Source organism: Juglans regia, chromosome 6 (genome assembly GCF_001411555.2).
Source record: "Juglans regia cultivar Chandler chromosome 6, Walnut 2.0, whole genome shotgun sequence".
Lineage (NCBI taxonomy): Eukaryota > Viridiplantae > Streptophyta > Magnoliopsida > Fagales > Juglandaceae > Juglans > Juglans regia.
In genome coordinates, this window is record NC_049906.1 from 5,946,351 (window position 1) to 6,006,576 (window position 60,226).

Below are 60,226 nucleotides of genomic sequence, written 5' to 3' on the forward strand. Positions count from 1 at the left end.
AAAAAAAATTATTTAAAATACTAAATTAAATTAAGTAACTTATTAATGTGGATTATGTAACAAACTCAATAAAAAAATATTTTATATGGTCAATGATAATAAATTAGATGAAAATTATATTATTAATTCCTATAATTACTATATAATTAACTAATTGATATTATATATTTATTAATTCATAGAATATTAACAAGTGTTAATAGTATATTTAAAATTTTATATTGTTAATAGTGATAGGTTAAATGAAGATATATATAAAATATTGTTAATTTATAGAATATTAACAAGTATTAATAATATATTTAAAAATTTATATTGTTAATTGTACAATTATTATATATAAAATATATATAAAAAATATATATTTTTTAATTTTTCATTCGGTCCGGTCCGGTCCGAAAAAACTGTGGACTATGGACCGGACCGAATGATTTCGGTCCTCTAAAATATGGACCGGACCGGTCTAAGTCTCGGTCCGGTCCGGTCCGGACCGAAATGGTCGGTCCGTTCGGTCCGACCGGACCGTTAATCACCCCTAGTGACCACACTCTTTTCCTCTACAATGTGCTGTATACTCTCGAGATCCGACAAAACTTACTTTCTATAGTCACTCTATTAAGACTTGGTTTTCGAATTGCATTTGAAAACAATTATGTTTCTTTTTATTTGGATCATGTGTTTTATGGTATGTTTTTCTTCAAGATAGTTTTATGATATTGAATTTGGATTATTCAAATATAAATGTGTTTATTGCTTTTCTTTCTGCATCTAATAATTTGGATTCATATAAATGGCATGCTAGGCTTGACCATATAAGGCAATATAGAATGACTCAGTTAGCTAGAGAAGGCCTGATAGGCAATCTCGCTAAGGTTATCTTGCCCACATGTGAACATTGTCTAATGAGAAAAGCTAAGAGAAAAACCGTTTTGGAAAAGCCACTAGGACATATTTTCCACTGCAATTAGTTTACTCAGACATTTGTGGTCCAATGAGTGTGAGGGCAAGACACAGAGGTGTCTACTTCATCACATTTATAGATGATTTTTCACGTTACGGTCATGTCTACTTAATCTCCCATAGTCTGAAGCATTGGAATGCTTTAGGCGATATCTAAAAATGGTTGAGAATCAGTTAGAAAAAAGTTTAAAAACTCTAAGAACTGACCAAGGATGAGAATATCTCTCTGAGTAATTTAAAAGACTCTGTGATGAAAAATGAATTAAAAGACAATTGACGATGTCGAGTACGCCGCAACAAAATGGCGTGGCAGAAATGAAAAATCGAACACTGCTTGAGATTAGTTAGATCAATGATGGTGTAAGCAAACCTACCAATTTCTTTTTTGGGGGATGCACTTTTGACTACTGCCTACATTCTTAACCGAGTGCCCTCAAAATCAGTAACTTCCACCCCAGATGAACTATGGACCGACGAGAAACCTAATTTGAGTAACTTGCAGTCATGGGGTTCAATGGGTTTTGTTCACGATCTTTCTCATAAGTATGGGAAGTTAGGCCCTAGAAGGAATAAGTGTTTCTTTATAAGGTACTCAGAACACTCTAAAGGGTATGTGTTAATAGGTGAATAATTTGATGGAACTGTGACTGAGATTGAGTCACAAGATGTGGATTTCATTGAAGATAAGTTTCCAAATAGAGGTGAGGTTGATAGGAGTTTAGAACTTCATGAGATTGTGGAACAAGAAGAAAGTGTTCTAAAGAATTTAGTTGAGAATGATGAAGAAATTTTTCAAACTCCTACAAATTATAAAATAGATTTGAATCCGAGTGGGAGCACACCACTTGTCAATCAATCACAACAACCTTAGCCGCATAGATGTACACGTGAAAGTATTCCCCGTCATCGTTTTAAGATTGAAGGGGAAACTTTTATGGTAGCTTCGCATGATGATGACGAGCCTAGAACAATTCATGAGGCTCTCTCATCTTCTACAAAAGATTAGTGGATGAAAGCTCTTAATGATGAGATTGAGTCTATGAAGACTAACTAGGTCTGGGATTTGATTGATCCATTGACAGGGCGTAAGACTATTGGGAACAAATGGGTTCTTAAGGTCAAACGCAAGTCAGATGGATCAATAGATAAATACAAAACTTGCTTTGTGGCGAAAGGATATACCCAACAGAAGGGTATAGACTATGAGGAAACATTTTCACCAGTGTTGAGGTTTGCCTCAATCAGCCTGATTCTAGCTATAGTAGCAAACATGGATTTGGAACTCTGCCAGATGGACGTTAAGACAAAATTTCTCAATAGAGAACTAGATGACGAGATCTATATGGATCAACCAACGAGTTTTGTAGTCAAAGGTTAAGAGTGTAAAGTGTGCAAGCTCAAACGATCTATATATGGCCTAAATCAATGATCTAGACAATGGTACCTCAGATTCCAACGAGCCATTCTCTCGACTGGGTTTACGATGATCACAGAGGATCATTGTGTCTATGTCAAAAGTTCTAAGAAGATTTTCATTGTGTTATCATTATATGTTGACGACGTACTACTAGCTGTAAATGATAAAGGGTTGATAGTCACCATAAAAGAGTAGTTATCCTTCAATTTTGAGATGAAGGATATGGGTGGGGCAGAATACATTTTGAGAAATAAAATCTACAAAGATCGCTTAAAGAGACTTTTGTGTTTGTCCCAACAGACTTACACAAAGAAAGTCCTCGAGCGCTTCCTAATGAATGGATGTAAACCCATTGACACCTCTGTTGCAAGAAGCAAGAACTTGTCTAAAGAGCTGTGTCCTAAGACTCAAAGAGAAAAGGAAAAGATGGCCCGTGTCCCTTATGCTAATGCTGTGGGTAGTCTGATGTACGCAATGATGTGTACTCGGCCTGACATATGCTATGCAGTTGGCTTAGTGAGTAGATTCCAATCTAACCCCGGACTAGCTCACTGGAAAACGGTCAAAATGATTATGAGATATCTCAAGGGAACTGCAGACTATGTGATGTACTATCAGGGTTCAGATTTGTAGCTAAGAGATTACAGTGATGCCGATTGGGGCAACAACCTAGATGAGCGCTAATCAACCACTAGGTATATCTTTCTGCTCAACAACGGCGCCATTGCATGGAGCAATAAGAAACAACCCTGTATAGCTTATCCACCATGGAGGCAGAATACATAGCTTATTTTGTAGCAGTTCAAGAAGTTGTTTGGTTATGGAGGTTCCTCAAACATTTAGACATTGACACAGATACTTCAGATCCGGTGACGATATTCTGCGATAGCATGGCAGCTCTCGCATATGCTAAGGACTCAAAGTATCATGGAAGAACCAAACACATATATATCAGATATCACTACATCAGAGACATGGTAGCTCAAAAGGAAGTGGTTCTGAAATACCTTTCTCCCAGTCACATGGTTGATGATCCCTTAACGAAGCATATAGCAATAGATGTCTTAGCCTATAGCAATAGATGTCTTCGAGGCTTATGTTAGGAATCTAGGACTGCGTAGACTGTAAATGTAATTTGTGTTTCAAATGACATTGAGATGTAACCTTTCCTTTGGGATATTAATACAATATGATTCAGTACTTTATCGTATTGTTTTTCTAATGCACATAGACAAGATACGTCAACAGGCTAAGATCGGCTCACTCACACGAGCGATCGCCTCTAGCGCTTGAGTAGCTAGTAGAGATGACACATTGTGTCCCTATATATTTATCCAAAGGGATAAGTTGCTTGACACAAATATATGTCACCTTAGTAAGAGCTAAGATGAGGTCCATTGAGAGGACTATGCATGGGTTACCCACCATCCATGTAGCTTGTAGTTAGCCAGATGCGAGATCCTCTTTGAGGCCATAGAGGTGTGCAAATAGAGGATCTCGGGTTAGACGCTTAAGAAGTGGCTAGACTAAAATTTGTACGGTGTTGATATAGACATATGCTCTTTGAGAAATAGAAATGCACCGTAGCATGCATTTCATACTATATGTGCTTATACAACCATATGAGTAAGTAAGTAAAATGTTTCCCTCTTTCTCACTGTGTGAGTCTCATTTTTTAAAAATGTCTTTCACTTTTGACTTTGTCACGAGATGGAGGTTGTGATGTCTGCTACTTTGGCATGCTGTCTATGGCCATGATTGATACGGTCTAAAGAGACATTGTTAGAAAAAGGGTTCAACCAAAATTGAGTGATATGAGTGCAAATGGAAGATTCTTCGATATCGTATCTTCGATAGTATTTGCTGACGTCAAACAATGACGCTACAACTTGGTAGCGACTAAAAGTTGTGAACACATTGAAATGATTTGGATGTAGTCAAGTATTGTTCTGAGTTTTTTAACTCAAGAGGGTTCGAAAATGCTTGATCTTAATGCAATTGAATGAGTCTAGGACATGACCAGACACTTCAAGGATGTTACTATGCTGGTCTTCTTTGGGAGAGATTTGGTGTATGTACTCCCACCTTTCTACAGATGTGCTTTGTGGTCGCACAACCTATTTACTTGCATGAACAAGATTGAGAATATTAGAGAAATATAGACCTGGGGTCATGTCCACTGTGTGTGAGTGGGAGATGTTAGCAAGAGGGGCACCTACGTGGGCTGACCCCAACCCCTCCCTTCAAGCTTAGAGTAACATATGGGATTAAGCCATACATTACTTGACTTGTAACAGATGGCTTAATGCCATACGTTACATTGCAGCTTGCAACGCGGCCATGTGTTGGTGGACTATAAATAGTCTCTCTCAGTTTGGTTTTGACATTATTTGAAATACACAAAAGCTCTCTCCTTTTTTGTTCTCTCTTGATAAGATATTTAGGCTGTAGATTTGGTAAGTGTTACTTTAGTTTTATACTATGTAGTACACTTCACTGCTAAGAAGAAACATTGGAGATTTGTCAATCTGGAGAAACTTGTGGAGCAATTTTATAAGCTGAACTTGAGGTATTTTTCTACCGTATTTTCTAACAGAAATTCAAGAAAACACATTACTAAAGTATTGATTTATATGTTCTCATGATACTTATGTAATGCTTAACAGAAATTCGTAAACAATCCAACATGAAGACAAACATGTAGAAAGCATCACAAGTAAAGAGTTGCAAAATAATATAGGGAGCCGGTTATGTTTGGTGATGACTTCAAGAGTGTTCGATTCTAAATGGCTTTGATTACGATTTAGGATCTTCAATGATGTTATATATTACGGTTGCATGTATGAAATTTCTTTGTGGCAGATCATGCGAACCTTTTTGTTTCAAGGCGTGGTCCTTTTACAATTTACATATATCCACGACGTTCGGAGATGGGCCATAAACCGAATCCCAAATACTTGGGATAAGTGGAGACGTGAGGAATTACTGCATGCATGTAAACTTTTACACGTGAAAAGTAGGGAATGGATTGAGTCTTGGCAGGCGAGAGTTTTACGTGGGAGTGGGTCTATAGAAGTTATGAGTTTTACGAGTATTACGTCATTTTTATTTTCGATAGTTGTGTTCTGTTTTACTTTTACGTGCTCTGTTTTAGGTGAGTTCTAGTTAAGTTGTTAGCTATTCGGTTTTTTCTTTCATATTTTTTGTACGGGCTTTGCTTATTTAAAGCAGCAACGTTGTCAATGAAAGGTGAAAATCAATTGCATTCCAATTGTGGTACTATTCTCACCCGAAGAGAAGACAGTTTTCTTTAGCAATTTTTTATTCTATAAATTTGGGATCTACCATTGGCCTCAGAGCCAGGTAATTTTTTTCTAATGGGAACCAATAAAGAGCGTACCGAGCAGTTGGAGGTCGGGCTTGGGGGAGTGCAGGATGGGTTACACAGGATGGAGCTCGGCATGGCCGATAGGCTTCGTCAGGTGGAAGAAACTCTCAATCGCCTTTCCGATGTCTTGCTTGCCAACCAAGAAATTCCCAATCCCCATCGAGAAGGCAACGACGGGGGACGGATGGTGGTATCTTCCAAAACAGCAAAACTTGAATTTCCTCGATTTTCAAGAGATGATCCGACGGAGTGGTTCAATCGTGTGAACCAATTTTTTGAATTCCAAAATACTCCTGAAGCCCGAAGAGTTTCTTTGTCTTCTTACCACTTGGAAGGAGAGGCCAACCAATGGTGGCAATGGATTCGTAGAACATTCCAAGAAGAAGGACGCGGTCTCTCATGAGAAAATTTTGAAGATGAACTCTGGGCTCGCTTTGGGCTGTCGGAGTGTGAAGAATTTGATGAAGCCCTTTCGAGGATAAGGCAGGTTGGTTCTTTGCGTGATTACCAGCGAGAATTCGAGCGCTTGGGCAATCGAGTTCACGGATGGACGCAAAGAGCTCTTGTAGGTACCTTTATGGGTGGCTTAAAGACGGACATCTCGGATGGTATACGAATGTTTAAGCCCCAGACATTAAAAGAAGCAATCAGTCTAGCAAGAATGAAGGATGATCAATTGACTAGACAAAGAAGGTTTGTAAGACTTGCACCACCAAAGCAAGCTCCCATAGCTCTTCCCACTACTAATCGAGCAACAACACCAGCCCCTGCCTTTCCCGTAAGGCGACTTACTTGGGAAGAAATGCTGCGAAGGAGAGCCCAAAATTTATGCTTCAATTGTAATGACCGTTTTACTGTAGGACACAAATGTCAGGGCCCACGGATACTCCTGTTGGAGAGTTGCGAGGATAACGACAACTTAGTATGTGATGATGTCACCGAAGAACAAACAGTTAAAGAGAATCACGAAGAGCCTCCTGAACCATAAATTACACTGCATGCACTAACGGGATGGACATCTCCCAAAACCATGCGAATCGCTGCCAAAACCTGCACCCACGACGTCATCGTATTAATCAATAGCGGATCAACTCACAATTTCATTAGTGAGCATATGGCCAATCTGCTGCGTCTACCAGTACTACCTACATAAACCTTCACAGTTCGTGCTACCAATGGAGAAAAGCTTAAATGCCAAGGGAGGTTTGAGGAGGTACCAATCAATTTACACGGCACCAAGTTTTCATTAACCCTTTATTCCTTACCCCTCACAGGGTGAGACGTGGTTTTGGGAATTCAATGGCTTGAAACTCTTGGTTCCGTGGTGTGTGATTGGAGAAAATTAACCATGAAATTCACATGAGACAACCAGACTAAGAAATTGGTGGTCATCGACGGGCAAAATATCCAAGCGGCATCAATTGAAGAGATAACTAAGGGAATTCGTCCTAGCCATGCTCTGTTCGCGGTGTGCCTACAGGTTGCGCATACGAAACTACAACAGAACATTCATCCAAGCTTGCGTGAGTTGTTGCAGGAATTTTCAGATTTGTTCATTGAGCCTTCGAGCTTACCACCAACAAGAGAGGTGGATCACGACATTACCCTCAAGGAAGGAACCGAACCAATTAATGTTCGGCCTTACAGATATGCACATTATCAAAAGAACGAGATCGAGAAGCAGGTCCAAGACATGTTGCAAATCGGGCTTGTGCGACCTAGCACTAGCCCCTTCTCCTTGCCCATATTACTGGTAAAAAAGAAAGACGGGAACTGGCGATTTTGCACAGATTATCGCGCGCTCAATGCCGCAACCATTAAAGACCGATTCTCGATTCCAACAGTGGACGACATGTTGGATGACCTCTACGGCGCTTCTTATTTTACCAAGCTTGATCTGAGGGCAGGATGCCATCAGGTACAAGTTAAACCAGGTGATATCCATAAAACTGCTTTCCGAACGCAAAATGGACATTACGAATACTTGGTTATGCCCTTCGGCTTATGTAATGCGCATTCCACTTTTCAAGCTATCATGAACTCCATCTTTCGACATCAACTTCGAAAATTCATATGAGCTTTCTTTGATGATATTCTGATATATAGTCCGGACTGGGATCAACATTTAGTGCATGTAAGGCAGGCCTTCGAAATCCTGAGGCAACACAGATGCTTTGTTAAAGCCAACAAATGTGCATTTGGGCAGTAGGAATTGGAGTACTTGGGACATATCATCACTAGCCAGGGCGTGAAAGTAGACGAACATAAAATTTCAGCTATGGTAGATTGGCCTCGACCTACTAACATTTCTGAATTACGTGGGTTTTTAGGTTTGACAGGTTATTACCGGAAGTTCGTCAAAGACTATGGCATTATAGCACGGCCTCTCACCCATCTTCTCAAAAAGGGCCAGTTCGGATGGCATGAAGAAGCTGAAAACGCTTTCCATGCTCTCAAACGGGCCATGACAACCAAACCGATATTAGCCATGCCAAACTTCAACGATGTGTTCACCATTGAAACAGATGCATCAGGAGAAGGGATTGGAGCGGTCCTGTCTCAACAAGGCAAACCAGTTGCTTACATGAGTCGAGCCCTTGGAATGAAAAAAACGTCCTGGTTGACATACGCGAAAGAGATGTTGGCTATCGTTGAAGCCATACGCACCTGGCGGCCTTATCTTCTAGGCCACAAATTCTATATTCAGACCGATCGACGCAGCCTCAAATATCTCCTGGAACAACGAATAGCAACACCGAAGAAACAAAAATGGGTTGCTAAGCTCTTGTGCTACGATTACGAAATTAAATACAAACCAAGCCGTGAGAATTCTGCACCTCATGCTCTCTCCTGAAAACAGGGCAGTCCCATTCTTCATGGAATTTTCTTTCCGCAGGTTAACATATGGGAAGAAATTAAAAAAGCTGCAGAAGAAGACCAATACATTCTGTCAAAGGGCCGTGAGGCAACCGAGCAACCAAGAGTATCATATATGTGGCGTCAGGGTCTATTACTATACAAAGGGAGGGTCATTGTTCCAAACAATGCTACCTTAAGGGCAAAACTGTTACACGAAGTACATGACACCAAGATAGGAGGTCATTCGGGCATCCTACGAACATTCAAGAAGCTGAGACAAAAATTTTATTGGCCTCGAATGCATAAGTCAGTGCAAGACTACATCAAGGGGTGTGAGGTATGCCAGAAAACAAAATCCGAGACATTAGCTCCAGCTGGTCTTCTTCAACCGCTGCCAATTCCGTGCCAAGTATGGGACGATATCACGTTAGACTTTATTGAAGGCCTCCCAACATCGCAAGGAAAGGACACTATCATGGTGGTTGTCGACAGACTAAGTAAGTCCGCTCATTTCCTTACTTTGAGTCATCCTTTCACTGCAAAAATTGTAGCAGAAAAATTTGTGGAGGGCATCATCAAGCTTCACAGTATGCCCAAATCAATTGTTAGTGATCGGGACCCAATCTTCATCAGTAACTTCTGGAAAGAATTTTTTATGCTATCAAGCACCAAATTACAACGCAGTTCCGCATACCACCCATAGACGGATCGTCAGACGGAAGTCACCAATTGTTGCGTCGAAAAATACCTTCGATGTTTTGTTCATCAGTGGCCACGGAAGTGGAGTAGCTATTTACCTTGGGCAGAATACTGGTATAATACGACATATCATATTTCCACTGGGATGACCCCTTTTTAGGCGCTGTATGGTAGATTACCACCCCCCATTCCAACGTACAAAGATGGACTCTCACCGGTACAGGAAGTTGACCAGCAACTTATGACGCGGGATGAACTGCTACAGCAATTGAAAGCCAACTTAGAAAGATCAGTAAACAGAATGAAGCAAATGGCGAATAAAAAGAGAAGAGACATTTCGTTCAATGTCGGCGAAAGGGTTATGTTGAAGTTACACCCATACCGCCAGCAAACGGTCTTCAAACGGGTCCATCAGAAACTAGCAAGCCGTTTTTATGGACCTTACCAGATTCTAGAGAAGATCAGGCCTGTCGCATACAAATTACAACTGCCGAAATGGGCGCACATTCACCAGTGTTTCACGTGTCATTACTCAAACAGTACCGAGACAATAGGAGGAATGCTGAAAAGCCGCAAGCTGAGTTACCGCCCTTCACCAATGAAGGGGTGGTTTTATTAGAGCCACAAGCTATTCTAAACTACCGCTGGGTCAAGCAAGGAACGCAACTGATCAAAGAAAGCTTGGTGCACTGGAAACACCTTCTCGCCGAGGAAGCCACATGGGAGCCCATAAAGAAGTTACGGGAAATGTTTTCGAATTTGGACCTTGAGGACAAGGATCCTCTTAATGGGGGAGGTATTGATAGACCACGACATTCGGAGAGGGGCCATAGACTGATTCCCAAATACTTGGGATAAGTGGGGACGTGAGGAATTACTGCATCCATGTAAACTTTTACACGTGAAATGTAGGGAATGGACTGAGTCTTGGCAGGCTTGAGTTTTACGTGAGAGTGGGTCTGCAGAAGTTATGAGTTTTACGAGTTTTACGTCATTTTTATTTCCGTTAGTTGCGTTCTGTTTTACTTTTACATGCTCTGTTTTAGGTGAGTTTTAGTTAAGTTGTTAGCTATTCGGTCTTTTCTTTCATATTGTTTGTATGGGCTTTGCTTATTTAAAGCAGCAACGTTGTCAATGAAAGGAGAAAATCAATTGCATTCTAATTGTGGTACTATTCTCACCTGAAGAGAATACAATTTTCTTTAGCAATTTTTTATTCTATAAACTCTGAGGCCAATGGTAGGTCCCAAATTTATAGAATAAAAAATTGCTAAAGAAAACTGTCTTCTCTTCGAGTGAGAATAGTATCACAATTGGAATGCAATTGATTTTCCCATTTCATTGATAACGTTGCTGCTTTAAATAAGCAAAGCCCGTACAAACAACATGAAAGAAAAAACCAAATAGCTAACAACTTAACTAAAACTCACCTAAAACAAAGCACGTAAAAGTAAAATAGAACACAACAAACGGAAATAAAAATGACGTAATACTCGTAAAACTCATAACTTCTGTACAGCCACTCCCACGTAAAACTCTCGCCTGCCAAGACTCAGTCCATTCCCTACTTTTCACGTGTAAAAGTTTACATGCATGCAGTAATTCCTCATGTCCCCACTTATCCCAAGTATTTGGGATTCGGTTTATGGCCCCTCTCCGAACATCGTAGTCTATCAATACCTCCCCCATTAAGAGGATTCTTGTCCTCAAGGTCCAAATTCGGAAACATTTCCTGTAACTTCTTTATGGGCTCCCATGTGGCTTCCTTGGCTGGAAGGTGTTTCCAGTGCAGCAAGCTTTCTTCGATCAGTTGAGTTCCTTACTTGACCAAAACCACCCCTTCATCGGTGAAGGGTGGTAACTCAGCTTACGGCTTTTCAACGTTCCTCCCATTGTCTCGGTACTGTTTGAGTAATGACACGTGAAATACTGGGTGAATGTGCGCCCCTTCTGGCAGTTGTAAATTGTATGCGACAGGCCCAATCTTCTCTAGAATCTGGTAGGGTCCATAAAAACGGCTAGCTAGTTCCTTATGGACCCGTTTGAAGACCGTTTGTTGGTGGTATGGGTGAAACTTCAACATAACCCTTTCGTCGACATTGAACGAAATGTCTCTTCTCTTTTTATCCACCATTTGCTTCATTATGTTTACTGATCTTTCTAAGTTGGCTTTCAATTGTTGTAGCAGTTCATCCCGCGTCATAAGTTGCTGGTCAACTTCCTGTACCGGTGAGAGTCCATCTTTGTACGTTGGAATGGGGGGTGGTAATCTACCATACAGCGCCTGAAAAGGGGTCATCCCAGTGGAAATATGATATGTCGTATTATACCAGTATTCTGCCCAAGGTAAATAGCTACTCCACTTCCGTGGCCACTGATGAACAAAATATCGAAGGTATTTTTCGATGCAACGATTGGTGACTTCCGTCTGACCATCCGTCTGTGGGTGGTATGCGGAACTGAGTTGTAATTTGGTGCTTGATAGCTTAAAAAATTCTTTCCAGAGGTTACTGATGAAGATTAGGTCCCGATCACTAACAATTGATTTGGGCATACTGTGAAGCTTGATGATGCCCTCCACAAATTTTTCTGCTACAATTTTTGCAGTGAAAGGATGACTCAAAGTAAGGAAATGAGCGGACTTACTTTGTCTGTCGACAACCACCATGATAGTGTCCTTTCCTTGCGACGTTGGGAGGCCTTCAATAAAGTCTAACGTGATATCGTCCCATACTTGGCATGGAATTGGCAGCGGTTGAAGAAGACCAGCAGGAGCTAATGTCTCGGATTTTGTTTTCTGGCATACCTCGCACCCCTTGATGTAGTCTTGCACTGACTTATGCATCCGAGGCCAATAAAATTTTTGTCTCAGCTTCTTGAATGTTCATAGGACGCCCGAATGACCTCCTATCTTGGTGTCATGCATTTCGTGTAACAGTTTTGCCCTTAAGGTAGCATTGTTTGGAACAATGACCCTCCCTTTGTATGGTAATAGACCCTGACGCCACATATATGATCCCCCTGGTTGCTCAGTTGCCTCACGGCCCTTTGACTGAATGTATTGGTCTTCTTCTGCAGCTTTTTTAATTTCTTCCCATATGTTAACCTGCGGAAAGAAAATTCCATGAAGAATGGGACTGCCCTGTTTTCGGGAGAGAGCATCAGGTGCGGAATTCTCACGGCTTGGTTTGTATTTAATTTCGTAATCGTAGCCCAAGAGCTTAGCAACCAATTTTTGTTTCTCCGGTGTTGCTATTCGTTGTTCCAGGAGATATTTGAGGCTGCGTTGATCGGTCTGAATATAGAATTTGTGGCCTAGAAGATAAGGCCGCCAGGTGCGTATGGCTTCGATGATAGCCAACATCTCTTTCTCGTATGTCAACCAGGACGTTTTTTTCATTCCAAGGGCTCGACTCATGTAAGCAACTGGTTTGCCTTGTTGAGACAGGACCACTCCAATCCCTTCTCCTGATGCATCTGTTTCAATGGTGAACACATCGTTGAAGTTTGGCATGGCTAATATCGGTGTGGTCGTCATGGCCTGTTTGAGAGCAAGGAAAGCGTTTTCAGCTTCTTCATGCCATCCGAACTGGCCTTTTTTTAGAAGATGGGTGAGAGGCCGTGCTATAATGCCATAGTCTTTGATGAACTTCCGGTAATAACCTGTCAAACCTAAAAACCCACGTAATTCAGAAATGTTAGTTGGTCGAGGCCAATCTACCATAGCTAAAATTTTATGTTCGTCTACTTTCACGCCCTGGCTAGTGATGATATGTCCCAAGTACTCCAATTCCTGCTGCCCAAATGCACATTTGCTGGCTTTAACAAAGAATCTGTGTTGCCTCAGGATTTCAAAGGCCTGCCTTACATGCACTAAATGTTGATCCCAGTCCAGACTATATATCAGAATATCATCAAAGAAAACTCATATGAATTTTTGAAGTTGATGTCGAAAGATGGAGTTCATGATAGCTTGAAAAGTGGAATGTGCATTACGTAAGCCGAAGGGCATATAACCAAATATTCGTAATGTCCATTATGTGTTCGGAAAGCAGTTTTATGGATATCACCTGGTTTAACTTGTACCTGATGGCATCCTGCCCTCATATCAAGTTGGTAAAATAAGAAGCACCGTAGGGTTCATCCAACATGTCGTCCATTGTTGGAATCGGGAATCGGTCTTTAATGGTTGCGGCATTGAGCGCACGATAATCTGTGCAAAATCACCAGTTCCCGTCTTTCTTTTTTACCAGTAATATGGGCGAGGAGAAGGGGCTAGTGCTGGGTCGCACAAGCCCGGTTTGCAACATGTCTTGGACCTGCTTCTCGATCTCGTTCTTTTGATAATGTGCATATCTGTAAGGCCGAACATTAATTGGTTCGGTTCCTTCCTTGAGGGTAATGTCGTGATCCACCTCTCTTGTTGGTGGTAAGCTCGAAGGCTCAATGAACAAATCTGAAAATTCCTGCAACAACTCACGCAAGCTTGGATGAATGTTCTGTTGTAGTTTCGTATGCGCAACCTGTAGGCACACCGCGAACAGAGCATGGCTAGGACGAATTCCCTTAGTTATCTCTTCAATTGATGCCGCTTGGATATTTTGCCCGTCGATGACCACCAATTTCTTAGTCTGGTTGTCTCATGTGAATTTCATGGTTAATTTTCTCCAATCACACACCACGGAACCAAGAGTTTCAAGCCATTGAATTCCCAAAACCACGTCTCACCCTGTGAGGGGTAAGGAATAAAGGGTTAATGAAAACTTGGTGCCGTGTAAATTGATTGGTACCTCCTCAAACCTCCCTTGGCATTTAAGCTTTTCTCCATTGGTAACACGAACTGTGAAGGTTTATGTAGGTAGTACTGGTAGACGCAGCAGATTGGCCATATGCTCACTAATGAAATTGTGAGTTGATCCGCTATCGATTAATACGATGACGTCGTGGGTGCAGGTTTTGGCAGCGATTCGCATGGTTTTGGGAGATGTCCATCCCGTTAGTGCATGCAGTGTAATTTATGGTTCAGGAGGCTCTTCGTGATTCTCTTTAACTGTTTGTTCTTCGGTGACATCATCACATACCAAGTTGCCGTTATCCTCGCAACTCTCCAACAGGAGTATCCGTGGGCCCTGACATTTGTGTCCTACAGTAAAACGGTCATTACAATTGAAGCATAAATTTTTGGCTCTCCCTCGTTGCATTTCTTCCCAACTAAGTCGCCTTACGGGAAAGGCAGGGGCTGGTGTTGTTTGCTCAATTAGTAGTGGGAAGAGCTAGGGGAGTTCGCGTTGGTGGTGCAGGTCTTACAAACCTTCTTTGTCTAGTCAATTGATCATCCTTCATTCTTGCTAGACTGATTGCTTCTTTTAATGTCTGGGGCTTAAACATTCGTATACCATCCGAGATGTCTGTCTTTAAGCCACCCATAAAGGTACCTATAAGAGCTCTTTGCGTCCATCCGTGAACTCGATTGCCCAAGTGCTCGAATTCCCGCTGGTAATCATGCAAAGAACCAACCTGCCTTATCCTCGAAAGGGCTTCATCAAAATCTTCACACTCCGACAGCCCAAAGCGAGCCCAGAGTTCATCTTCAAAATTTTCCCATGAGAGAGCGCGTCCTTCTTCTTGTAATGTTCTGCGGATCCATTGGCACCATTGGTTGGCCTCTCCTTCCAAGTGGTAAGAAGCCAAAGAAACTCATCGGGCTTCAGGAGTATTTTGGAATTCAAAAAATTGGTTCACACGATTGAACCACTCCGTCGGATCATCTCCTGAAAATCGAGAAAATTCAAATTTTGCTGTTTTGGAAGATACCACCATCCGTCCCCGTCGTTGCCTTCTCTCGATGGGGATTGGGAATTTCTTGGTTGGCAAGCAAGACATCGGAAAGGCGATTGAGAGTTTCTTCCACCTGACGAAGCCTATCGGCCATGTCGAGCTCCATCTTGTGTAACCCATCCTGCACTCCCTCAAGCCCGACTTCCAACTGCTCGGTACGCTCTTTATTGGTTCCCATTAGAAAAAAATTACCTGGCTTTGAGGCCAATGGTAGATCCCAAATTAATAGAATAAAAAATTGCTAAAGAAAACTGTCTTCTCTTCGGGTGAGAATAGTACCACAATTGGAATACAATTGATTTTCCCCTTTCATTGACAACGTTGCTGCTTTAAATAAGCAAAGCCCGTACAAACAATATGAAAGAAAAAACTGAATAGCTAACAACTTAACTAAAACTCACCTAAAACAGAGCACGTAAAAGTAAAACAGAACACAACTAATGGAAATAAAAATGACGTAATACTCGTAAAACTCATAACTTCTGTAGAGCCACTCCCACGTAAAACTCTCGCCTGCCAAGACTCAGTCCATTCCCTACTTTTCACGTGTAAAAGTTTACATGCATGCAGTAATTCCTCACGTCCCCACTTATCCCAAGTATTTGGGATTCGGTTTATGGCTCCTCTCCGAACGTTGGGGTCTATCAAAAGATGCTTGATATCAAACATGTTCTTAAGCAATCCCCAAGAGAGGAAGTACTAATCATGAAAAACGGGAAAAAAAGAAAAAAGAAAAAAGAAAAATGGGGGAGCAAGTCCATAAAGAATCAAAGATCTAGCTAATGACTTTCTGACAACTAACACTGAGATCTCTTATGCTTAGGCATCAAAGAAACATTAATTTTTGCGTGTTTCAAAGAGTCTCGTAGCAAAATAATAGCTTGGAAAACTTCTGGAAAAATAAGCGACATGCACATGAACTGCATACCGGATTGAAGGTGGTGCTGTTAATGGTAAGATAAGAGATCTCATCGACTTTAGGCCTGAATAGAGCAAGTTGAGCACCATTATTGCCTGAGAGAGAGAGACGCAGATCGCAAGGAGAAAGTTGAGTCTGATTGAAGAAGAAGGAATCTCTGGTTGAAAATGCAAGACCAAAGGTAAAACCGTCGAATTTTTGAACTTTTGCATCAGCACATGGACTGAAAACATTGTTTGTATCAGCTCCTTCTACTACAAACATCATCATGATCATCGTCAATATTGCAACCATCACCTGTGTTACCAATGCGATTGACCTCATGTTAGGTGTCCCACCTTCACACATCTTCACCCAAGGAAAGAAAACTCGCTTACATTTATGCAATTTCTAAGCAATGAACAGAACTGCAGGACTTTGCAGGAGATGAAAACAAGGCTAATGGCAGCAATTATGTATACCATTTGCATCCTCATAAACAAATTGATATGTGCAATGATGCCTATAGGTCAACAGAAAAAAATGATATAGCATATGATCAAAACTTGCAATCCAATGAAACAAAAACGAACACAAGGCAAGCGACAAAACCCACTTTCAGAAACGCATGCACAATAATTTTGACCCAAGAACAAACCAAAACTCGGAGACAAAGGAGCCTTCTAAATCGCAAATAATCTCCTGAATTAACCTTCTTTCACAGCTCAACAAGTTACCTTGTAGCCAGTTTCTATGGCTTCTATGTGAATTTTCACCAACGATTCTGCGATTAAATGTAAAAAGTAGGAGATTTTAAAGGACCCCAAGATGAAAAAAATAATGTTTTAAGGTTTAGTACAATATATTTGGGTGCTCTTGTTTTCATATCCCTTGGAACTATTCAATGAAACAAGCGCAAGATGCGCGAGACCGTTGCATCGACAGCCAGTTGGATCTTATCCCTCGACGGTTATGGAAGTTGGTGTTTCACATTTGACAAGATTTTCTTTCTGGATATCATTACAGGTGCCCTTTAGTAGGAAGATTGAAAGTTATATATTTTGCCTTTCCTCATCCTTCCATCATACTGTATTGATATGTTATTGATAGATGTCAAGACAAAGTAGTGAGGTCTCATACATAACATTTTCCGTTGAGAAAAAATAATAATATTGTTTCTCACTTCAGTTCGTAAAATTTATTTTCTCAGTTCTATTCATTTGCACTACTTCAACTTAGGACTTCCCATATACTTCTTATAGAATTATCCTTTGTCCACATGATTACCATATACACATCCGACACGAATGAGTGATAAACATATGCATGGATTAATATATATGTTTAGGTCATACCAATTCATTTGCAATAAGGTTTGGCCAAATTATACAAATACACAAAGTGCATAATGTACTTACAAACAACAAGCACCAGATGTGAAATATTTTCCCACCATCTAATGTCATGCTTTAAGCAAATTTGCCATTTGAATTATATTATCTATATTTTTTTGTAAATTCTTTGTCATGAAAGGCAAAGGTTTTTTTGAATTTACAAATTTTTTGCTTTATTAAAAAGAAAACAAAATTTATATTGTAATAATAAAGCTCAAAACATTTAGGACATTCTTCATTTCCAAAAAAAGAAAATATAATTTAAAACATTTCTTGTGAAACAATGCAAAACTATCATAAGATGTGTTTTAATTTTTTTTTATATCTACGAAGCATCCTTATTGGAAAAACAATTGATTAAAAACAATTCCCAAATTATTTTATTCAAATCTTTTTTATTTATCTTTTTTTTTTTTTTTTGCAAGGGAGGAGGAATGTTCTCAGTATTTTGAAATTGTTGTTATAATAAGTTTTCTTGTTGCTGAAAAATGTAATAAATATGCCAAATTGTAAATAGTTTTCCTAAGTGACAAGGAATTTTGTAATGCATATGCCAATTGATAATTGAAATAGTTGTGGACTTTAATTTATTCAAACCCAACACGTCCAATGTTCTTAATGTAAGTATTTTAGAAATATTTTAGTCTTTTTGCATTACTTAATTTATTACTGAGAAGTTTCTTAATGGCACAAAATCGCAATCATAATGGAAAAAACAAAAAACTCACATTTTCGGCTGGTGTTTTTCTTAAACTTGAATTCAACTTGTGCTAAACAAGTTTGCCAAAATTAGCAATATGATGAATGTGAATCCGTCTATGTTGAATTTTTAACTAATATTTCTCTTTCTTGATCTGTGTAAACATGTAATTATTATAGTACACTTAACTATTGTTATCCAAAAATATTTGCTAGAATTTAGATTTTTTTCACTATGCATTAAATTTTTTATTAAGATCAATTTTTTTTTTAAATACTATTTTTTCCTAAAATAACCAATTCACCCAAATAGACAAATATGCTTTGCACGTTGCTCCTGTCCTAGTATAATTAAATATATAAAAGTGAATCCCGTTATTAAAAAGTGATTTTTTTTTATCTAAGAGTAATACTAGATATTATTTTAGGATGTACAAATCTTACGTATTTTTTTTTGAAAAAAGTAAAATTTATTATTTAAAAAATAATTTTTCATATAGATCATATGTTTATACACTTTTTTCAATGGAAGTGAGCAGAATTTGCATGATATTTATAATTTTAAGTATATAAATCTCGTTTAATACTCAATTTGAAAAACGTTAATAAAATTTAAAATTTAATTAAAACCCAAATTTTTTTAAAAGAAAAAGAGTACATAGAATTTACAAATCCTAAAAATAGTGAAAAGCATTGAAATGCTCTCGGACTGTAGCTGGAAGTCGCAGCACATCACATGTTTTTTTTTTTTTTTTTCACTCATTAAGTGTGCAGCTATTGCTGTATACAGTAGACTAATATTTATATTCTCTCTTCTCAAACAAGTGGGAAACTTTCAACTCTATAAATGATTTTATTCCCGTCGAAAGCTGCTTCTTAATTAATTACCTTTCTTTCGCACAGGCACCAGTTTCCTTTCATTTCATATAATTTTCGGGAAACGAGACGTCGTTCCTTATGGCTGAGCAAGTAGATAAGACGATCGAGTTTCTTCAATGGGGAGCATTACCAACGGAGACGACGAGGCTCTGATCCATTCACTCTTCTCAGAATCGTCAATAATAGATGGGGCAGAAAATCGAGATGCTAAAGAACTTGCATCAAGGTTCTGGGTCGAATCAAAGAATCTTTGGCACATTGTCGGCCCAGCCATCTTCAGCCGTGTCGTAAACTACTCCACGAACGTCATCAGTCAAGCTTTTGGTGGCCACCTCGGCGTCGCGGAACTCGCTGCCATTTCCATCGCCATAAATGTCATCCTCGGCTTCAGTTTCGGCCTCCTGGTAAATTCCAGTACTCTGTTCTTGTTGGAATCATCTCTTTTGTATTTGAACAAATATTCTGAGAGCTGGAAATGCAGTTAGGGATGGCGAGCGCATTGGAGACACTGTGTGGTCAGGCTTTTGGGGCAAAGAGGTACGACATGTTGGGCATATACATGCAAAGGGCATGGATTGTGCTCTTCCTCTGCTGCATTCTACTCTTGCCCATTTACATTTTTGCCGCTCCGATTCTGAAACTCTTAGGACAGTCCGACGAAGTTGCAGAGTTGTCGGAGTTGGTGGCTCTCTGGCTCTTATCGTTGCTCTTCGGCTTTGGGTTTCTGTTCCCAGTGCAGCGGTTCTTGCAGTCCCAGCTCAAGACCTTTGTGATTGCTTGGGCGTCTTTGGCAGCTTTAATAGTTAATCTATTGAGTACATGGCTCGTCATTTATGTGTGGGATTTGGGGGTTGTTGGTATTATTGTTGCTTTGGACATCTCTTGGTGGGTTTCTGTCCTCGCATTGTATGGATACGCCATGTTTGGTGGATGTCCTGAAACTTGGACTGGATTCTCTTTTCAAGCCTTTTCGAGTCTCTGGGAATTCATCAAACTCTCTGTTTCTTCGGGAGTCATGCTCTGGTACTTTTTCTCTTGAGCTTTCTGCATTGATGATTTTGTTAAATCCAATATTTGTAAAGAAAGTCCAGTTTCCTTCTTCTCCTCCTCCATTAATGCTGTTTTTAGTGATGATAGTTCTGATTACCTTGTCTTTTGCTGGTGATGAATACAGCTTAGAGAACTTGAAGAATGCCACTCTTGCCGTGGATGCCTTGTCAATCTGGTAGTAGATTTCCCCTTTCCCCTGTTTCCTGCTGTTTGGTTCAAGTCAAGATTAATATGCTGTTGTAAAACAAGAAAAATACAAGTTTATGGAACAATTGCACTTTGATTAATGTCCACTGCTTATGATTTTCTTGATAATTTAATTCGTCTCTTGCAGCATGAGCATCAATGGGTGGAAGCTGATGATCCCTTTGAGTTTTTTCGCTGGTACCGGGTACCCATTTGTCACCCTCCTCCCCTTTTCCCACTTTCTAGTTTCATAATCAATTTCAGATACTACACACATTACACAACACAGAATTAACCCAAAATAAATAAATAAATTCACGTATATCTAGTGTTTTCCTTCACAAGAACGGGGATATGTCAGCACACTTGGAATTTTATAAAGCATTTTTCATTCGATTGATTCGTAGGATCTGAACATATTGTCGTATAGCAATGGAGTGTGCATCTTTGCATATCTATTTTATGCCAAGACAATTGTTTTGTCTCGAAGCAATGGCAACTTTCTGTTGTAGTGAATCGTGATGATGTTTGGCCCAGTTTTCAAACAGAGACAAATTATGTAAGTTTAAATTTCTTTAATTCTATTGTCTAATAATATTTTTGTTACTTATACTAATTTTAATGTTTTTATTTTTTTAGAATAATATGATATCTCTTAAAGAAATTGCTGCAGATTCATTTGACGAATCATCTGTCAACGATGTTCAGATCTTTTCTCACATTCTTAGATCACGTTTTGGATATTTGAGGGGCTTAGGACGTTGCGTGAAGCTATTATCAACATCATCATCATCTTATTGAGCCAGATAGAATGACGACAAGACTCAGAAATTGGAGGAAGCAACACTTGAGATAGAACGATGGAGGTCCAAGGAAAAAGAGTTGCTGACTCGATTAGATCAATCAGTGGATTTAGAGGCGAGATTATAAGAGAGACTGCAGTTGAATAACCAAAAAATATTTAAACAATTCCAGTAAATCGTGATGTCCTAAAACTCTATGTCACCACCACAATCTTAAAATTTATTTTTTCTTTAATTGCGTTTATATTATGATGTTCCAAAATATTTGAATAATTGATGTTTGAATTACAATTTGTATAATATTAGTATGATATTTTAATTAAATTTTGTTCTGTATGATTAATACTGTTCGAATGGTAAATAACTAGTTTGAATGGTAAATTACCATTTATAAATCCAATCGAACAAAAACAGACCTATTTGAACAAAAACTAATCCATTCGAACAAAAATCGAGAAATACAGTTCGTATGTCCATTCGAACAACATTAATATGCAAAACCTGTTCAAATTTATAGAATTTTCAAAAATAAAATGTCTGTTCGAATGGATATAATTTATGTTCGAACAAAAGTCATTTGAAAAATTTATTGGTTCGAACGCATAAAATCTGTTAGAACACTCTGTTCATTCAAAAGTTATTAGTTCGAATCAAAATTTCATATTACTCGAATGGACGGGTTGGTTTGAACTGAGAAATATTTCATTCGAATAATGTTTTGAGATGAAATAGGTTCATTTAGAAAAAAAAGTCTCGTTCAAACAGTTTCGGCTGATTTCGCCAAATTTCATTTCTAAAAATGATTTTTTTGAGACAAAAAGTCTCCAAAAACCTTTTGAGACAGTCTTTTCAAGACAGAATAAAGATAATTTTTTCGTCTTCAAAAACATTTTGGGATGAAATTTGGGTTTTTTGGGACAAAATATTTTGTCTCAAAAAACCCAATCTCTTATATTGAAACACATTTTCTTGTTAATTTGTGATGACCAATATATGAGTGATCAACACTAGAACTATCCGATCCGTGTGTGTATTTCCATGTAGATCATGATCAAGCTTTGTGAAATGCTAAATAACTATTATATGCAAGTTCTTGTAATAGGCCGGTGTCTGAAATATAATACAAATAATTAAGTTTACGGCATTTTTTTAATAATTTAAAATTTTTGGATAAATGATGATTTTACATGATATCAAATTAAATAAAAGTTCTGAATTTAAGCATTTGTGACTTTACACTCTACACTATTTAATTAAAATATTCTACGTGCGGGACAGTCATTCAGACCTTAATATTCGCCATTGTAACATCGAAACAGGTTTGGCATCTTAGAGTGTATACATATGTTAGTCTCAACATATAGTTTCTAATTTTATTCGGTATATATACATCGGTCTCATTTGTATATACCTGGATTTGTAAGCTAGCTGATCAAGAAGCCATGCATGCAGCAAGCGAGTTGGTACGTATATAAGTGGTCAAGCTCTAAATTACCAGAGGTTCGACATGATTGACAACGTACATTGACCGGTTATGCTCATGCATAACTTATGCATGGATCGATGAATCGATGCATTTGCCACTGACCATAGGGGTCCCAGGCCCCAATATGAGACATATATATATACATATATATATATATATATATATTATTTCATCACTGTTTAATTTCTGCTGGTGTTATTTGTGCGTTGATGTGCATGCATGTAATTTTAAGCTGCCTTGTATGATAGGTGTATTTTTATTAGCCTTTTCTTCAAAGTTCATACGTACGTATCAGCTTTTTGCAAGTTTGACAAGTCTGATCATCATGATTTCAGTGGATATTTTCATAATTCATAAATATACGTTAATTCATATTTATATTTTTTTAATTCTCATGCATGTCAATATCATATATGGATGCAACCACGGACTAGCAGCCTATAATAGTCCAATACCAGTAGTACTCCGGTTCTACCGTCTGCATCTTCCATTTTCCGTTAGCTAGCGTGGAACCCATCCCAAATTGGTGAGCTTGAGCCACCATGATCAACAATAATTGGCACTATAAAATTAAAAAAAAAAAAAAAAACGCTTATTTGGTATTAATTATTTTCTAAAAAAATACTTTTTTTTATTAAAACAGTCAATTATTGTCGTAAATAATTATTTTCATCGTAAATAATCCGTCATAAATACTTTTTATTTTTGCAGAGCGGAACCCTCAACTTCCGGCCAATATAGCTTTATAGTAACCATCCCCTTATTGGTAATATATAGTTATTTTGCTTGCAAATTGATGTGAATAATATATATTGTTTATAATAATAATAATAATAATAATAATAATAATAATAATTACAATAAATGATAAAATTTAATTTGGAGAAAAAAGTTTAAAAATTTGATGCTTGACGAATTTGGTATGAATATCTATTGTGGCCTCTTACATAGATATGGACTAAATAAAAATTATCCGTCCAAACTTTCTTCCAGCTCACCTGTAAAACCAAATTAAAAAATATATATATTCAAATTAGTTGGTTGTAAAAGAGTTTTAAGAGGATTATTATTTATTTTCTACTAACAATTCTTTAATTTTATAAGAATTTTAAATAGAAGAGATATATACATTATATACAAAGCGAATTTTACCATATTTATTATACTTTTAACACAAACTTTAAAAGTGTTAAAATCTTTTACGTTCATCTAGATTAAATATCATACCAGTGAAATGTATATAGCATTCACAAAATGAATACATCATGCTGATTCTTGGTTCTTATCCTTGCATTAGAAAAAGAATTAATTAGTAGCTGACTTGGCATATGATAATTGTAGCTTTGAAGGTAAGACTACTTGGTCTCTGCTGACCTGAAGATTACTTCAGATATCTTAGTGTTGTACTGTAGTAAGAAAAAAAATACGAGGAACATGACACAGATTTTTCTGGTCGCTTAATTTAGTTTTTCTTCCGGCGAAAATCACAACATGACTTCCATAAAAATATTTCCTATTTAGCCCAAAAGCTATGGCAGATCATTGACACTTCTCTTTCACTAAACTGTTAATCCTCTAGCCAAGTGGGCAAAAACCAGTCTCCTAAATCGATGGAAAACGGTGTCAACGGGGAGCATGAAGATCTTAATCCAGAAGTGAACGACACTACATCATCATCGAGGTTCTGGATTGAATCAAAAAAGCTATGGTACATTGTCGGTCCCGCAATCTTCAGCCGCGTCGTAAGTTTCTCCTTGAATGTCATTTCTATAGCCTTTGGTGGCCACCTCGGCAACGTTGAACTCGCTGCCCTTTCCATATCCATCAATGTCCTCGTCGGCTTCAATTTGGGTTTCCTGGTAATTCAACTCTGTGCTCTATATCCTGTTTGTCTCTCTGTATGTCTAGAATGCATTTATTCTGAGAGTTTGAAATTTAGTTAGGGATGGCGAGCGCCTTGGAGACTCTGTGTGGGCAAGCCTTTGGGGCGAAGAAGTACCATATGTTGGGAATATACTTGCAAAGGTCATGGATTGTGCTCTTCCTCAGTGGTATTTTGTTCCTACCCATTTACGTTTTCGCTGCTCCGGTTATGAGACTCATTGGACTGCCCGAAGAAGTGGCGAAACTCTCTGAGGTCGTGGCTCTGCGGCTCATACCGCTGCAGCTCGGATTTACGTTTCTGTTGCCAGTGCTACGGTTCCTGCAGTCCCAGCTTAAGACCTTTGTGATTATGTGGGTTTCTTTTGCGGCTTTACTGGTTAACTCGCTGCTTACTTGGCTCTTCCTTCGTGTGTGGGATTTTGGACTTGTTGGTATTGTTGTTGCTTTGGACATCTCTTGGTGGGTTCTGGTTTTAGGGTTGTGTGGGTATGCTATGTGTGGTGGATGTCCTCAAACTTGGACTGGATTCTCTGCACAAGCCTTTACGGGTCTCTGGGAGTTCATCAAACTCTCTGCTGCTTCCGGAGTCATGCTCTGGTATGTACATATTGTAGAAATACCTATTTCTCCTCATCAAAGACCTAATAGGAAGGGTGAAGTAACTCCTTATAAAGTCTATGATGAGTTTGTTCCTAAGTCATATGAGACTTCTCAACACGCCCCCTCATGTGTGGGTTGACATTTCCGATACCCTCATCGTGGGTAGGTTACAGAAATCCATCATCAGTCATAGGTTAACCAGCTCTGATACCATATAGAAACATCTATTTCTTCCCATAAAAGGCTTAATAGGAGGAGTGAGGTAACTTTTTATAAAGTTCATAATGAGTTTATTCCTAAACCGTATAGGACTTCTCAACACATACCTCTCAAGTCTCAAGGCGTTTTGAATTCATTTTAGTGTTAAATTCCATATTCTTGTGAAAATCAACACATTTGGTTTATTGGGTTGTAGATAGTTTTGTTAAGAATAAAAAATGGGTCTTTCGCTGGTGATGAATACAGCTTGGAGAACTGGTATTATACAATATTGATGTTGATGCCTGGCTACTTGAAGAATGCTACAGTTGCAGTGGGTGCCTTGTCAGTCTGGTATGAGATTACTCCTAACACCTGTTTTTTTGTGTGTAATTGGCTAAAAATTATAACATATATATCTACTCTTCTGCAGCATGAACATCAATGGGATCGAGCTCATGATCCATAACGCTTTCTTTGCTGGTGCAGGGTACCATTTCTGACCCCTTTCTGTCACATAATTTTGGTTCTTAATTACTTCTTTTTAAAATACTACCCGCTACCCATAGCACACGCTAGATACAGATCGAGGATCTATCCTATATAATTTGTAATAAATCCGAATCTATGGGATGCCATACATCACAATATAAATTTTCATGTTCTTCCCTTGCTTTTCGTGAAGTAATAATTAATAATAATAATTATGTTGATCAGACAAGCACAACTCACACGATGTACACAATGATGCTCTTTAAACTACAACACTACTTTCATGAGGACTTTAGTCAACTTAAGTCTCAAATCGGACAACACTAATAAAGAGTTGTAATCATCAATAATATTAATTATGTTGGAAACGCTTTAAAAATATGTTATGTGTTGATGTCATGTTTCGCGGGCCTGGACAACTTCACGCTAGCAGCACTCTGGCTCTTCCTTACAAGAAGGAGAATGGAGGAGCTCGGGAGCCGTAGTACCTCCGACACTCAAGTCTGTTCAAGATAGAAGATGAAGAGAGAAATGAGAGTTAGAATGAGATGGCAGAGAAGTGTTCAAGAATGTAAGTGTGTGTGTGTGTAACCCCTCTCTCGGCGGAGTGGGGGATATTTATACTTGGTCGGAGTCGGTCCTGAGGTGATGGTGACTAGTCAGGTGGCTCCATACGGGGATCACACTCCCTTGGTAGGCTCTTGCCTTCCGCCAGATCGCCATGAAGGCATGCCACCAACCCTTGGAGTGCATTAGATGTGGCATGGCTCTGGACGAGCTCGCTTTCCCTCCTGCGCCATCTAGGCAGCAGTGTCAGGGACAGGGATGCCTCTGACGGTCAGTTACTCTACCCTGTCGTGTCAAGGTTGGAAGCGTCTCCGTCAAAGGTGCCAAGTCGCACGATCTTCCGTCCTTTTGTCAAGGCTCCTACCTCGTGTCTTTCCTTCTGGGCCGTCCAGGCCCCTCTTAGGTCTTGTACGTGGGCTTGGGGCTCGGGTCTTTATCCTAGGCCTGGCCCTTGGGAATTTCTCCCCTCACAATATGCATGCATGCATGCATGGATGGTGAGATCGATCTTGAATGATACTAACATGATATTGATATTATTTTGATCACTTAAAAAACTTGTAATATCTAGAGACACGTGGAGTGTAAATTATAGATAATTTTAGTGAATGGAGATACCATTTTAGAGATCTACAAGAGGGAAGCGGATTCAGCGGAATCCTATAAAATATATAAATATCAGTTGCATGTGCCGTTGCATATTATAAAATTGGTGCAATAATTCTGTTTTTTGCCCAAATAAATTGCCCAAAAATAAAGATAAACAATGGGGTAACAATTAATTAATTAAGACACATCGAACATGATTTGGTAGCACACCATGCATGACTTTTTTGGTCAATTTGGAAATTATAGTCGAAAAAACTGTTAAATTGTTTGCAAAACTTGATTTTTGTCTTGCATGACTATTTTCACGTACAGAGTAAGGGTGGCCAATGAATTGGGAGCTGGTAACGGTAAAGGCGCAAAATATGCAACTATGGTGGCTGTGTCCTATTCGGCTGTGATTGGGCTCTTTTTCTGCATGCTAATCCTAATACTCCGCGACAAGATCGCATACATCTTCACATCAAGCACTGATGTCATCCATGAAATTGACAAGATGTCGTACCTCTTAGGGGCCACAATTCTATTCAACAGTATTCAGCCAGTCTTATCGGGTAATTAAGCAGTTTCATCTAATCATGCAACCAGCTGGTGTATGATCTTTTAGTGCATTTTATGAAATATTTACCCTAATTGCTGGTGTTTTTTCCACTAAGAGAATTGAGGGAAACCATTTTCTTCACTATGACAGGGGTAGCTGTTGGATCGGGAAGGCAAGCAACAGTTGCATATATAAATATTGGATGCTACTACGTTATTGGTCTTCCTGTTGGAATTCTAATGGGATGGGTCTTCCATTTGGGCGTTATGGTATGGTATATATGTTTATAAGTTTCCGTCTCATGATTTTTCTTCTCTATCTAAGAGTAATTATATTAAAAAATAAGTATTTGTGAAGAGTTATTTGTGATAAGAATGAACTCATTTTGTTAAAAAACAAAAAATAGTGATTTTCATAACAAATAACTGGTTACAAATAAGTATTTTTTTTTAGTATTAACAAGTGATCTTGGCCCAAATTATAATGGGTTGTATTTTCTTTCGAATATTACTACTAAATATATATATATATATATATATATATAGAATTGTAATTTTTCATTTTATTACTTTGAATTTCACTAACAATTGATGTTTTGATTGACTAGGCGGCCAGTCAATCGAGGATCAATCATTCAACTACCTTCCACATGCAAACAAAAACTAAAAGGAGATCAGATAGCACTACTAAAAGTTTAAGCCAGCTTTAATCATGTGATATTACTTTTCAATTTCGAACAATATCGTGGCTATTAACCAATATTAATGAGCATGGATGTTAATAGAATATGCAATATTAGCATTTGACCAACTTTTAAGAACCTAAACTAGCTAGCTAGGTTAATGATAAATACACGAAGTAAAAAGTATATATGATATATATCATGATGATGTACATGATAACTCTTTAAATCAAGCTTTTGTGTATTAATACTTATGCAATTAAGTTGGGGGTAACAGGGTATTTGGGGTGGGATGGTCTTCGGCGGGACGGCTGTTCAGACTATGATATTGGTCATCTTAACAATGCGAACCGATTGGACGATGCAGGTAGGTTTTGACATATTTTCTCTAAAATATAGATATCATGATCATATATTTGTTACATATATGTTTATTCATATATATATATATATATATATATATATAAATTACTCATAAATATATATGTTTCTTGATTTGCTGTAGGCTGAGGAAGCCAGTAAGCGCGTAAGTAAGTGGACAAACGTCCCTAGCGACTCAGAAGATCACCAAGCGGAAGTTGAACACTAACAAAATTGATCAAGTTGATACATGGATCGATGTTGCCACCGATAATTAGCCTACAAATTTGAGTCTAAGGAAGCCTGCAGCAGGCGTACGTGCTAGCTAGTTATAAGCAGTCAAACCTTAAACCAGAGGTTTAGCAATATTAACCAAATTAATTGCTTATATATGGATTTTGATCATACTGATACATCCACCAATGTATATGAGACCTGTATTTTTCTCTCACCATTTATTAATTATGTCTCTTTTGGAAATTTATATATGTTTGTGTTTTAGAACTTAATAATATATGGTTTGTATTTTGACGAGCCTTTCCTTTAAATTTTATATGATCAGTTTTTTATAAGTTTCATGCGTCATGGGATTTCATATATAATTCACACATAAATTTGACATGCATGGAGTACTATATACATATATACATACATACATACATATATATATATATATAGAAAAATAATACTTGGCTTGCTCAAAGTTACTGCTCAAAGTTACAACTCGGGTCTTTTGTTTTTTAATGGTCAATGATGTGATTATTAGTGAAATTGTTTATTATTCTTTTCTCAATGATTAAGAAAGTGATTATTACTGCTCAAGTGGAGAAGCAGACCACACTACAAGAAATCATGTCTTTTCCAGCGCTCAAAATCGTCACAAATACTCTTAATAATCGCTGCATTGGATCATTTCTGACGATTTTGAAATCAATCCATGTTCTATGTAATTAAAGCGCCATTTTTTTTTTATCAATTTCAGCAATGGGAAAAAATCGTCAGAAAAAACTACTATTTCTGACGATTTTAGTCCGTTGCAAATGTCCTAAAAATTCACTAAAAATGCCTTCTCGTTTATCATTAAAAGAGTTGAGAAAAGTTATTTTCGGTAAAGCGTCTCATCACAAAAAGTTAATAAATCACCGCAAATGTGTTTATATAATTAAAAATTATTTCTGGATAGTAAAAAAAGGGTGTTTCAAAAAATTAAAAAAAATGCACAAAACAGACTACAGAAAAAATATTATTCACATCCAAGTTTTGCAGGCTTCACAATTTTACCGTACACTATGGATTGCACTAATATTCTTTTTACATACTCAAGAAAGATCCAAAGTATACTTTGAACCTTTTTTTGTTCACCTAAATAGTGCAACAATCCTTCACATTGTTGTTTTAATACTACATACATACGCGCGCGCGCGCGCACACACACATATATATATATCAATGAAATGAGAGATTTTGCAGGGAAATGATAAAAGCTCACTACCTATTTATTATTTACTCGTCCTCACAACCAATCCTCAAAGTGTCTTTTTTTTCTTAAGTAATCACTATATATAGTGTGATTCTAATAAGTATGAAGTTCATGTGTATGCAATTAGTGTTGCATATCAAAGTGATCACAATTGCCCTATGATACATGTTCTAAATAGAATATTAGCATTAAATGCAAGAAAGAAATTCTATTTCCTAGAAAAATATTGCCCCCCACTTAACAAATAACAGAATCAATGGAATTTCATCCTCAAGATACAAATAGTCTTATATTACTAAAATCGTTTGTCGTTTACATTGAAGGAAAGGATAATAATCAGAGAGTTCCAGAAATAGTAGAACAAAGATGTAAAAACCGGCCGGTTCCGGTTCCAAAATTTTTTGGCCCGGACCGAACCAGACCTGACCGGTTGATTAAAAGAAATAAAAAATAATATTTTTATATAAGTTTTATACAAAATATTTCATATATATTAAATATTAATATATATAAGTTTTATATATAATGTATAATTATAAATTTTTATGTAAAATTTTATATATAATATATATTCATATATGAAATAATTTCTTATTATAATTTATAAATTATTACATAAAATGTTAATATTAAATCACTAAAAGTTTATAACTAATACTAATATATATCTTATAACTATACCAATAGTCTAATATTAATATTATTATATAGTCTAATATTAATATTATTATATAGTTTAATATATTAATAAAAGTATAAAATAGTTTTTTTTAAATCAATTTTTTTTTTTTTATAAACAAATTTTTAATGACAAATTGTGAAATTTACATTTTTAAAAAACCGGAAAACCGGACCGGACCGGAAACCGGTAAAACCGGAAGTACCGGTTTAGGAGGGTAACCGGTGCGTAATCGGTTTTGAAAAATACAAAACCGGTACATACCAGTTCGGTCTTAGATTTTATCCAAAACCGGACCGAACCGGACCGGTTACACCTCTACCCCCAAATAAGGATATAATCTAATCAAGTAAAAGAGAACTGATTCCAAAATTGTCAATGACCGCTTTTTAATAATTGAGCATGAAAATGGCTTAATGTTTAAATCACTCACAAGTATATATACCAGAGGTTGCATCTCAATCATTTGGAAAATACTATAACAAGTAGCCATAACAATGATATAAGATCAAATAAAAAAGCCACGACTATAATAAGCCATATGATGAGAATATTCTTCTTCTAACCCAAGAGAACAAAAGACTCACAAAATCCAAGAAATGCCAAAAAAAGCATGACAACCGCAACAATGATAAGAGCCAGTCTTTTGCATAGCATAACAACAATAGTAGAGATAGATAATAGAGAAGGTTAGACCAAAAAGCACAAACCAAACGCAGGGGTTCCTCAGTCATTCATTAAAATAAATAAAAAATTATACAACTATGAGCTAGTACTAGGATGTAAAAATATGGCATTTCCCAAAAATTATACAATAATTCTAGATACTCTTAAAAACGGATGCTAGAATAAAATGACAAAATTTAAGAATGAAACATAATCAGGAATAGACATGCATAAGTGACACAAAAACCTTTTATCTGCTTTGCAAATACATACACATTTTCTCAAAGAAACCAGTATACAATTCACACTTTACAATGGGGGAGACTTTTACCTTGCAAATTGCAGTATTAAGCACTTAAAATGTAATTGAGATACTACCATAGTAACACTAGCATGTTGATCTTTTTTTGTTTATGGTGTATATATATATATATATATATATATGTTTTGATAAGTTTGTTTATGGTTATTTCAGTACAACTTATAATTGAACAAACATAATCTATAAAATAAGAATTGAAATGATAAATACTTTTTTCTTTGATTGATTAATAATAACTTTATTGATGGTAGAAAGTAGAAAGTAGGCATAGCCCATGTAAGGAGAATTATTAAATAGTGGTAATGATTAACAGGCCAAATGAGGCTCGATTGATGTATGAGAAGCTTCAATCTCACCCAAATGTGCAAGTAAGCAAGAACACAAGACAATTCATGTTTAGCTTTCAAGTAACTACTGATTTTCTGTCTGTATTTATGGGTGAAGAGTTAAAGTTACTGAAAGGTGTAAATCTTGCATGGCAGCATGAATAATGAAAGGTTCAAAGTTACTTATGTCAATGCCTAAGAACGATATTCTGTGTGGGCATTTTCTTTTCCTAATCATGGCAAGATTATAGTTTTTAAGTTTAAATTTCTCACCACCAATTAGAAATAGTTCTAGACATATTATGGGGAGTTTCTAGAATTGATCATGCATAACAAGATATATTCACTTTTTTTCCTGTTTCTATTTAATAGTCATTGTCAAATTACAACTCTAGCATGCCATGGAGATGATGAAGTTCACAACAAGCATGCCTTTTTAATCAAGAGCCTCTGTATTAGCATAAGGTTCAACCAAATGCACTCAAACAATGTACACCTATCTTCAAAACTTATTGCAAGGTCGTACATTACAATCTGAAAAATTGAAAAAACCCCCAAGGCACTCACAAACTGAAAAATCCATGTAAGCACACAAGAATTTGATGCAACATTTAAGGAAGCACAACCAAATGCCGCCTTACCTTCATTTTAAAACTATAGGGATCTAAATAATTTAAGTAATTATCATAGATTAGTGTATCTAGTTTACCTTTGGACCATAGAGCTCGAGCAAACACTTTGTCTGCAAATCCTCACCTCTATTTGATGGGAGTGTTGATTTCAAAAAACTAACACATGAGTGATCTATTCTAAAAGATTGACTAGATATAACTTATAATCCGCAAAATGTATTTTAAAAAAATACAAAGCAAAACAACTTTTTGTGCGGAGATCTCATAGCAGATAGTCTATGAATGTTTTATATATATAAGTAGTTTAATCTATCAATACTTAGAGAAAACTTCTGGAAGTTTTTTTTAAAAAGTAAATTGCATATTGGTGGATCACAAAATAAAAAATAAAACTGGTAAAAATATGAGAAAAAAGATGTAGCGGCAGGAGCCAAATTTTAAATCAATCACCACACCAACTTTTGAACCCTAAAGAAACCCAATTTCACTAATCCAGAATCACAACTCATTTGCACAAAACAGACCTACAACACAAATGCACTAAAAAGACTCACAACTCAGGTGCACAAAAAAAGAACCACAACTGTCTTCTGCACTAAAATGCCACTGCACTAAAGCAGAACCACATAATAGTCTCAGTTTGTAGTGTGTGCAGTCACAAAGGCTAGTAGAATGCACAAAACACAAGCTGAAGACTACTTCTCTTTCTTTTAATTTTTCTTTTTAAGTTTTAGTAATTTGAAATATAAAATAGATGTTAAACACATGTAGAGCATCTGAAGGCATGAACCTTATTGTTAAAAAAACAGAGAAATGCACTAAAAACAGAAAGCAGTATGATCTGTGATGAGTGAATATGTGAGTGAAAAACTGAAGTTAGTGTTGCGTGAGCAGAGGAGAAATGGGAGGGAACTTACCGCTGTGAGAGATTCTCAGCAGCAACCCAAAATCGCACAAAACGTAGGAAAAATCCCTAAAACCCACGAAATGCACAAATGAAATTCATTTTACAAAAATTTTATGAGAGTGAAAATTAACTTGAAGTGAATATGGATGTGTTCGTGGAGAAGGGCCTTACCACCAATCAGCAACTCAGAACTCCCACAAATGCTCGCAGCACCAAACCCACAAGAAATTTGCAATGGAGATAGAGATAGGGTCTACTGTGAAGGTCCTGGGGTTCGACGCAAGTAGGGGAGATAGAGAGAGAGAGAGAGAGAGAGAGAGAGAGAGAGAGAGAGAGGAAGATGAGCACCATGCGCGAGAGGAAGACAAGATGAGTCTGGTTCAGGAGGGGAAATAAAACATTTCGTGTGTTTTGCCGCCCCAGACCAAGTAGCGACGATTTTTAGCCCGTTGCAATATAATTAAAAATCGCTGTAAATGAGTCCAACTCCATTTAAATCGCAAGTCGCGGTTAAAATTCCATGACGAAGTTTGTTTCGTTGCAAAAAGTGACTTATTGCGGCGATTTTATTTGCAACAAAATAAAAATTGCCACAATAGGTACTTTTTCTTGTAGTGAGGCTCATGGTTCACTAGTTGTCTGTTAGGGATAGGAACATGTGAAACATGCTTATCTTTTATGATTGTCATGATTCTGCAGAAATTCACAAGTAATAAAATCAGGGATATATAGCATTTTGGGAACCTTTAATGAAAACATTATCAAAATAAAAAAACACTTAAAATAGCTTGCTATTGGATAAAAATATGTTTTGAATCAATATTCTTAACATATTTTTCTAACACATGATATTTAGCATTTTTATAATTAATACTTAATAGAAATTCCTAATTTAATAAAACACTTTGAAACTTAGAAAAACTATAGATAAAATTTCTTTCTTAATTGGTATAAAGTAATATATATATATATATATATTTATATATTTATATATATGATAAGTTTCATACACGTGCCAATGCTTTTGTTTTTTTAAGACAAATTTTAAGGAATAATTAACAACCTTGGATCCCATAATCCGAAAGGACTAGGCCGGCCGGGTACGGAATGCCATTCTGGGATAAGACCATTGGAACACGTCAATGTTTATATTAATAGTGCAACCTGCATGCACGTAGCTAGCCTCCGATTAAATATACCATTACCATCCACTCCCGGCTAATTTCCATTTTCCATTTTCCATCAGTGTGAAATCATATTTTTTCACTACAAGAAAATCGCTCATTTCTAGTAATTTTATATTCGCCATAAAAGAAGTCGTCGCAAATATTCCTTAATTGCGATGTTCTTCATTTCATCGTTAAACTCCAACATGAAGTTGGGAAATGTTGATGGAGAATTCACTGTGCACTTTGTCACAACGACTTTATACCCATTGTGACGGTACTTATCGTCGCAACAAATAATTTTTACTATAGTGTCATTTTCTTTCCATCAAAATGTGAAAATCACCACAAAATCCATTTTTTTCGGTGAATAAATTCACCGGTCAACATTTCAAAATTATTTCGCTCTTCAATTTCTTCTCCTCCATCTCGATAATTTTGTTCTCTCACATTGTGATTGCGCCACCCCTTCCCAAGTTGTGTCGCTACCGTGCCATCGTCGTTGCCGTCTTGCCTAGCAGGTGATTGTCTCTCTTATACTCTCCCTCTCCGTTCATCTCTCTCTTTCTCTCTTGCTTTCTCTCTCTCCATTCAATGCTCTTTCTCTCTCTATCCGTGGTCGATAGTTTCATCTCATGAAATTCTAGAAATAGCTGTTTTCATTTAACCATAAACTTTTTTCATTGTTGCTGAATGACAAACATACATAATCGATTTTGTATGTGAAATCAAATTAAATAATGCAATCTGTCGTGGGTGTCAAAATGGCAAATACACAATTTTCATTTTATCTTTAGGAGTTCCTTTTTATATAAGTCTGTCTTTCAGAATCTTTTAGTTGGGAGTAATTTATCAATGCCACTCCACTCACCGAAAGCTCAATACTGACGTATATGTTTTCCTCTTTTCTAAGCAATTAAGCTGGGGAAGCAGCACTTTAACATTGATCTCACACCATTTCATGATTAGAAAGACTAAAAGCTTCTCTCAGTGGTGAGTACACAACCTTTTTTCTTTCCCCTTTTTTTTGTTGGTTCTTTGGTTTTTCCTCTTTGCTAGAATTATGGTTGTTTTGTCCCTTTATAGTTTAAGATTATGTTTATAGCTTACATATATATATATATATATATATATATATGTTTAGCCCTTTATTTTCTCTAAAATTCTTTCTTTGGTACATATTAAATGTCAATTGGATGCAGTGTTCTTGTGAGGCATGATGAAATATAATGTGAATTTGTATTTTTTATATAGAATGTTTTAGTACCGCCATTTTTTTGTTTTATCAAAGACCATTTCTGGTGACTTAGTGTCCTTGAAAATTAATTTTTTTTCTTGCAAGACTATTTCTAGAGACTTAAGCGACATTAAGTCGGCAGTAATAGTACAATTGCGGCGATTAAATATGATTGATTCAAAATGTTTGGATCATTTGCAGCGATTTTCTTATCTTTTACGATGAAAATTATAAACTGAAATTAAATTTTCTCAACAATAGTTTGAAAAATCTGGAATGCCCATTTACAACGAAATTTTGGGTTATTACGAGGGAAAAAAATGCCGGAAATAATTTTTTTGGTGACAATGTTTGAGTTTCGTTGCTTTTTCGTAGAAGTGAACAGGAAATGCCAACCAACATGCTACGAATTAAAAATTGACAAAAATACTCATGTGGAGATTTTAGGCACTTTTTGCAACGAAACTGAGTGCTGAAAAATGTCATTTTTTTTGTAGTGGCTTCTATATTTAGTTTTCGAGTGGAATACTACAATCTAGTTGGAATGGTCCGAAACACACCAAAACTACGTCTGGAATTATACTTGGGATGGAACACCCACCTACTTCGTTTATAAGCTTCCGAATCATGATTTTCCTTCCCTATCTAAGGGCAATATTTATATTAAAAAATGAGTATTTATGAAGAGTTGTTTATGATAAGAATGAACTCATTTTGATAGAAAACAAAAAATGGTGATTTTTGTAACAAATAATTGATTACAAATAAACATTGTTTTAAGTGTTAACAAGTGATCTTGCCCTAATTATGGATTGTATTTTCTTTCTAATATTACTATTACATATATATGTGTGTGTGTGTGTGTGCGCTTTTTTTTTTTTATTGACTGGCCCAATCATTCAACTACCTTTCACATGCAAACAAAAACTAAAAGGAGAGATAGCACTACTAAAAGCTTAAGCTTTAATGATGTGATATTACTTTTGATCAATTTCGAACATTATCCTGGCTATTAACCAATATCCGAGCGTCCAATATGTTAGAATATGCATTGGCATTTGAGCAACTTTTAACTAGGTTGATATATATGAGTAATGATATGTAAAACAAGTAAAAAGTAAGATATATATCATCATGATGTACATGATAACTCATTAAATCAAGCTTTTCTGGATTAATGTTTATGCAATTAAGTTGGGGGTAAGAGGGTATTTGGGGTGGGATGGTCTTCGACGGGACGGCTAGCTAGCTGTTCAAACTATGATATTGGCCATCTGAACAATGCGAACCGATTTGATGATGCAGGTAGGTTTAGGCATATTTTCTCTAGAATATAGATATCATATCATATATTGTCATATATTGTTACATATATGTTTATTCATATAAATTACTCATAAATATGTTTCTTGATTTGCTGTAGGCTGAGGAAGCCAGCAAGCGCATACGTAAGTGGACAAACGTCCCTAGCCGACTCAGAAGACCAAGCGGAAGTAGTACTTGAACTCTAACAAAATTCAAGTTGATGCATGGATCAATGTTGCCACTGATAATTAGCCTATAAATTTGAGGCTAAGGAAGCCTGCAGCAGGCGTGCTAGTTATAAGCGGTCAAACCTTAAACCGGAGGTTTAGCAATGTTAACCAAATTTGCTTATGGGTTTTGATCATACTAATCATATATACATTCACCAATATGAGACCTGTATTTTTCTCACCATTTATTAATTATTTCTCTTTTGGTAATTTATATATGTTTGTGTTTTAGAACTTAATAATGGTTTGTATTTTGACGAGCCTTTACTTTAAATTTTATATCACCCTTTTATAAGTTTCATGCGTCATGGGATTTCATATATGATGAGTGCTATTTATACACGTATTATATATATATATATATATACGTGTATATATATATATATATATATATATATATATAAATAAATGTTCCTTGGCCCGCACAAAGTTACAACTCGGGTATTTTGTTTCTTAATGGTCAAGGATGTGATTATTGGTGAAGTTATTTATTATTTTTTTTATTAATGATTAAGGAAGTGATTATTACCACTCAAGTGGAGAAGCAGGCTCATTTACTTTCACTAGCTGTCTGTTAGGGACAAGAACATGTGAAATATGCTTATCTTTTCTGCTTTTCATGATTCTGCAGAAATTCACAAATAAGAAAATTAGGGATATATAGCATCTTGGGAACCTTTAATGTAAAAATTATCAAAATAAAAAATAATTTAAATAGCGTGCTATCGGGCAAAAATATGTTTTGAAGCAATATTCTTAACATATTTTTCTAATACATATTTAGTACTTTTGCAATTAATACGTAATGCAGTCGAATATGGAGTAGGTGCACAACCTTGCACACCGGGATAAGTGTGTTGGCCAATTAACTCAGTGAGCTAAATCAGATTATTCAGTTAGTTTAGATAAATTAAGACATGTCATGCATTGTATAAGTATCAATATGATCAATTATGATTTTAAACTCTATGAAAATTTTTGTGAAAACCTTATATTTATTATGTTTACATTGTGATGCGCTTCTTACTTAGTCTTCGACCTATTTTAGTTTTTCATATTCTTAACCACCCAAGTAAGAATGGCGATCAGTACGAGCAGGTGAGCCAAGCTTAGATGGAGCAGTTGGATTTAGTAATTCCAAGCTTTATTTATTTATTATTTAGTTGATTTATTAATCATGAAATCTCTTGTCTAGCTTTATTTAGGAAAGCATGCGACATCCCTAACCCTAGTAAAACCATGACATGGAGATTTGCAATTAGAGGGTGTAAAATTCACTTTCATATTATATCTTGACCAAAAATGCACCCTAAATATTAACATGTTGATTTTTAAATTGATAGTTATTTCACTGTGTTTTCATTGAACATGACCTATCATCCAAGCCACGCATTTTGTGATTCTCACAATGGCAATATTTAACGCTTGCATGACGGTCCAATTAATACCAATACTTGTTTGAATCTGAGGAGATTTTAATTTCTGTTTGTGTTGATGCTTCCAAGGAGCACTAGTAAAATAATGTAGCTGTCATTGAAGACATTACAGCTTGTATTAGAAAAACTAGAAACCCATGTGGCATATGATGATAATTGTAGTTTCATGGGTAAGAATAACAGTTTCCACTCAGTAGATCATCCGAAGAGATTATATACCAGATCATTGCCTCTCTTCCATGCAAGCATTACACCAAAGAATATTTGGAAAACTAGCCGTCTCGAGTAATCCTCGAGAAAAGTGGGCAAAGGCTAGTCTCCTTCCATGGGAAACAGTGTCAACGGGGACGACGAAGATCTTAACCATCTACTCTTACGGCCCGAATCGTCCATAAAAGATGAAGCTGAAGATCGAGAATAAAAGAAAAGAGACAAAATAGAAATAGGAGCAGAGCACGGACAGTGCTTGACAAAAGGCTTAAGAGAATTTCCTCTGAAATGTATTTTCCTCTCTGTGTTTTCACTATCACTGTACATCATTTATATACACATTTTTATGAAAGGAAATCAGAATTCAAAGATTAATCCTACGGCTCATATAGCCTTAGTCAGTTACACAAGAATATTCTGGAATTCTGACAGTTGTCATGCTACGAGTGTGCTCAGAGGAATTTCTTCTAGACGCGTCAAGGCTGGTGATGCTGTTGCTGCTGCAGGTTGCTGCTGCGTCGTCTTGGCTTGAGGACTGCTGCTGCGTCTTCTGGTGTGAGGATTCTGTTACCTCAATAGCCCCCCTCGAGTCAAGCCGCACCGGAAAAATGGTGAGGCTTGATCGAAGTACATTGAACCGAGCAGTAGAAAGAGGCTTAGTAAAAATGTCAGCAATTTGATCCTTACTTGAAACAAAAGAAACTTTAAGAGATTTAGCAGCCACACGTTCACGCACAAAATGATAATCAAGTTCCACATGCTTGGTGCGTGAATGTAAGACTGGATTTACCGACAAGTAGGTTGCACCAATGTTGTCACACCAAAGAGTTGGGGGAGTGGGTAGTGAAATACCAAGTTCTCCTAGTAAGGACTGCAACCAAATTAATTCACATGTTGTGTTTGCGACTGCCTTATATTCAGCTTCAGTTGAGGAACGGGCAATCGTTGGTTGTTTCTTGGATCCCCATGAGATAAGATGTGAACCAAGATATACACAAAATCCCCCGGTAGATTTACGATCATCAGGGCAACCGGCCCAGTCAGCATCAGAAAAAGCACTTAATGAAATAGTGGAAGAAACAGAAAAATGCAAACCATAGTGAGGTGTAAGACGCAGGTAGCGTAAGATGCATTTAACCGCTTGCCAATGAGAGATTCGAGGGCAATGCATGAACTGACAAACTTTATTAACAGCAAAAGATATATCTGGTCGTGTAAAAGATAGATACTGCAGGCTACCCACAATACTACGGTAAAGTTGTGGATCCTCAAAGGAGGGTCCATCCATTGCCGTGAGTTTTGTGGATAATGACATGGGTGTTGAAATAGATTTAGCTTCACTCATGTTGGTTCGTTTTAACAGATCCAAGACATACTTTGACTGACACATAAACAAACCAGTAGTACAATGACCAATTTCAATTCCTAAAAAATAATGTAAGGATCCTAAATCTTTGATTGGAAATGACAAACTAAGAGCATTAACAAATTCTGAAATCTGAGTAGCACTAGATCCAGTGACTATGATATCGTCAACATAAATCAAGACAAACAAGGAAACTGTAGAGTTATTGAAAATGAATAGAGACGAGTCAGATTTAGAAGCCGTAAATCCAAGAGATAAAAGTCTAGTGCTTAATTTAGAGAACCAAGCTCGAGGAGCTTGTTTGAGTCCATATAGAGATTTACGAAACTTACACACATGGGAAGGATGATCTGGATTTGCAAACCCTGGTGGCTGAAGCATGTAGACAGCTTCCTCCAAGTCACCGTGTAGGAAGGCGTTATGGACGTCCAACTGATGAAGAGGCCAGCCAGATGAAACGGCAATGGAGATTAAGGTTCGGATTGTTACGGGTTTGATGACTGGGCTGTAAGTTTCGGTGAAGTCGACGCCAGCTTGCTGATGGTACCCTTTGGCAACCAATCGTGCCTTGCGATGCTCAAGGGAGCCATCAGCTCGCCGCTTGGTTTTGAGAACCCATTTGGAGCCGAGGACGTTGAGGTGAGAGGAGTTCGGAATCAGGTCCCAAGTGTGGTTTTGAAGGAGGGCTTCGAATTCAGAGGCCATTGTAGCCCTCCATTCGGGGTGTTTAGAAGCTTCGGTAAAGGAGGTGGGTTCTTCTGGGATGAATTTCTGAGTAATGGCAGTGAGATGTAACGAGGAGGTCGAAGGTTTAGAAGATGGCCATGGGATTGTGCCATCCGACCGACGAAGGGGTTTATGAATATTATGTTGGGATCGGGTGATCATGGGGTGGATTGTTGAGGAGTGAGGAGGCAGAGTTTGAGATGCAGGAATGGGAGGCGGCGCAGTGTTGTTTGAAAAAGATGTATCTGGTGAAGGTGAGGAAGACCTAGGAGGAAGTTGAGTTGAAGACATTTGAAGGGCCGGGTACTGGGTTGGGTTAGGCGTGGATGAGGGCTGATGATCATGGGCCACGGTATTAGTATTTGGAGAATAGGGCCCAGACGAGGATGTGTTGGGAGGAATGGATGGAGAGTTACTGGGTGGGCTTGGGGTCGTTGCTGGTGTGAGTTGAGAATAATACAAAGGTGAAGGAAAAATTGTTTTTGGGTTATTGGATGATGAAGAGTCAGAGTCAGCTAGAGGGGTCGTGTTGAAGGGAAAAGTTGATTCGTGAAATTGGACGTCCCGAGAGATGTAAGTGCGACCAGTTGGGACATGTAAGCATAGATAGCCTTTGTGGTCGGGACTGTAGCCCATAAAGACACACGGTTTAGATCGAAAGTCCATTTTATGTCGATTAAAAGGACGTAAATTGGGCCAACATAGACATCCAAAAGTGCGAAGAAATTTGTAGTCAGGAAGATGTTTAAAAAGCAATTCAAAGGGAGATTTATGGTTAAGTGTTGGTGTTGGCATGCGGTTTATGAGGAAAACTGAAGTTGAAAATGGTTCAGCCCAATATTTGTGGGGAACGAAAGCATGGGCTACAAGAGAAAGCCCGGTTTCCACGATGTGTCTATGACGTCTCTCAACTGTGCCATTTTGAGCATGGGAATAAGGGCAAGTTATGCGATGATTAATTCCTATGGTTTGAAAAATTTGATGGAGAGGTCGAAATTCTCCGCCCCAATCAGTTTGAACAGATGTGACTTTGGAAGAGAAAAAATTATGCACATAGTTGATAAAAGCTAAAAACACAGTAGGCACATTAGACTTAGAAGATAAAGGAAATAGCCATATGTATTTAGTGCAATCATCAACTATAGATAAATAGAAACGACATCCATTAGAGGAAGGCACAGGCGCCGGTTCCCATACATCTAAAAATAAAAGAGAAAATGGTGTGTTTGAGTGAGAGGGAGAGGGAGGATGTGGTAAAGAGTGAGACTTAGCTTGAGGACAAGCTTGGCATGGAGATAAGGGGCCACTGTGTGTAACAGGTAAGTTATATTTATTTAAAGTGAAGGTGGTGGTTCTATTGTTGGGGTGGCCGAGGCGGGAGTGCCACACAGTGGGAGAGGTTCGTTCACCAATTAAAGCATGTGTTGGGGAGGAAGAAGATGAGGATGGCATAGCAGAAACATTAGTTGGAAGAACATAGAGACCGTCCCTAACGTTGCCCTGAAGAAGAGTTGTCCGGGTTTGCAAATCCTTCACAAAGAAAAAATTAGAGTGAAACTCAAAATAAACTGCATTATCAATGCAAAATTGATGAACTGACAGTAAGTTGCGTGTAATGGATGGAACATGCAAGAGTTTAGTGAGTAAGAAATTTCCAGTAGAAGAGTGAAGATGAGCAGAACCAATGTTTTGAATGGGAAGATTTGTGCCATCTCCGATGCTAACTTGGTCGGGACCATGATATGACGCAGCTTCCAGATTCAGGTTTCCAAAGTCAGCAGTGAAATGGTTCGTTGCAGCGGAATCCGAAAACCAAGCACTGCTAATATTATTGGAAGGGGTAGGCGCTGAGGTGTAGTGTGCCGAAAGTGAAGTTGGAGCAGGGGACTGGAATGCATGGTCAAACCGATAGTAGCAGTTGATGGCTACGTGACCAGGCTTTTGACAGACCTGACACATAGGCCTGGGTTGCATCCGATTGGAGAACTGAGGGTGGGCACCCCTAGTCGCACCACGACCACATCGTCCACGATAATTGGAAGTTCCCCTGCCTCAGTTTGAAAAAGTGCTTTGTGTTGCTCCTTGTGGTGACTGCCGAGAAGTAGAGTTAGCTGCAAGCTGAGTTCCTGAGAGAAGAGTATTAGTTTGATGTTGAAGACGTGCTTCATGATTTAAAAGATAACTAAAAACTTGAGGAGTAGTGAGAGGCTCTGGTCTAGTGGTAATGGACGTGACTATAGATTCGAATGGAGCCATCGATGTACCCAAACAGGCGATGTCCCTTGAGGAATGGCACAATTTGAGCCTTCCACAAGAGGTAGTTTTCGATTGTCAGCTTAATAGTGATAAAATGAGTAGAAATATTGATGATAGTAGGGTTTGCGGAAAACTGGTGGGATGTAATAGACGAATTAGAGTCAGCCATTTGGAGTTGATGAGAGAAAAAAAAAAAAATCAAGACTGAAGGAAGATTGAGACGTTAGTCAAAAAATGGCTCTAGATACCATAAAAGAACAGAGACAAAATAGAAATAGGAGCAGAGCACGGACAGTGCTTGACAAAAGGCTTAAGAGAATTTCCTCTGAAATGTATTTTCCTCTCTGTGTTTTCACTGTCACTGTACATCATTTATATACACATTTTTATGAAAGGAAATCAGAATTCAAAGATTAATCCTACGGCTCATATAGCCTTAGTCAGTTACACAAGAATATTCTGGAATTCTGATAGTTGTCATGCTACGAGTGTGCTCAGAGGAATTTCTTCTAGACGCGTCAAGGCTGGTGATGCTGTTGCTGCTGCAGGTTGCTGCTGCGTCGTCTTGGCGTGAGGACTGCTGCTGCGTCTTCTGGTGTGAGGATTCTGTTACCTCAATAGAGAAGCTAATAAAGACCTTGTATCAAGGTTCTGCATTGAATCAAAGAAGCTATGGTACATTGTCGGGCCTGCAATCTTCAGCCGCGTCGTAAGCTTCTCCATGAATTTCATCACTACAGCCTTTGGTGGCCACCTTGGAGACGTTGAACTCGCTGCTCTTTCCATATCCATCAATGTCATCGTCGGCTTCAATTTTGGTTTACTGGTAATTAACTCAACTGTTTTTCTATATCCTGATTGTCTCTCTGTATGTCTAGAATGCATTTACTGATCTGAGAGTTCGAAATTCAGTTAGGGATGGCGAGTGCATTGGAGACACTCTGTGGGCAGGCATTTGGGGCGAAGAGGTACCACATGTTGGGAATATACTTGCAAAGGTCGTGGATTGTGCTCTTCCTCTGTGGTGTTTTGTTCCTCCCCATTTACGTTTGCGCTGCTCCGATTATGAAACTCATAGGACTCTCCGAAGAAGTGGCAGAGCTGTCCGAGGTGGTGGCTCTGTGGCTCATACCGCTGCAGCTCGGATTTACGTTGCTGTTCCCTGTGCAACTGTTCTTACAGTCCCAGCTTAAGACCTTTGTGATTGCGTGGGTTTCTTTTGCAGCTTTACTGGTTAATTTGCTGCTTACTTGGCTCTTCCTTTATGTGTGGGATTGTTGGGATTGTTATTGTTTTGGACATCTCTTGGTGGGTTTTGGTTTTAGGGTTGTGTGGGTATGCAATGTGCGGAGGATGTCCTGATACTTGGACTGGATTCTCTGCACAAGCCTTTTCGGGCCTCTGGGAGTTCATCAAACTCTCTGTTGCTTCGGGAGTCATGCTCTGGTACTTACCTCTCAAGCAGCTTTCTCCATTCATTTCAGTGTTAAATCTCAAGTTGGAATATTGTAGGTAGACTGTAGTACTGTTAATGTTACACTTGAAAAACATCTGTCTTTTGCTGGTTATGAATATATATATATACAGCTTGGAGAACTGGTACTACACAATACTGATGTTGATGCCTGGTTACTTGAAGGATGCCACCCTTGCCGTTGATGCCTTGTCAATCTGGTACGTACGAGATTAATTTGCCTTACCTCCTGCTACATGTTTCGTGTCGGTTGGTTTTAGATTCATGACAAGGTCTTGTAATTCTTGTAATAAATCTTGTTCTGCGGCATGAACATCAATGGACTGGAGCTCATGATCCACATCGCTTTCTTTACTGGTGCAGGGTACGTAACATTTCTGACCTACTTCACACTTAACGCGGTTCTTACTTCTTTTTAGGCCCGGTTTAATTGGATACGTAAAACATCTCATAATATTAAAAAATTATATTTTAATAATATTTTATATAATTTTTAGATTGCATTTGGATGTTGAAATGAGTTGAGTTAAGTTGAGTTGAAATAATAAAATATTGTTAAAATATTATTTATTATTATTATTATTATTTTGAGATTTGAAAAAGTTGAATTTTTTATTATATTTTGTATTGAAATTTGAAAAAATTGTAATGATGAGTTGAGATGAGTTGAGAGGAGTTTTAATTCCAAACGTACCCTTAATAAAATATCACATCTTATCTCATCTATAAACTACATAACCAAACAAAATCTTAAAATTGCTGCATGCATTCGCCACAGAGGATCTAGGGAATATTACATCATATCAGAGTATACATGTAATATACCACGTTCCTTTTTACTTAAATTAATACTAATTAATATGTTCACAGTTCAAACAATGACACCAAACGCGATATTATGCTCTGTCTAGTCAAAAACAGGAGGAACGGACAAAAAGATTGGTGAGAATTCTCTCCGGGCGCCAAATTTCAGGTGGACTAGTCAACTTATGATCTAAATTATCTCACGTACCTCCGCGCGACAACCAAATAATTAAAAGATCTATCAGATCCGTAATCATCGTTAACAATAATTAGTATATGAAAACTGTTTATTTATGATTAATTAATTTTAATAAAATAATTATTTATAATTAAAATAAATCTGTTTTGATCATAAATAATCTTTTCGTCGTAATTAAATGACCACAAAAATCTATTTTTCTTATAATGAAAGTTAATTAACCAGCTTTTGAAACGTGACATTCTTGGACATTGATGGATGTAAAGTTCTACTCACCTTTCTAGCTCATATCACACATCATTTTTTTTTTAGATTTTATTTTTTTTATTAATATGTGAGGTATAGATAATGAATAAAATATTTCAATTAATTTAAAATGAATAAAACAAGAAAAATAAAAATAAAAATAAGTGTAATGTACGTATGGTGTGTTAGAGATGATCAATATCAAAGCTCTAGATGGATATATGTTGTGCAATCCGATAATTGCTTTTTTTAATTAATGACGGATCAATTAATTAATTAGCTCATCACGGTTCAAATTGTTAGCATTAGCTTAATATATGAATTAAGAACATAAATACATGATCATGAGAGCCCCATATTTCAAGATTTCATGTTAATATTGGAATTTTTATTAATATTTGGAAATAGGTCAAAAATTGTTGATTATTTGTTCATGATGATTATAGTAATTAATACAAATTCATGTACTACTATGCAAAATTCATTTTTGTGCGTGCATGAAACTGATCACAGAGTAAGGGTGGCCAATGAATTAGGAGCCGGTAATGCTAGAGCAGCAAAATTTGCAACTCTAGTGTCTGTGTCGTATTCAGCTGTGATTGGACTCTTTTTCTGCGGATTAATCTTAATAATCCACGACAAGATCGCATACATATTCACATCCAGCACTGATGTCATCAAAGAAATTGGTAACACTACAACACAATTACTTTTTAGTGACGATTGGGAAATTGTGACAGTCCATAGACCGTCACTAAAAGGTATTTTCTGTGACAGTTTCTGGAAACCGTCACTAAAGATAGAATGAGATTTTTTTACGTTCCAACGTATGGGAAATATACGTTCGAATGTCACATATACGTTAGAACGTTATTAATTAACATTCGAACGTAAAAATTCTGCGCCAATGTTTGAACGTTAAGTAATAACGTTCGAACGTTCATTGTAAATTTAAATTAAATGCTTTTAATTTAAAAATTATGTAGTTTTTATTGTGCATAATTTGTGAACAAGTCTAAAAAATTGAATTGTATATATTTATATATACACAATTTGTAATATATAAATATATATTTATGTTTATATATATTTGAAATGTAGTGATTTAGTATTAAAGTTGAAAAATATAACATCAAAGAAGATTAAAAATTGAAATTAACAAACGATAGAAATATTCAATAATATTTTTCATTACAAATATTAAAAATAAAATACAAGATTTAATAAAATGTAGTAAACAACAGTAAGATGATAACGTTATCCGCAAAAGTCGAACTCCGTACCTCCTCAGTCAAGGTATCAACCTTGTCGTTGAGGATAGTTACACGATGGGTGAGTTCGGCAACAGATGCCGATATAGCCTCGAGCGATCGATCGATCTTATGATCGATATGCGCAGTCAGCTGTGAGATGACCGCATCAACCCAAGCAGGCCGCACATCTCCTGCAGATGTGCTCGACGTATGCTGACTACTACTCCCAACATGACCTGGCTCAGGCTGTGTCGGAGGAACTAGATCCTCTACAGGGGGTGGCTAACGTCCCCTCGCCTGTCCAATGCTACGTAGATGCATGGTCATGTCGAGGGGGCTCATCTGATCTTTGACCCGCTCCTCTAGCTGGGTCGGCACTCCCCGTGCAAGTAATAGTTGGCTGATTAGGACACCGTATGAGAGATTATCCGTGGAGACGATGCTCGCCTCGTAATGGATCATCTCAAAGATGTGCAGTGGCAAATTTATAGGATCTCCATGTGCCACTCGTATAAAAAATTGTGCCCGAAGCCGACTAAATGTGGTTTTATGAGTCACGGGATCGACATTTGTTACAATAATAAGGTGCAACATGCGGAAGAAATGCAGCAGATGGTTCTGGTTGAAGGCGTTCTTCCGCTCGATCTGCATGCGATCCCTCCCGGTGAGGATGTAGAAATCCTCGTCTCAGTCACCATCCCGAGCCTCGACGCCAGTATCCTCAACCTCTGACTGGCCTGCATCTCTGGCTGATGCTGGCTCAAATGCCTGGCCAGTAGATGATGTAGAAGTGCCTACATCCTCACGGGGTGTTGAGTGTGCAAATGTCTTAACTCCTCAACGAATCCCAAGGTGCTCGCTGATGACATCTGGTGATACCTCAATGGAAACACCGCGTACAGTCACGGTGTGAGAGGATGCATCCTGAGGCATGTCACACTTCCCCATATAAAATTCTTGAACCATTGAGGGGTACACCTTCCCCCTCAATGTGCAAATATTTCCCCAGCCTCTATTGAGGAAACCATCTCTCAGGTTCGTCTGCTGCCAACAGAGTTCGTCAAACTCATTAATCAGGACCTCTCGCTCTACCATAACAGTACAAACTCTGATACGGGCAGTATCCGACGTGGCTCCTTCCCTCCCTCGTTTTCTAGTATGCAGTGGAAGAGTCATATCCTGAAAATAGAAAAGGAAAAAAAATTATTTACATTAATGCATTTTTTTGTATTAATTTGAAGCTGCTCTGCATTAACGTTCGAACATTTTGTCTTTCACGTTCGAACGTTAAAGATAAACGTTTGCACGTAAAATAATGTAAATAAATTTACGTTCGAATGTAAAACATATACGTTCCAATGTAAAACATAGACGTTCGAACATAAACAGTAAATAAATATTGGCTGACGTACGTTCAGACGTTTATGTTTTACGTTCAAATGTATTTGTTTTACGTGTGAACGTAAATACGAACATCCGAACGTCGAAGCATGAATAACGTAGAAAAGCACTATGTTCGGACGTTATAATTAAACGTCTGACCATATGATTTACGTTCGAAAGTAAAATATTCACGTTCGAACGTATGTCGTTTAATAATATTTAAAAAGTAGTACATCCTGACATATACATTAAACGTTTAGATATGAAAATTAATGAATATGACGTCCGAATGTAAGAAGGTTACGTTCGAACGTAGAAGCCGTAACGACTCTGTAATATAAATGTTGTACGTTCGAACGTCTTGGTGAAACGTTTGAACGTTACGACGCAGAGCTGAGTCGACTCAGCCATTATTGAAATCTCGAAAATTTCTCTACAAGCTTCTAAATGCCTAAATGTCACCGTAGAAATGAAGTATACACTTCAAGAAACATTTCTACGGTGACTATTCGGCCAATGACTGGCCGTGGTGGCCGGAAAATGGAGTTGAAAATCCGGCCACCACTTATCCGATTTTAAACAAAACTCAATCCAAATCTCAATAAAATACATGTTATTTGAATAAAAGATGAATGCCTACCTTTTTGTGACGGTTGTGGCAGAGTTGACGGCGGCGGTGACGGAGGCGTGATGGCGTGCAACATAACAGATGATAATTACGTTTTGGAAATGTCGTTTTGACGTTCGGTTTTGGCTTTATATATACAGAACGTTCGAACGTATTAATAATTACGTCCGAAAGCTTGTCAATTTAATTTCAAAAATAATATCTATAATATATTATATTATAAATGTTTATGTTATATATTAAGATGTTATATAATATTATTGACAATTAAATTAATTGGTTTGACGTTTGTGAGTACTTGTTATATTTCTAAAGTTTAGTAATATGTTTATACATGTTGTTGTGATTTTATACTTACTCTTGAAATAATTGTGATTATTATTTGTAAATTTTATGAATAGTTTATGAGTTTATGGTGTTTATTGATGAATTAATATGTGTATAAATATTATTGTAAAAATATTGTGAATATTCTATGATATGGATTTAATACATTTAATACATAAATATTCTTTATTATATACATTTATGTTCTCATTTAAAGTATTATGCTATCATACTATACAATGTAGTATATAGTTATAGATATATACAATGTAGTATATATATTATATTATAAGTTAGTGTATAATAAAGAATTTAATAAGTAACAATTTAATATATATCCTTAAGATTTATATATATGGTATAGTTTATATATTATATACATTTATGTTCTCATTTAAAGTATTATGCTACCATACTATACAATGTAGTATAAAGTTACAGATATATACAATGTAGTATATATATTATATTATAAGTTAGTATATAATAAAGAATTTAATAAGTAACAATTTAATATATGGACCATCTGATTTATATATATATATATGGTATAGTTTATATATTATATACACTTATGTTCTCATTTAAAGTATTATGCTATCATACTATACAATGTAGTATGTAGTTATAGATATATACAATGTAGTATATATATTATATTATAAGTTAGTATATAAGTTAGAATTTAATAAGTAACAATTTAATATATATCTTTAAGATTTATATATATGATATATTTTATATATTATATACATTTATGTTCTCATTTAAAGTATTTTGCTATCATACTATACAATGTAGTATATAGTTATAGATATATACAATGTAATATATATATATATATATATATTATATTATAAGTTAGTATATAATAAAGAATTTAATAAGTAACAATTTAATATATATCCTATTGATTTATATATATATGGTATAGTTTATATATCATACTATACAATGTATTATATAGTATGATAAAGCATGAATGAGGGAATGAAGAAGAAGAGAAGGAAGGAGAAGAATAAAGCAAAGCAGATAAATATGCACAATTAAAGGCAGGCGGTAGAACCGACCATATGCATGTATGCGATGCAAAACAAAACAGATAGTATAAACATATTCATAAACTTTACAAAGGTTACAAAGTTTATGGCACAAGGTAGAGCAATATTTGCTCTTGGGTAATAGGAGAAATAGGTAGAGAGCTTCTTATGAAAAACTTACAAAGATGTTTTTCCGCTCAAATTGTCTCTGCCTAAAAATGAAATGAGGTTCTCCTTTTATAGATGAAGGAGTTCCTGTTTACAAAAGAAATCCGTGATCGAACAGTTGTTATTACTGTTTAAGCACGGATAAAGCAAAAGTAAAAGTGATTGAACAGTGTTGGTACTGTTTAACCACGAGTGTCATCATTGTGTCTAGCGGCGACTGCTGCTTTCGGCACAAAACGACAAATTTTGTTTAAAGGAGACCGGTCAATGGGTCTTCTTTGAACTCAAGTAGTAGTCTTTAGGCAGAAGTGGGTTTTCTGTCTGGTAGCAGGCAGCAATTATTCTTCGTCTGTGTAGAACCCAGAGTTACCGAAGAGATTGCTGTAGGAAGCCTCTGATGTGGTGTCTGAATCTTCAGATTTGCTTTGAGACTTTGATAATGATTCTTTTAATATGTTGATTAAATCCTTTTTGATAAGTCCATCAAAGATATCAGATTTCTTTTTAGACTGTCTTAGAGGATTTTGAGGATGAACTGTCCTTTACCCCCCCGGATTTTGTTGGAGAAGCAGGGGCCTGAAGTAGTGGATATTCAGGTCCTTTGGATGGTCTAGCCATGATCTTTGGAAATTCTTTAATATTCTGCAGATTGGGTGCAGACTGGGGAAAATCCTTGATCAGTAAATCAACAATTTTTTGATTATGAGCGAATTTATCCCACCATTTGGTGAAATAAGCTCGTGTCATTACATCACCATTTCTTTCATAATTCCATTTGAAAATCCACGGGAGGTGGTATTTCTTACAGAAATGTAGAGTATGGTGAAATTTTCTAGAATGTTGATCCAGGGTTGGACCAACAGTTTTTGAGAAATGCTGATAAGCTTTTAAGAGCTCATCAGGAAGATTTTCAGGAATTAATCCGTATTGGTTCCACCATTGGATGAACCAAAGAGGAAAATTTCCTTTGAATTTTTTATCAAAACATAAGAACCAAGAATGGCTCATGTCAGGGGTTTGGAAGAACATAAAGCGCTTCCAAGCATCAATATAATCAAAATAGGAAAAAGCAGTATCTATTTGGACGAGTTTTTTAGTAGCGGATGGGGAGGATCCCCATTCTGCTTGTGTGATAACTCGGTGAATATAGGCACTGTGATAAATCAGTTTGTTGGTATCAACCTTGTCATAAATAGGTTTGATAACCAAGGAATTTGTTTGAATTAAAATGCTGGAATAGAACTGGAGATTTTTTGAGAAATCTTCAGGGATCCAGTGGAAAAGAGTGGGAAAATAAGAAGAAGAAATTTGAAAGACATCTGTATATATCGTGCTATTGGGCTCGATATGAAACAGATAGGAAACAAAATTCTTTTTCAAATATTCAGATTTTCCTTTTGGGAGGAAAAACTGAGGAGTAATAGGGATGGGTTTTGACTCAATTGCTTTCGCATATGGGTCAAAAGTAGTAGTAACCATAGACGAGAAAGTCTGTGGTTGAACAGGTTTACCAAGTGGCTGGAACCTGTTAGCAATATCTAGTGCTGAAGATACTGCACTAGTGGTAGCAGAGGGTCCAGTCTCATTCTTGATGAGATTTATACTGGGCATTGGAGGTGGTGGATTCACCCTTCTCTCTCTCTCTCGGGTTTTCTTTTTGCTGGCCATGATGGGTTTTCTGCAAAAATTCACGGGTGAGAAAGTCAGGGATTGAATTTTGTGTGCCTTTGATGTATTCAATGTCAAAATAAAAAACACTTAAAATGGCTTGCCATCTTGCAAAAATATGTTTTGATGCAATGTTTTTAACATCTTTTTCTAAAACAAATTTTGCAGACATGCAGTCAATTCTGACCAAAAACTTTTGGTTTAAAAGATCAGATTGAAATTTAGATATATACTATAGCTAAAATTTCTTTTTTAATAGTACTATATTTTTCTTGTGCAGAATTCCAGGTTCCGGAATGGAAGCGAACAATTTGTTCAGATGAACCTAGTGAAACACATTGTTTCAGAATGCCACCATAACCAATGTCTGAGGCATCAGTTTGCACAATTTTGAATGAATCGGAAGTAGGGATACCAAGGCACGGAAGAGTTTTGACATGTGCTTTGATTTTCCTTACTAAATTTGTGTGGATTTATGTCCAAGGAGGAGGATTAGAAAGAAGTCGTTTGAACAAAGGACGACATTGTTTCCTCATATCTTTGTAGAAATCAGCAACATAATTGAGAGATCCTAAGAACCTCTGCAATTGTTTTTTATCAAGAATGACATCAGGGAATTTGTCAACAAATTCAATGGCTCTTTGGATTGGCCTGATTTTGCTTTCAGAGATGTCATAACCAAGGAATTTAATCTTGGTTTGAAATAATTTAATTTTTGTTGCCGAAACAACAAGACCATTAAATCTAATGATGTCAAGGAACGAATTCAAGTGTTTCCAGTGTTCATCAATAGATTTAGAAAAAACAAGGACATCGTCAATATAGACGATGGTGAAAGTGGAGAACGAGTTAAAAATATCATTCATAATATTTTGGAATTCACTAGGAGCGTTTTTAAGGCCGAAAGGCATGACGTTCCACTCGAAATGACCAAAATGGGTAACAAAAGCAGTCTTATACCTGTCTGACTCGGCTATTTGGATTTGCCAAAAACCAGACTTAAGGTCAAATTTGGAAAAGACCACAGCATCACTCAACCTATGAATTAAGTCTTGCTTATTGAGAATAGGGTACCTAATCCACTCTAAGACTTTATTCAAGGGTTTGTAATTGATAACTAGGCGAGGGGTGCCACGCTCTAGTTCTGCATTTTTCTGAACATAAAAAGCAGGACAAGACCAGGGTGACTTGCTTTTCCTGATAATGCCTTTATTTTGAAGATCAGTTATTTCCTTTTGGCAATATTCCAGCGTCTTTCTATTCATTTGAACAGAATTAGCTTTTGTTGGAATATTAGCCTCATTAAACCCTTTAATGTATGGGAGAGAAACTATGTGTTTCTTCCTATACCAAAAAGCATTAGGTAAATCAGAACAAACTTCTGAAATCAGACGTTTGTTAAAATCTTCAATTTTTGAAATCAAAAGGGAATTGGATAATTGTTCAGAAATCTTTTTGTACTTTATTTCCTGTTGGAGGAAATTCAAATGTTTTTGTTTTGCTAAAAACAAAGATTTCTTGCTTTTATCCGAATCAATTTCAAAACGAGAAGCAAAATGGAATTTTACTTTCTGGCCAAAAGGGTCGGTAGTGATACCGTCTTTTTCAGTCATGAAAGGATATAAAGAAGAGATAAAAGGGATTCCCAAAATCACTTTGTCAGACATGTTTTTGACTAAAACAGAAGGAATCCGAAAACAAATATTATCCTGGCAAACATGAGCATTATTAAGTTCATAATTAATGGTCATCTTTGAGCCATTTGCCGAGAATAATCTTTCGGTTGATTTTTCAAAATACTTACTAGGAATGAGTCCTTCTTGAATGCAATTCAAGTCTGATCCGGAATCAATCATAGCAACAACAGAAAATTGAAAATCATGAGCAACAATAATATGAACTCGAGAAAACCATTTGGGAGGAATGGTATGACGAATTAGACAAATCTGGTTGTCGACAGGTGAATCCTGTTGACTAGAACCAGCCTCAGTTTGCTCATTATCAGAAGGGATATCATGATCAAGTTGTTTGTCAATCTTGATTAGTAAAAATTCTTGTCTTAAAACCTCGTTCTCAGATTTGAGGTTATTTATTTCAGATCTGAGATCTACGATTTCTTTTTTGACAGAATTTATTTCAAATGAGGGAATACATTGTATAGTATATAATAGTTATAGATATATACATTGTATTATATATATTATAATATAAGTTAGTATATAAGTTAGAATTTAATAAGTAACAATTTAATATATATCCTTAAGATTTATATATATGGTATAGTTTATATATTATATACATTTATGTTCTCATTTAAAGTATTATATTATCATACTATATAATGTAGTATAGAGTTATAGATATATACAATGTAGTATATATATTATAATATAAGTTAGTATATAAGTTAGAATTTAATAAGTAACAATTTAATATATATCCTTAAGATTTATATATATGGTATATTTTATATATTATATACATTTATGTTCTCATTTAAAGTATTATGCTATCATACTATATAATGTAGTATAGAGTTATAGATATATACAATGTAGTATGTATATTATATTATAAGTTAGTATATAAGTTAGAATTTAATAAGTAACAATTTAATATATATCCTTAAGATTTATATATATGGTATAGTTTATATATTATATACATTTATGTTCTCATTTAAAGTATTTTGCTATCATACTATACAATGTAATATATAGTTATTGATATATACAATGTAATATATATATATTATATTATAAGTTAGTATATAATTTAGAATTTAATAAGTAGCAATTTAATATATATCCTTAAGATTTATATATATATGGTATAGTTTATATATTATATACATGATTTATGTTATCATTTAATAAGTATAGTAGGAATAGTACGTTAGAACCTTTCAAGTTAATGTTCGAACGTTAAACTAAGAGGCCGGAAATTTCCCGCTCGATTAAGGTATCTGTGTGATTATTCAGACGTTCGGACGTTTATGCTATACGTTCGAACGTTATTTGATGAAAATCACCAGAAAATTATGTACATCCGAACGCCAAATCTGTTAACGTCCGAACGTTAGTTAAATTAGTGCGAAAAATTTCCCGCTCAAATATGGTAACACTTTGATGAAATGTACGTTCGGACGTCTAAGTTAGATGTTCGAACGTTCATATGAAAATCTATGAACGTTCGAACAAAAAATTGTGATACATTCGAACATATATGAGGAAAGTGCAGGAACTTTCCCGCTAGATTTTATGTTATATCAGAAGAATGTTACGTTCGAATGTATATTGTAAACGTCCGAACGTTCTGGGCGGGAAAATTTTAGAATATAATGTTCGGACGTACAACTTAAACGTTCGAACGTTTGAACTAATAATTTTAGAACTTAATCTATACGCACACGGGAGAAACAGATCATTTTTTCTTCTCCCATGCGTGCAACGGAGAGTGAGAGAGTAGGAGGTTGTTTTGGCCTGAGGCTCTGCAGGAGAGAGAGAGAGGGTTAGAGTGAGAGAGAGTTGAGTTAGAGAGTGAGAGAGAGTTGAGTTAGAGAGTGAGAGAGAGTTGAGTCTTGGTAAGAAAAAATTTTGATTTATTGTCTTTTTATGAATTTTATGATATTTATATTGTGTTTTTGTTATAGAATATTTCTAATAAATTAGTATTGTATTTTTTTGAAGGATTGGTTGTTTTGGGAAGTTGGAAGATTTTGATTTGTAAGAGGCTAGGACATTGTGAGTGCTAGGTATATTTCTAAACTTTATCAATATGTTGTTGCATGTGATTTTATGCTTACTCTTGAAATAATGTGATTATTGTTTGTATAGTTTGTAAATAGTTTGTGAATTATTATAAATATGTTGTGATATGGATTTGAAATATTATGTTTATTATTTTTGAATGACGTTTTGAAGAAACATTATTAGAAATATATTGTCATTAGGCTTTGTTAATACATGTTTATTGCTTACTCAAGTTTAGGAATATGTTAATACATGTGGCATATTATTTTGTGAATATATTGTGTGTTATTGTGAATATATTGTGATATGGACTTGAGCAATTTAAATTATTATTTGTGAATGACGTTTGAATATGTTTACATTGTTACAAATATATTGTCCTTAAGCTTTGTTAATACATGTTTTGTGAATATATTGTGTGTTATTGTGAATATATCCTGATTATTGTTTGTATAGTTTGTAATTAGTTTGTGAGTTATTGTGAATATGTTGTGATATGAATTTGAAATATTGTGATAATAATATTTGAAATTAAGTAGTAACAAATAAAAGTAACTCTTTAAGAATTATAATATTTAAAATTATATTATAACCTTTGAAATTTAAGTATGATAATTAAAATAATAAACTTTAAGAATAGTAATAATTAAATATTGATAATAATATTTGAAATTAAGTAATAACAAATAAAAGTAACTCTTTAAGAATTATAATATTTAAAATTATATTATAACCTTTGAAATTTAAGTATAACAATTAAAATTATACTTTAAGAATGATAATAATTAAAATTATAATATAACCTTTAAAATACTCTTCAATAAAAAAGTCTTGAACCTACTAAATAAGTAGAGTTGGAATATGTAAATATACTTATTTATTATAAACTAAAGAGAAAGAAAATAATGATCAAATAGATGTAGGTATAAAAATTATATACTTATTGTCTACAAGCAATAAATAACTCACTCAATTAAGTATAACAATTAAGATTATAATTTTGGAATGATAATAATTAAAATTATATAATAACCTTTAAAATTATATATAACAATTATAATCTCTAAATTTTAGTCTAATTGCTTGACTGTCATAACTAAAATGTGATAATAATATTTGAAATTAAGTATAACAATTAAAATAACTATTTAAGAATTATAATAATTAAAATTATAGTATAAATTTTGAAATTAAGTATAACAATTAAAATTATACTTTAAGAATGATGATCTTGTACACAACGAGGGAATATGATCTTGAAGAAATGTTGGAATTTCAATTTAATTGCTTGACTGTCATAGTCTCTCCGGCCTTGAGAGTTGTCAAGGTCGGACATTTTGTGACGGTTAAGTAATTAGATTAAAATTTAAACATTTCTTCAAGATCATTCTCCCTCGTTGTGTACAAGACACGAAACTTAGGGTCACATAATCTTTCATTTCTCTTTAATTTAACAATATAACACTACTTGAATGTAACATTGTTAATGTAAACAACATGGATATATTGTTAGTATGATTTTTTGCTAGATGCCTGTGACAAATGCACATAATAGATTCGCTCTGACTGTCCACCATCGTGCCGGTTCAAGGTCATTCCACCGTCTTGCTGAAAAAATGGTAATTAAAAAATTATAGAATTCATTTATTTTCCTGATATTCTTTCTGATAAGTACTAACATTATCTTTTTAAAATTGCTAATATTGTCGCTTTGTTAGAAACGTGATGATCCTGAAAATTTTTCCCTCATTCATGTCTATGCTGCTGCTCACACTAATGAGCATAGTGAGTGGATGGATCCTGTCGCTGCAAATAATTATTTAAGCAGTGTTAATTTTGTTCAATAAATTATTTATATAATATTTTAATAGTTTATTTCTTATTTCTATTTCTTTTAATACGTTACTAAATTATTTACGATCATTACCTTTTAAATTGCAGAGAAAACTGATGGAGATGCAGTCGGCTTCAGAGGAATCCTCTCCTAGTGACATAGACATATTCACGCAAGTGCTCGGGCAGCAGTCTAGTATGCAAGAGGTTTGAGACGATCTATCAAGCATAAATGTTCATCCTCCTCAACCTCATCGGCTTTACAAATTAATAATCTTACGGCAGATTTAGAAGCTGCACGGCGTGAGAATGAGTATATGAGGTCGAGACAGCAAGAGTTAGAGTCTCTCTTAGAACGACAGTCTCATTTAGAGACGCGTTTGTAGGACCAACAGAGAGACCAGGAGGAAAGAATACGCAGTGAAGTGCAAGAGCAAGTGCAACGAGAGATGATGGTGCAAATGGAGCATGTTATGTCGTTGCAACAGAATCCCCGTGGGTGAGGGAAAAAGAAGAAATAAATTTTATCAATATTTCTGACTAGTTTTAATATCTAATTTTGTGCTTTTATAAGACATTGTTATTATTAATTGGGTATGTAATATGATAACATTGGTATTATGTTTTTAAATTTTATGAAATTAGTATTTCTGATCTGTACGTTCGAATGTAAATAAAAATCCTTCGAACGTTGGTTCACACTCTAACAAACGTTCGAACGTAAATACAATTTGATCGTTCAAATGTCAAACTATACGTTCGAACGTATTCACGCTAAAACGAACAAACCGTTCGAACGGTAAAGCGATTAACGTTCGAGCAAAGAACTTGCATTCGAATGCTCCTTCGTTTACATTCGAAATAACGTCCGAACATTATACGCGCTACGTTTGAACATTTACGTTTACGTTCGAACAAATATTCGAACGTTTATTGTATTTAACGTTCGGACGCATTAACATTCGAACGTAAATATATTACGTTCGAACGATAATCAACGAACGTAAAATTCTCTCATTCAAACGTCAATCGGTCGGGTTAACGTCCGAATGTAAATATGATACGTTCGAACGATATTCAGCGAACGTCAAATTCTCTCATTCGAACGCCGATCAGTCGGGTATAACGTTCGAACGTTTTATTTTACGTCCGAACGTTATTTTCTGTGACAGTTTATAACCGTCATAAAAACATGAACGTTCGAACGTTGTACCAAACGAAACACTTCCAACCGTCACTAAAAATATTTTTTGTGATGGTTGAACAGTAAACCGTCACCAAATATTTTCTGTGACGCACTTTAGGTGACGGTCACCAACTTTAGGTGACGGTCGTGGTGACGGTTTGCCCTTTTTTGGTGACTGTTTCCTCTGTCACAAAAGACACATTTTGTTGTAGTGATAAGATGTCGCACCTCTTAGGGGTCACTATTCTACTCAACAGTGTTCAACCAGTTTTATCGGGTAAGTACTTCATTTCTAGTACTAATCCGCGCGCAATCCTTCATCAAAGGGAATTAATTATATATAATACAACTCCTTAATCGTAATGCATCTTTTTTATGTTCTTTTTGAAGTTTCTACAATAAGAAAAAGGAATATATATGATGGATTAGTTATGGCAATAATGATTATTTATGATGAAAACACTTATTTTAACAGAAAAAATCATTTTTTACAAGAAATAGTTGATCACAAATAAACAGTTTTCTTATAATATATATTATGGATATATATGATCATAACGTTTATTGATTTAGTCATGAATTTCATGATCAGGAAATATATATATAGATATTGTTCCTAATTTCTAGTTCTTTTTCAACTAAAAAGAATTGAATAATGTTACATACAATCGTAAAGTACGCAAGCGCGCGCTATGCAGTTGTTTTGAAAAAGAGTACGGTCCACTATTAAAAAAGTAGTTTCTTTTAATATAAGTCTCGTATTTATTCATTTTTTTCAAAATGATTGCACAATATTTATACACTTATGATTGCAACTATAATTTTTCAAAAGAAT

The 60,226-nt window shown here is 36.2% G+C and overlaps 2 protein-coding genes and 1 pseudogene across 2 annotated transcripts; all 3 read left to right on the forward strand.

Moving 5' to 3' along the window:
* Positions 1-19,147: 19,147 nt before the first annotated feature.
* On the forward strand, positions 19,148-20,816 carry LOC109010221 (protein DETOXIFICATION 27-like). The gene is made up of 5 exons (XM_018990983.2): positions 19,148-19,435; positions 19,513-20,054; positions 20,206-20,256; positions 20,416-20,472; positions 20,675-20,816. Exons 1-5 carry the CDS (start codon positions 19,148-19,150, stop codon positions 20,679-20,681), a joined length of 945 nt encoding a protein of 314 aa, XP_018846528.1. The 3' UTR covers positions 20,682-20,816.
* A 3,327-nt stretch (positions 20,817-24,143) lies between these two features.
* Positions 24,144-28,782, forward strand: LOC109020471 (protein DETOXIFICATION 27-like). The gene is made up of 8 exons (XM_035690610.1): positions 24,144-24,415; positions 24,496-25,037; positions 25,506-25,592; positions 25,672-25,728; positions 27,219-27,457; positions 27,595-27,713; positions 28,404-28,493; positions 28,632-28,782. Exons 1-8 carry the CDS (start codon positions 24,167-24,169, stop codon positions 28,713-28,715), a joined length of 1,467 nt encoding a protein of 488 aa, XP_035546503.1. The 5' UTR covers positions 24,144-24,166; the 3' UTR covers positions 28,716-28,782.
* Positions 28,783-43,398: 14,616 nt separating this feature from the next.
* The window catches only part of LOC109014974, a 17,855-nt pseudogene continuing 1,027 nt past the window's right edge, over positions 43,399-60,226 (forward strand).

Bases quoted from the DNA above. Each gene is read 5' to 3' on its own strand.
- LOC109020471 (XM_035690610.1), top strand. From the start codon at position 24,167: ATGGAAAACGGTGTCAACGGGGAGCATGAAGATCTTAATCCAGAAGTG. The intron at 24,416-24,495 runs GTAATTCAACTC...TTTGAAATTTAG, and splicing joins GCTTCAATTTGGGTTTCCTG to TTAGGGATGGCGAGCGCCTT. The intron at 27,458-27,594 runs GTAATTAAGCAG...TCACTATGACAG, and splicing joins TATTCAGCCAGTCTTATCGG to GGGTAGCTGTTGGATCGGGA.
- LOC109010221 (XM_018990983.2), top strand. From the start codon at position 19,148: ATGGGGAGCATTACCAACGGAGACGACGAGGCTCTGATCCATTCACTC. The intron at 19,436-19,512 runs GTAAATTCCAGT...CTGGAAATGCAG, and splicing joins GCTTCAGTTTCGGCCTCCTG to TTAGGGATGGCGAGCGCATT. The intron at 20,257-20,415 runs GTAGTAGATTTC...CGTCTCTTGCAG, and splicing joins GTGGATGCCTTGTCAATCTG to CATGAGCATCAATGGGTGGA.